Here is a 72089-nt window from a genome sequence, read left to right as displayed (position 1 = left end):
TTTTATTTACCTCCGAATTCAGTTAATTCATGGGCTGACATGAATTGAATTTTTCTTGACAGGTTTTTTCCAGCGGCTGAAGCAAGCGAGTTACGAAGGAGCATTCTTTCCATTCAGCAAAAGAATGAAGAAAGTCTTTATGACTATTGGGACCGATTTAAAAAACTTTGTGTACGTTGTCCGCAACAAGGATTAAGTGAGCAAACGTTACTTCAAACCTTTTATGAAGACCTTTTACTAAAGGAGATGAAAATGGTGGATGCCGCCAGTGGAGGAGCATTAGTCAACATGACCCCAACAACAACAAGAGAATTGATTTCAACCATGGCAGCCAACTCTCAACAGTTTTCAAGTGATCCCAGTCGACAAGTTCAAGAGATAAGTATATTTTCCCTTGAAAATAAGTTATATAAACTAACTAAAGTAGTTAATTCACTTGTTGCAGGAAAATCTGGAGCAACAAGAGTATGTGGGATATGCACAAAGCTAGACCATCCGACGAATTGTTGCCCGCTGATACAAGAATGAGGATGGCGAGACCACCCAAACTTCAGCTATGCGGCAAATCAAATACCAACTTATCCTCCTCAACAGCAAACACAACAACCATCATTGGAGGAACTCATAGGGAAGTTAGCAATTTCACAAGAAAAGTTCATTGCATCCCAAGAAAAATCTCAAAGTCAAACCGAAACACATCTTCAAGAGTTAGATAACCAAGTAAGCCGAATAGCTCAAACTATGGGAAAATTGGAATCACAAGGAAGACTAACTTCTCAAACGGAGTTAAATCAGAAAAAAATGTTAGTGCCATCACACTCCAAAGTGGAAAAGTTATCTCACCCGAAGTTCTAGTAGAAAAAGTCGCACATCAGGAAGAACAAGAAGACACACCACCTTCATAAATACAGGGTACATCTGACTCACATCATTCTCTTTCTTCTCATAAATCACGCCACCACCCTTCCATTCAAGGTTGATGAAGTGTGATAAAAAAACTGAAGAAAATGAGATCTTAGAGGTGTTCCAAAAAGTTCAAGTCAACAAGTAACACCCCAACCCGTATCCGACCCGGATACGAGTCCGAGGTGTCACATTGACTGTTCAAAACGTTTACTATGGCAAAATCTAAAAAAAAAATCAGTTTAACATTTCCAACAAAACCCAAATAATTTCTATTGTATAAAACATATGGTTTTACAAAATTTATCAGAGCGTATTCAATACAAATCTTTTATCTCACATGCCAACTATATTTCATATGACAAAAATACATATAATTTAAACACATTTTTTATCTGAACTGTGGAAAGGAGAATCTGACCTGTCCTGCTCCTCTTAGCTTCTCTTATTGCTTTCCGGAACCTACATGTGAAACACTCACACGCTAATTCTATGACTTAGTGAGGCATTAAACTTATAAGAGAAACTCTAACTTCTTAACCATGCATGAACGTATCATATCATGCTATCACACAAAACAATATAACATTACATATAATCAATTGTACACAGATACATACCACTCATCATTTACTTCATCATTTACTTCATTAATCTTATTTCACTATCCATATTATTATCATTTATAGTTTTAATCATATCCTCTTATACCTAACATTTTTAACCAACATATGACTCGTATAACCAAACAATACACATATCATCATATATCACAAAAACATATTCTTCACATGTAATATATTTATTGTTATATCTTTGTTTAGCCCATGTATATTTCCGAGAGCTAAAGATACGTGAGTACATAGAGGTTGTGCACTATGCTGTCACCACAGCTCGTACAATTCCCACTAGGGGTGCATAGAATTTGTCCCGAAGGACCACTATGTCCTGAAGGACCACTGTTAATCCCTTGACTCTTGGCATGCCAATTATATCTCTAGATCTCATAACACATAACATGTGAATTATCTTTATATCATTTCACATATTCTTATCACATTTCATATGATCACATAGTCACGTATTTCACTTCCATATAATTCACATGTCACATATACCTTTTCTCATATTCCTGTCATTCATAATCACATATACATGTGCTCATATCATTTCTCATTTAATCACATAGGTTATGTCACATTTCATATGATTTCATATTCCTTTATCACTTGACTTGTTTCTTGTTCTTATATCTTCTCATATACATATAAGATACATTTTTCTCATCTTATAACTTATATTACATATGCATGCAATCTTATGACTTATTATCAAGTAACTAAAATAATATTCTTGTATTGTTTCATACATCATTATCATATAACACATAAATGCACATCACATAACATGTAATGCAAGCATGACACATTCACATAGTACACAATCCTAATCATGCTTCGACTCATGCTATCAAATATTGAAAATATCGGGAACAGACGTATCACAAGTATAATTCACATATAGAAATACATATATTCCAATAGTATGCACTCACATGGCCTCACTAGTCAATATCAAATCCTAATCTCTTCTCGTTGACTATTGCTTGTGACTTGTCTGGACTTTGCCCTCGGTCGCTATTTACAAAAATCATATATACATATTAGCATTCTAAATACTATGATTCGATCCTTGATTCCTTAAACTAAAAGAAAGATTAAATTCCATTTTCCCTTTGAAGTGCATCGGTACACACTATAGTGTATCAATGCATCCCTTAACGTGTGAATCATTGCACTACCTATGCATCGGTACATTAATTACATTCGATGTTTTCATCTTAATGGGGTGAATCGATACACACTTCATGTGCACCGATACATACTGAATAATTTCTAGAAATTTACCTTTGATGCATCGGTACATGTTGAATGTGTACCGATGCACACTAGCCCAGAATTCAAATTTATGCACGAAATTTCATTCTTTTCAACTTTAACACTTCATATTTCATCCCCTTTTATATACTAAACTCAAATACACTTACCTAAGCTCATTTGTACTCATTTATCACATCTTAAATCTCAAAATTCTATCTTCTATATGAAATTCAATAATCATACCAAATTTCCAACATGTTCTAAATCACATTCTATCACTTTGAATTTCTTATTTCTATTCATGACAAGTCAAATTTAACCTCAAAACTCAATTACCAATTTCTTTCCATTATTTCACTTAACCACTCCTTATTTTAAATCTTTTATAGCTTCCTTATATTTTGTTTTCTATCTCCTTTTAAGTTCCCATAGTCTTTTCTAATGCTCCCCCCATCAAAACATTCTTTTAGTTACAAGAAAATAAACTGAAAATCAAACTCACCTTATACCAAGACCCATGGTGGAGAGGAAGAAGAAAGCTGAAAAAGTCTATGGACTACTCTTTCTCTCATTCCCACGTGATTTATAGCCTAATCAAAGAAAGATAAAGATCTTTCTTATTAAATGACCATTTTACCCTTTATTTCCTTTTATAATTAATAATAATCATCCACTAAATATTCTAATTTAGTCCCTGAACTTTTAAATCTTTTAAAATCAGACCTTAAAGTTTTAAAATTTCTATTTTAGTCACTAGCCCCGATTTTGGGATATTACAAATCTCCCATCCTTTAAAGAAATTTCATCCTCGAATTTTCATTACATATACCAATAATAACATATCTTCTAATGTTTTCATGTTGTCTCCTTTACTTAATCTTTCATTCCTTTAGTTCTTCAACTACCTATTTCCTTTATACATTCATCTACTATCACTTATCATATACACAGTAACTAGTAACCTCAATCCATTTGTATTTTCTCTCATTTGATTATGCATTTTCCTTTGACCTTCTAAAATCCATATAATACCACTCATCACATAGACAATAACATCCATTTTCATCATTCAACATCATAAATCCATCTCTAATTACCTTATAAGAATAACCAAACTCTTATTCCATCATCATTTGACTACCTCTAAAACTTTCTTAATATATATAAGTCATTCTTTATTTCTCTAACTACACCTACTTGCCTAAGAAATATAACCTTAAATCTTCATCATAGATGATTAAAACCTACACTTTGCATCATCAAACAATCTCTCATATCACCCGAAGTATCTTACTTATTTCTACTCAAACTTATTATTTATACCTCAACATAACATTTATCATATCTAATCCTTTAAGCTTCATCCTTTTATTTCCTTATTACATTATTCCTTTATTCAGTCTAAATCAACTCATACACAAATCATATATCTCCTTTCATGTTCACATACTCTTTTCCTATCACTTATACTCATATCTAATTACCGATCTTTATCGTATTCTATAACTTTGATAATCAACTTCACTTATACAAAATCTCATTCTTTATTATCTCTTGTACTTGTATTTCATTCTTTAAAGCCATTTTTAAAACATACAAATACTTATTTCCTTGCCTACATCATATCTATATGATCAAAATACACAACCACATCCAGATTCATTATACTTGATTACTTAACTTTATCTTTCCTTCAAATCTTATAACTCTATCACCTTTACTATTATAGTTAGTTAATAAAAACTATTAAATCTAGCACAAGCACTGATCAACCAATCATTTACATTCTTTCCAATCAAAATTATCCCAACCATAGCTTACTTAACTTATCAAGTCCACATTTATTCTCATACACCCTGAAATTTCCATTATTTAACATTTTGACTTCATTTGTCTTATAAACTGATCACTAATGTATCCATTCTTAAACTCTTCTTATCAATCCTTAACTTTACTCAAACATGCAAATCCTCACTTACTTCACTATACCACATTACTATGATCCAAATATACAACCATATCTATATCCACTTCATATTTGGTAATCTTAACCTGATAATATCTTAAAATCTGATAACTCCAATACATTTTTATCACATACTCCAGTTAGCCAAAGCTAATTTTTTCCATCTATAATGTCAACCGTTATCATATCCACACTCTTACTTATACACAATACTATTCCTTTGTTTCAACTTCATGACTCTGATTTCATTTATCTTATAAACTTGTCACCATATACTTATTCTTGAACTCTTCTACAAATACTCACCACATGATTTGATCTTTTTAACATTCTTATGGTGACACTTGTTCACCATATTCTATCTTATCAACGTATTAATAAAACTACTCCATATCGCTTTTCTGATTCAAAATAATGAAGATCTTCTATCACTATTCTAATAAGATTTTAACTTTCTGAAATCAACCTTAAATCTTATGAGGCACTTCTTGAGGTATCCACTCTTTATCCTGCCTAGCCAGGGCAGTTGAATTGCTATCACAATCAGGTTTACCTCTCATTTTCTTCAAAATTCATACATTTGGATTTCTACTGTACTAAACTAATCTTATTCTATTTACAAGACATCATACTTCTTACACTATCAGATCAGAAAATTTTCACTCTATGTTGGTATGTACACATTTTAAAACTCTTTTATCTTCAGTTTAAGCCTAGAATTGGCTAAACCTTAGCTCTGATACCATTAAATGCAACACCCCAACCCGTATCCGACCCGGATACGAGTCTGAGGTTTCACATTGACTATTCAAAATGTTTAATATGCCAAAATCTAAAAAAATCAGTTTAACATTTTCAACAAAACCCAAATAATTTCTATTGTATAAAACATATTGTTTTACAAAATTGATAAGAGAGTATTCAATACAAATCTTTTATCTTACATGCCAACTACATTTCATATGACAAAAATACATATAATTTAAACATATTTCTGATCTGAACTATTGAAAGGAGAATCTGACATGTCCTGCTCCTCTTAGATGTTTTTCTTGCTTTCTGGAACCTACGTGTGAAACACTCATACGCTAAGTCTATGACGTAGTGAGGCATTAAACTTATAAGAGAAACTCTAACTTCTTAACCATGCATGAACGTATCATACCATGCTATCACACAAAACAATATAACATTACATATAATCAATTGTACACATATACATACCACTCATCATTTACTTCATTAATCTTATTTCACTATCCATATTATTATCATTTATATGTTTTAATCATATCCTCTTGTACCTAACCTTTTTAACCAACATATGACTCGTATAACCAAACAATACATATATCATCATATATCACAAAAGCATATTCTTCACATGTAATATATTTATTGTTATATCTTTGTTTAGCTCATGTATATTTTTTAGAGCTAAAGAAACGTGAGTACATAGAGGTTGTGCACTATGTTGTCACCACAGCTCGTAAAATCCCCACCAGGGGCGCATAGAATTTGTCCCGAAGGACCACTATGTCCCGAAGGACCACTGTTAATCCCTCGACTCTTGGCGTGCCAATTATATCTCTAGATCACATAACACATAACAAGGGAATTATCTTTATATCATTTCACATATTCTTATCACATTTCATATGATCAGATAGTCATGTATTTCACTTCCATATAATTCACATGTCACATATACCTTTTCTCATATTCCTGTCATTCATAATCACATATACATGTGCTCATATCATTTCTCATTTAATCACATAGCTTATGTCACGTTTCATACGATTTCATATTCCTTTATCGCTTGACTTGTTTCTTGTTCTTATATCTTCTCATATACATATAAGAAACATATTTTCTCATATTATAACTTATATTACATATGCATGCAATCTTATGACTTATTATCAAGTAACTCAAATAATATTCTTGTATTGTTTCATAGATCATTATCATATAACACAAAATGCACATCACATAACATGTAATGAAAGCATGACACATTCACATAGTACACAATCCTAATCATACTTCGACTCATGCTATCAAATATTCAAAATATCGGGAACAGACTTATCACAAGTCTAATTCCCATATAGAAATACATATATTCCAATAGTATGCACTCACCTGGCCTCACTAGTTAATACTGAACCCTAATCTCTTCTCGCTGACTATTACTTGTGACTTATTCGGACTTTACCCTCGATCACTATCTACAAAAATCATATATACATATTAGCATTCTAAATACTATGATTCGATCATTGATTCCTTAAACTAAAAGAAAGATTAAATTCCATTTTCCCTTTGAAGTGCATCGGTACACACTATGGTGTATCGATGCATCCCTTAACGTGTGTATCGATGCACTACCTATGTATCGGTACACAAATTACATTCGATGTTTTCATCTTAATTGGGTGCAACGATACACACTGAATAATTTCTGGAAATTTACCCTTGATGCATCAGTACATGTTGAATGTGTACCGATGCACACTAGCCCAGAATTCAAATTTATGCACGAAATTTCATTCTTTTCAACTTTAACACTTCATATTCCATCCCCTTTTATATACTAAACTCAAATACACTTACTTAAGCCCATTTGTACTCATTTATCACATCTTAAATCTCAAAATTCTATATTCTATATGAAATTCAATAATCATACCAAATTTCCAACATGTTCTAAATCTCATTCTATCATTTTGAATTTCTTATTCCTATTAATGACAAGTCAAATTTAACCTCAAAACTTAATTACCAACTTCTTTCCATAATTTCACTTAACCACTCCTTATTTTAAATCTTCCATAGCTTCCTTATCTTTTGTTTTCTATCTTCTTTTAAGTTCCCATAGTCTTTTCTAATGCCCCCCATCAAAACATTCTTTTAGTTGTAAGAAAATCAACTGAAAATCAAACTCACCAAATACCAAGACCCACAGTGGAGAGGAAGAAGAAAGCTGGAGAAGTCTCTGGACTACTCTTTCTCTCATTCCCACGTGATTTATAGCCTAAACAAAGAAAGATAAAAATCTTTTTGATCAAATGACCATTTTACCCTTTATTTTCTTTTATAATTACTAACAATCATCCACTAAATATTCCAATTTAGTCCCTAAACTTTTAAATCTTTCAAAATTAGACCTCAAAGTTTTAAAATTTCTATTTTAGTCACTAGCCCTGATTTTGGGATATTACACAACATACCTCTTCTTGAAGTAATTCGACAAGTACCAAGGTATGCTCGATTCTTAAAAGAACTTTGCACTACAAAGAGGAAATTAATGGGGAGCGAAAAGGTAAATTTGGGAGAACATGTCTCTGCAATTTTTCAACGAAAGCTCCCACCGAAGATAAAGGATTAAGGTATGTTCTCTATACCTTGTTAAATAGGTGATTTTAAAATTAAACATGCAATGTGTGACTTAGGAACTTCATTAATGTTATGTCATTTTCTATATATAAAATGATTACTACTGAGCCTTTGAAGGAAACAGGAATAACCATACAATTGGCTAATCGATCTATAATCTATCCATTAGGAGTAATGGAAAATGTCTAGGTAAAGGTTGATGTATTATTCTTTCCTGCAGATTTCTATATCATTGACATGGAACATGATAGGTCGGATTCTTGTTCCGAGGTACTCTTAGGCTGACCCTTCCTAAGCACAGCACATACAAAGATCGATGTTAGAAGTGGTATACTAAAAATGGAATTTGATGGTGAGATCGCTGAATTTGATGTTTACAAAGCAATGAAATGTCCTAATCATGTTGAAAGAATTAATTCTATTGATATTAGAGATCCTTTAATTGATAAATATATTGGATATAATTTTTCTTATGATCTTTTTAAAGATCATGAACTTTGCCATGAAGAGGAAGAAAGGGAATTTGAAAATATTAATTCAATCAATTCAGATTTATCTTTATCTTCCTCTAAAACTAAAATTTTACCTTCTATTTTGCAGGCACCTGAGGTAGAATTGAAGCAATTATCGGAGCATTTGAAATATTTCTTTTTGGGCGAAAATGAAACTTTGCCAGTGATAATCTCAAGTAAATTATCCGAATGAGAAGAGAAAGATTTGGTAGCGGCATTGTGCTCTCCCAAAGAAGCCATAGGAAGGTCCATTACCGACATTAAAGGATTAAGTCCCTCGGCTTGCATGCAGAAGATCAAAGTCGAAGAAGGAGCAAAGCCATCACGTGAAGGACAACACCGATTAAATCCACTTATGATGGAAGTAGTAAAGAAAGAAATTCAAAAACTCCTTGATGCTGATGTAATTTATCCAATTTTGGATAGTAATTGGGTAAGTCCGATTTATGTGGTTCCCAAGAAAATGGGAGTTACAGTGGCCGAAAATCAAGAAGGGGAGTTAGTGCCAACAAGAATTCAAAATGGATGGTGAGTTTTTATTGATTATAAGAAGTTGAACTCTCTTACTCGAAAAGATCATTTTCCTCTTCCTTTTATAGATCAAATGATTGAAACATTAGTTGGGAAAACTCATTATTGTTGCCTTGATGGTTTTTCAGGTTTTCTCCAAATCCTAGTGGCACTAGAGGATCAAGAAAAAATAACTTTTACTTGTCCCTTCGGTACATTTGCGTACAGACGAATGCCCTTTGGTCTTTATAACGAATCGGTCACCTTCCAAAGATGTATGTTAAGTATATTTTCTGACTATGTGGAGAATGGCATCGAAGTCTTTATGGATGACTTCACGGTTTATGGTAACTCTTTAATGAATGTCTTGATAATTTAATTAATGTGCTTAAAAGATGCTTAGAATATAACCTTGTTTTAAACTATGAAAAATGTCATTTTATGGTTGATAAAGGGTTAATTTTAGGTCATATTGTTTCCTCAAAAGGGATTGCGGTTGATAAAGCTAAAATAGATGTTATACGCTCACATCCTTACCCCACAACTGTGAGGGAAATTTGTTCTTTTCTTGGCCATGCAGGATTTTACCGTAGCTTTATTAAGGACTTTTCGAAGATAGCACAACCTTTATGCAATCTACTTCAAAAGGATCAAGATTTTGACTTTAATTCAAAATGCAAGGAGTCTTTCGATTCATTAAAGGAAAAGCTTATTTCAGCTCCAATTGTTCAGTATCCAGATTGGAATCATCCCTTTGAACTTATGTGTGACGCATCGGACACTAGCGTTAGAGCTGTTCTCGGCCAAAAAATAGGGAAAGAGCCACATGTCATAGCCTACGCGTCCTGAACTTTGGACTCGGCTCAGGAAAATTATTTTACTACGGGAAAAAAACTTTTTGCTATAATTTTTGCTATAGAAAAATTTAGATCCTATTTTCTTGGTACTAAAATTACTGTTTTTTTTTTCTGATCATGCAGCTATAAGGTATTTGATGAGAAAAAAAGAAGCAAAATCGAGCCTTATCCGGTGGATCCTGCTTTTACAGGAATTTAACTTGGAAATCAAAGACAAAAAGGGATGCAAAAACCTGATAGCAGATCACTTGAGTCGAATTCCCCTTTCCACATCCGAACCACTACTTAGAGAAGAATTTCCTGAAGAAAAACTGATGGTGGCGCAAAGCATCTCTATGGTTTGCAGACATGGTTAATTATTTGGCCACAAGTAAGTTACCTTTAGATTTGCCGAGAGCTGAAATCAATCGAATTAAGCGAGAATCCCAATACTATATTTGGGACGATCCTTATTTATGAAAGCACTACTCGGATTAGGTAATTCGACGATGTATTGTCGAAAGTGAGGTAAACTCAATTTTACAATTTTGTCATTCTTTCTCTTGCGGTGGTCATTTTGGGCCAAAATGTACAGCTCATAAAATTCTTGAATGTGGTTTCTATTGGCCTAACATCTTTCGGGATTCTTATCTATTTTGTAAAACTTGTGAAAGATGTCAACGTACAAGTAATTTAAGTCGTAAGAATGAAATGTCGCTTAATTCTATACAAGTTTGAGAAATTTTTGATGTTTGGTGAATCGACTATATGGGTCATTTTACTTTGTCATTAGGAAATACTTATATTATTTTAGTTGTGGATTATGTTTCTAAATGGGTGGAAGCTACAACCACTCGGAATAATGATGCTAAAACTATAGTTAATTTTTTGAAAAATATTTTTTCCAGGTTTGGCACGCCACGGGCTATAATAAGCGACAGAGGAACACATTTCATCAATCGAGTAATCGAGTCACTAATGAAGAAATTTGGAGTAACTCAAAGAATTACTACCGCTTACCATCCACAAACAAATGAACAGGCAGAAGTATTAAATCGAGAAATTAAAATAATTCTTGAGAAAATTATTAAACCGAATCGAAAGGATTGGAGTTTAAAATTAATCGATGCACTCTGGGCATATCGAACTACTTATAAAGGTCCCATTGGAATGTCACCATACCGGTCGAGTTAGAACATCAGGCTTATTGGGCCGTTAAATAATGTAACATGGACATAGATGCAATTGGTGAAGCTCGGAAATTACACATTCAAGAACTTGAGGAAATCCGAAGAATTACCTATGATAATGCTCAGATATTTAAAGAAAAAATAAGAATTTCACGATAGTATAATTTATTTTAAAACTTTTTTTGTCGATCAAAAGGTTTTATTATTTAACTCCAAATTTAAACTTTTTGCTGGAAAACTCAAATCAAAATGGCTCAAACCCTTTATAGTTACTCAAGTATTTCCTCACAATGCTGTTGAAATTGAAGATAACTCAGGAGTACGATTTAAGGTTAATGGTCAAATATTGAAGCCATATTATGAAAATGCTCCAGTTGGTCTAATCGAAGAAATCAATTTAGAGGAACCCATGCTTTGAAATTTAGGTCATCGAGCTCACGACGTTAAACAAAAGCGCTTGATGAGAGGCAACCCATTTCGTTTTATTTTCATTTTATTTATTTCATTTCATTTATTTTATTTTATTTCATCAGATGCTTAATTTTATTTTATTTTTATCTGAACAGATTCAAATTCTGATCGAATATTTATTACCTTTGCCCAGGCTCGTCTCAACATGACCATGGCTGCAGTCGCCACTAGATTGGGGAGTATTCTTTTTCCCTCTCTTTGTTTTTAAATTCGATATACGTTTTGGGACAAAACGGAAACGAAATAAGTGATGGGGGAAGGATAAGTATGTGTCAAAGTTTTCCTTGACTTGTTTAATTGTTTGAAATTGAGTTATTCTGATGTTGATATATTGGGATCGTTGATTGCTAGTCTTGAATTTCGCTTTATACTCTTGCTTCCTTTTGGATTATGACCATGTTTTTTATCGAATTTAATTTGCATGATTGGTGATTCATATAGTTGGTGAATTTTTGTTGAGTATTGATATCTCATGCTTTTGTCGATAGAGATGAATTTGACTCAATGCATATAAACTTTTCTTATGAGATTTGAGCCTAACGAGCATACATTTTCTTTCTTGCTCATTGTTTGACTTGTAATAATTAAGATATTCTAGAACTTGTAATCATAATGCATATCGAGACTACATGTTGAACGTAATATTTTAATATGATAGGGGCACCTAGGATAAACCAACTTTTCCCAAAAAGCCTACTCGTTTATATATCCACTAGTGAACCACGTTCAAGCCTATTTTCCTTTCTTTGTTTTACACCTCATAATTAAACCCGAAGCTTTTCTTTTTCTTTTTCCTCTCTTTTCACACCCTTACCGAGACTTGAGATCTTATATCATTGTTGTTCCACGAGAAAAAAAAAGTTGTTCACTGTTTCGAACATCAAAAAAAAAGGAGAAAAAAAGACCCTTTGTTCAAAAAAAAGGGGAAGGAAAAATAGATCGCTTCAATTGTCTTTCATCTATTCTTTTCCTTATTTTGTTCTTCATTGCGCTTCATGCTAATTCATGGATTGTTCTTAATTATTTTGATCTCTTGTTTCGGTATTTTAAACCTTTCTTTTCGGCCTTTCCCTACCATAACCTAAGCCTTGTTACATCTTGTTTAAAAACCCCTTGATTATTGCATTATGTTCATTTTTCGTAGTGGATACTTGATTGGATTCCAAGCCTGTGGTAATATTTTGGTTAGTTTTGGTTTGAGCGATTTCATTTACCCCAAACACTTTGAGCTGATATGTGTGAATCTTTGTGAGGTACTGAGTCGTGTTTCATTGAAATTGGCAATTAATTGGGATATCTTTCTTACTTTAAATTTTCTTGGTTATGTCTTTGCTTTATTGTAACTTGAATTCGACAAATGTCATGGACTTAATTCGATTAGAAGTTTGAGGAATAAATTGAAGTTGAAGATGACAACTTATGATTTTGATATGTTAATTGAGGAATACTTGAGGACAAACATTGAATAAGTGAGGGGAATTTGATAAGTGCTTATTTTAGTTAATATTTTACTTTTAAATTACTCTTTAATCATTGAGTTTTGTGGCTTATTTGTTTAGTTTAATTCATTTTCAATACAAGACGTAAGATTCTAGAAATTGCACAAAAAGCACACAATTCTGCAGATTCTTTTATTTTCAGAATCAAAGCTGGCTGGAATTCAGATTTGAGTTAACCTCAAGTTTAGGATAATATTTTAAACATTATATTTTATCTTTTTATTTTAGTTTAAATAGGTTTTTAGTATTTTAATTAAGTTTTAGGATATTATTTTTTATCTTTTATCTTTGTTTTAGGTATTTTAGTTTAAATAGGTTTTAGTATTTTAATTAGGATTTAGAATATTATATTATTTTTTTAGGTATTTTAGTTTAAATAGTTTTAAGTGTTTTAATTAGGTTTTAAGATGTTTTAGCTTGTTTTAGGAATTTGAAGGTTATAAATACCCTCTAAGGGTGAGCCTAGAAATATATATATCTCATTTGAGAATAAAATCTTCTTTTTCTCTCTAGCTTTCTCTCTATTTTTCGCATACTTTTCTATTATGCTAAGTATGACTTTGGTTATGCTTAGCTAATTTTCTTTCAAGCCGAAGGCTAAAGTGAAGACTCAATTCCAAACGTGAGAATTGTAAGGTACTTAAATCGCTTCAGATTTTCTCTCTGTTTTCTGAGCTTACTTTTCAAATCAAAACGATTTTGACACAAATATTGTTATGGTTAACGTTTGAAGAAGGATTTGCTTCTTGAAGCATATTCAACTTCCCGAGAACACACTTAGCAAAATTGTTTGCTAAGAGGAAACTGACGGAATTAGTTGTTATTGAAACGACACAATCAGAGTTGGCAGCGAAGAATTGTTCTTGCAACTGACGTGAATCTTGAAGTAAAAATCAATTTCGATGATCTGATGAATTTGAGGCGAAGCTGAAGTCCAAGGCTGCTTTTACAATAAGTTTATCTTTATCTCAATCTCTTTAATTTGTTTATTTAATTATTTTTCTTTTATTTAATTCTTATCTTTTATTTTAAAAACAACTTTTAAAAATCCCCTTTTATATTTATTACTATTAATATTTATTATTATATTATTTTTCCTTTTTTATTATTTATTTTATTTTAATATATATTTTCAACTTCATTTGGAATTCTATCTTCTTCTAAAATCAAGAAAGAGTTTTATTAAATCGGAAACACCACAGTCCCTGTGGATCGACCCTACTTCTCTATACTACCTTTTTCTTTTTATTTATTAAGAATCCAAGAGTTATTTTGATAGCAAAACGACGGTTATCAATAACATGGAATGGTCTGGGACGGACACAAAATTTTATATCATAGGATAAATTTATAAAGATTTTAGATGCAAAAAGTCATTAACCATTAAAAATACACAGAAAATCTTTAATACATGATAATTTAAAATTTATAGAGGCGACTATCCCACTCATCTTTACGTCGATCCATGGGAGTGGATATTTTAGTTGTAAAAAGGGAAACAATTAGTTTAAGTGATGAGGCATTAAATCTATTTTTTAAAAAGAAAATTGATGAGAAAAATGTAGAAAAATTTGGAGAAAGGGTGGAAGGCAAAGAAAGCCATTTGTTTTGCAGAATTTGTTGCCTTTTGTTTAAAGTTATTATCGCAAGGATTTTGAGCTGAGGAAGTTGCCTAGAAAGGGACTTAAATAACATCACCCAAGCAAACTTGTTTAATGGAACAAATGTGGGAACGGTATAAAAGTGGTAATGTCATGATTGGAAATCTGAAGTTCAAAGTCTACTTATTTTTTATATAAAGTACACAAATGGAATGCATATATCAACATTTGGATAAAAGTACATTCACATCCGGAACGGTACATTCAAAGATACAAAAGTAACACGAATTACACGATTTCAATAGTTAGAAGAATGTTTATTATTTTTAGAGGTCACGAGTTTGAGCACATGCGATTACAAGATATTTGATTTTTTATTATCAAATGATTGAGAGTTTTTAGAATCATATACTATCACTTATAATTATCATAGATTAATTTCAAATATATAAAAGTAGGAATTTTAAATCCAAACAAATTTGTTCAACATTTGGATATTTTTCAAGAATTGCATTTCAAAATCCAAGAATTGTTTTAAAGTTTAACTTTCAACCCATCATAGTTTTCAGAGTATGAACAAACTACAAACTAAAAGAGTGCATCTAAATGAAATGGTTGCGCTAATAATGAATTAATTATTATTTGATGAAGATATGGCTCATTACAAGCTTATTCTTTGGATACAAGAATGAAAAAAGAGTGCAATTATATAATCCAGTGGTCAGTGTTGTACCCTACTCCCTGTATGTGAGATATTAATATGTGTACAAGGTTGTGGCATACGAAGGACAAGATAATTTGAAGGGGGGGGGATAACTATTACAAAAGTTATGTGACTTATGACGGACAAGATAATTTGAGAAAAAGGTAACTATTACAATGATACATATTTAGACTATTATCATAGATCTATTATAAATGTATACTTACTCGATCCAAAAAATATAATATATAGTCACTTTTATTTTGTTTTAATTAAGACATGATTATTTGTATGTTAGCTGCTGTAAGTTAGATGATGTGGCATGTTATTAAAAAAGTTTATTTTTTATTTAAATCTCTAAACTTTAGATAAATTACTAATCATTAGTTTTTTTTATACCTAAAATAGTTCAGAAATTAAATATCAATTTACTCATTTTTTCTATACGTTTTTCTCCAATCTTATCTTCTCCTCCGCTTCCACTGCTTCATCTCTAATGATCTTACTTATATATCTGGGCCATCAGATTCGAATTTCCCTTTGGCTTTCATTAGCCCCTGTTGTTATTGGTATTTTTTTTTCCTTTTCATGTTAAACAGCTTTCCTCTTGATTAATCTTTACCATATGATGTTATCTTTTGCTTTACTTTTAGGTGTTTCAATGGCTTTACCCACCGAACTTTCTTTCAAATGGACTGATTTTAGCAGTGCAATAATCTCAAACATTGCATTTACTTACAGAAGCATATACTCAAAGAAAGCAATGGTAAGACAAGGAACTTTCACTTCACCTTTTATACACAAATTTGTATTTGTATCGAATATGCGTCCGTGTTAGACATTTGCTCCGATTGACATAGCTCTGCCTTTTTATTTGACAGACAGGCATGGATAGCACAAATGTTTATGCATATATTTCTATCATTGCCCTCTTGTTCTGTCTGCCACCTGCGATTTTTGTAAGTAAATCACCATGCATTTTCACTTTGATCAAACTATTTATAATTAATGATTTGCTAATATGGAAGGGTCCCCTTCCAAGAAAAGCTAACTAGTTATGACGCTAGGGTTTTGAAAAGATTTTCATGAAATGTTGAGAGTTGTCATCAATTATTTTTAAGGTGCGGTTGAAACAATTAAAATTGGTTAATTTTAATAAGATATTTTTTATTTTATATAAAATATCAAATCAAGGTCTCCGAAAACCAAAAATTAGGTCCGAAAGTTAGTTACACATAAGAAATGATCCCAAAAATTGATACTTAGTCGATTACTCTATATTTTAAAATTAAAAAAATTGAGTTCGAGGTTTATTTAAGGCTTAATACCAAAATATGTACCCAAACTATACCAAAAATCTCGAATTAATGCCTAAACTATATTTTGACTCATTTTGATGCCTAACGTTACAAACGTTACCACTTTAGGTATCTAACGTTATTACTTTAGGTGCTTCGGTTCTAATGGCCATTAGAAAAGCCCATTAAGTGACATGTGTCATAATTTGATAATTTTAAAAAATTATTTTTTTAAAAAAAAACTTAAAAATATTTTATTTTTGAAAAAGCCCCAATTTTTCTAAAATATCAAAAAAACCTCAAACTCTTAAATTTTTTTTATTCTAGTCTCATTTACTCAAACTGCCAGTCATCTCCGGCCACCCATACGTCGCCAACCACCCAATGATCGGTCACGACTCTTACTATCATCTTAAAACCCAAAATTATCATATCCCTAAATTTAAATTTCTAATCCTTAAAATCCCAAATACTTAATCCTTTAAATTAAATTGTGATAATCAGTCGTTTTGCCAACCGTGAGCAAGGGGAGGGGAGCAGGGGAGAGAGGGGGGTTGGCCGTTTGGGTTTTTTTAATAATATTTTTATTTTGTCTTAATACCAAAATAAGTGTCCAAACTATACCAAAATTCTCGAATAGGTGTCTAAACTATTTTCTTACCTATCTAGGTGCCTAACGTTAAGAAAAATAAAATTTTCAAAATTCTAATATTGTGACACGTGTCACTTAACGGGGTTTTATAACGGTTGTTATGGCCGAGACACCTAAAGTGACAACGTTTGTAACGTTAGGTACCTCGATGGGTCAAAAATAGTTTAAGCACCTATTCGAGATTTTTGGTATAGTTTAGGCACTTATTTTGGTATTAAGCCTTTATTTAATTTAAAAATCATTATGTATGCAAATTTTGGAAAATGATGTTGATTTATTAAGACCAATAACGATCACCCTCGGGCATTTAATGTGAAAGCTTCGTTATTGATCCTAGTAAACAAACATTGCCTTAAAGATTAAGAAATCAAGATAAGGGTTTTAAAAATGATGTTGATTTACTTCGGGAATTATCAGTGGTCACCCTCGGGCATTAAGGCGGAGGATACACTATTAATTCCTTAATAAATGAACATTGCCTTATTATTTTAAAAAGTCAAATGCAATCAAACAACCACTTATGAACCTAATTATGCCAAGTGGGTTAATTAAGGCTTTCTCTAACATAGAGTGTCAAATTACGAAGTTTAAAGAACCTAGAGGACCCATGATTAGTGATTTATCCAAAGTCTAAGGATTCAAATAAAAATTAAACATTTTTACTAACATATCACGTCATCCAACTCACGACAACTAACGTCCCAGTGATCATTTCATAGGTAACACGAAACAAAAGTGACTAGATATAATATTTTGAGAAAATAACCTCAGTGAAAAAAAATGCCTTATAATATACGATTTTAACCAACTTTTTTTTGGATTTGCCAAAATGACCAACTAAATCGCAATGCGATCGATAATTCGCAACGCGATCTCCGGTATCGCAAATCAGTTTCCAGATTCGCAACGCGATTCTCACTATCGCATTGCGAATTTCCAAATTCGCGTTGCGATTTTCCGAATTCGCAATGCGAATATGTAAATCGCAATGCAAATATGTAAATCGCAATGCGATTCTTACTATCGCAACGCGATTCTGACTATCGCAACGAGATTCTTACTATCGCAACGCGATTCTGACTGTCACAACACTAAATTTCAAATTTGCAATAGGTTTTAGTTTCGCAACACAAATGTTTTGGGTATATAACTACGCAGCAGAAGCAACTCATAACCTAAATCCCTAAATCGCAACTCATTCCATATCCATCTATCACTCTCTCCTGCGACATCCGTTCCTATATCCAACGACATCCTTCCCCATCCGGCAACATGTTTTAATTTCGCAGCTCGTTTGTTTAGTAAATTAATTTACAATAATGAAATCATCTAATGTTGATCATGTTTGGATAGATTTATGTTTTGGAGGGTCATGGGAGAATGTTCATGGTGTTTTACAATATATGCCTTTACCCATGAATCTTCAACTAAAACTGTCATTAAAAGAGTTAATTTATGAAACTCTAATGTTACGTGTTGCAAATAAATTGAATTTAGAGCCCTGAAGTGGATTTAGGCTATCTTATCAGAGAAAATGTAAAGTTTATTTGTTAACCGACAATGAAGATGTTGAATGATTCATTGCTTACATTAGTGTTTCGCAAGATGATGTTACATTGTATGTTGTTGAACCTAGAAGTAGTGAAGTTGGGTCAGTAGCGGGTAGTAATCAACTAAGTTTTTCAACCCCAGTTTATGGTGCTCAAAATTTAATGATTCCTCCACAATTTCATCACCAAGCAAATTTTGTTTCACCACATTTCCAATACCAAACACAATCTCCAAACCCACAACCTTTCCCTAATCCAAATCCCAATCAACTTTCAGCACCAAATTCTGATTTTCGTATTAACCAGTTAGACGATGATGAGCCAACAGAAAAAATTGTGAGTACTAGTCGGTATTCGAAATTTGATCTTGGTCAATACCCGGACTTTGATCTTGGTCAATACTCGTATTTTGATGATGTTTCAGAAGAAGAAACAGACCCTGCGTGTAATGATTTTGATATTGGTCAATACCCGAATTTTGATGATGAAAAAGCCGCTGCCGAGGAAGATGTTGTTGATGATAATGAGGAGGAAGTTACGACTGTGAATGAACATGTTGAACATCCATTCTGTAATTCATATAACCCTGAAGAAGAAAAAGAAAAAGAAGAAATCCCCGAAGAAAAGTCCCCGAAGAAAATGCCACGAGAGTATAACTGGAATATGCCAGAATTACTTCAGATACCGAAAGAAGAGTTGGTAAAAATAGCAGTTGATTGTTACACAAAAATTATTCGTATCAAGAAAGATGATTGTTTTGATACAAAGGAAGACTTGAAGATAGCTTTGTATACGAAATGTGTGGAAGATGGCTATCAACTAAAAGTTAACAAATCAAGCAAAGATTGTTTCGAAACAAGGTGTATGATTGACAAAAACTGTACGTGGCGTATGATTTGTAAAGAGGATAAAAGATTGCGAAATGTTTCAAGTTGGGACTTTTATTGATAAACATACATGTTCAAGAACCCAAGTTTTTCCTCACCATAGACAGGCAAACAAAAAGGTGTTGGGTGGTTTTTTGGCTGAGTTAATGTTTTTGAATGGCAGGGTATATCGGGAACATGAAATTATGACTGACATGAATGCTCGGTTCAAGATTAGTATCTCATATTCTCAAGCTTGGAGAGCCAAATGTTATGCCTTGGAATTGTTGAGGGGGTCGCCAGAAGCATCGTTTTCCCAACTGCCGGCTTATTGTCACAATTTAAAGCTGAAAAATCCTGGGTCGGTAACTCATATCAAAACAGATAGAGATAGACGCTTTGAGTTGCTGTTTATCGCCATTGGTGCTGCGGTTAGTAAATCAATATAATTTTGTTGACTCATTTTTGTTAGTTACATGCATTTCATATTTAAATGATTATATTTCTTGTGTATATGATTTTGTAGATTCGTTCGTTTATTACTTGCATGCGCCCAGTTATTATAGTTGACGGAGCACATTTAAAAGGTCGATACCATGGAGTAAACTTATTAGCAGTAGCCATGGATGCTAACAATGGGATACTGCCAATAGCTTACGGGGTTGGCAAATCTGAAACCTCTGATTCATGGACATGGTTTATGGGGCATCTTAGGGATTGCATAGGTCCTATTAGCAATCTGACAATCATATCCGATAAGGCAAACTCAATTGACAACGCTGTTAGAAGGTGTTTCCCAGATGCTTTTCATGGACTTTGTGGTGTTCATTTATATAGAAATCTAAAATCAAGGTTTGCTAGTAAAAAAATCACAAATGGACATACTGGAATGCTGTAAAAGCTTATCGGGAAGTGGATTTTAATAAACATATAAATTGTTTAAGACGTGTTTTGCCTCAGTGTGCTCAAACACTAGAAGATGTCGGGTTTGAAAGATGGTCAAGAGTACATCAACTTGGAGCAAGATATGGTTTCATGATGTCTAATAGTGCAGAATCAATCAACGCTCTAAGTCGTCATTCCCAGAAATTACCCATTACTATGTTAATGGAGTTTTTTCGAGCCTCTATTCAACAGTGGTACTACAAGAAAAGAAACCATGCAGGTATTATTTCTTTAAATTCGTAACTTATCATATATTTTACTAAGTATTATTTATTTAAATTTACAGGAACATTGGAGCATCGTGTTACACCATGGACTGAAAAAAAGATAACGAAATGTGTTGTGAAGCTAACGTCATGGAGAGTTGAACCATGTTCAAACACTTTGTTTGAAGTACTGGATAATAACTTAAATGGGCTTGTCGATCTAAATGCAAAGACGTGTAGTTGTATGAAATGGCAAACATCTGGTTATCCGTGTGGGCATGTTATAAAAGTTGCTCTTCATCTAAACCAAGATGATTCAAGCGCATACGCTATTGATTGCTACACTACAGAAGTATATCGACAGACTTATGTCGAGATTATCTACCCTATTCCACATCCTTCTGAATGGGACATACCAGATGACTTACAAACAGTTTTGCCACCAGCCATGGACAGAAGGCTACCTGGCTGACCAAAAAGTCACGATCGTATACCGTCTAAGGGTGAAGAGAAGAAGAGATCGACATGTAGTCGGTGCAAGGAAAGTGGTCATACAAGGTTGACAAGTGGATCACCAGTGCCATCACAATCATCTTTTCCTCTACCAAAATATGGATCCTTATCAAAATCCAAAGCTCATATGGTGTCAAGAAAAAGGCAATCAAAATCGCAATCAAAATCAAAATCCCAATCACAATCGGCTTCACCTTTTGGGACTATTAACTTAGGTGTTTTTTAAATGCAAACATTGTATTATGTGTAAACTTTTAACATTTTCAGTTAGGCATGTATTAGTAACTTGAGTTTGAACATTGCTATTATCTGTTTAGTTGTTATCACTTATTACACATTGATTTGAATATCACAACGCGAATTTGACTATTATGTGTATTTTATGTGTAAACTTTTAACATTTTCAGTTAGACATGTATTAGTAACTTGAGTTTGAACATTGCTATGATATGTTCAGTTGTTATTACTTATTACACATTCATTTGAATATCGCAACGCGAATTTGACTATCGCAACACGAATTTGATTATCGCAACTCAAAAATCGCAACGCGAATTTGACTATTGCAACACGAATATGACTATGGCAACGCAAAAATCGCAACGCAAATTTGTCTATCGCAACGCGAATTTGACTATCGCAACGCAAATTTGATTATCGCAACGGGTATTTGACTAACGCAACGAGAAAATCGCAACGAAAATTTGACTATCGCAACGCGAATTTGATTATCGCAACGGGTATTTGACTATCGCAATGAGAAAATCGCAAAGCGTATTAGACTATCGCAACGTGAATTGACTTTCGCATTGTGATTTTGTCTTTCGCATTGCGATTTTGAGTTTAGCGTTGCGAAAGTGTACCTCCAACAGGTCTTTTGCCTTCAATATGATGCAGATTGAAATCAACAAATCAACTTTTACATTTCAATCAATTAAACAAGCACAAATAAGAATTATTTACACATCAATATTAAACAAATCAACTTTTATAAATCAATTTTTATAAATCAATTAAATAAGCAAAAAATGATAATAATTCTTATTTTCCTCATCAATTAAACAAATATGACTTTTAAGAATCAATTAAACAATAAAAAAAATTGTACCCCATACAGTTGTTTATGCACTCATACATCAATTTCACGCAGCTCACTTCAGGATTAACCTGCTGAAATCAAACATTTGCTCAAATAACACTTTCTACACATCTAAAACCAACAAAAAAAAATTATTATTGAATTCTAGGTACTTAACAACACTTGCATTTGACTTACAAATTGTTTATGGACACTTTCATAATGCGGATGCAGGTAGGTAGCGTCTCACATATATCGCTCTAGCCATAAAATGCCGAAACCACAAGCCTACTGCACCTCTATCTCTATCGGTGGGAGGTAGAAACTGTGTACTTCCTGTCGTCAAACACTCCAAGCACATGCATACGAGAGGACCACAATCCCCTATGGCTTCCGGCATTTGTTGTGGCGCTGTCTCGTCTCTGATAACTGTAACATTGAACTTCTTTGGCTTCTTGTTTCCAGAATAAGTCCAATAATTAATCGCATCCAAGAATTTAGCCAAATGAGAGCTCCATCCCTTAATAATATCTCTCAAATCAGACAATGATATGTAATTTATGATGTTGTCATATACTATTGTCTTTAGGGATGGGAGATGAAGCTCGACGAGAAGCCAATGAGTACGTTCCAAAACAGGGATAAACACCTACATCGAAATGTAATAATTCAAATTGTGCACTTATTTATGAACACCTTTAAAATATTTAAACAAATAAATACTAACCTTATCGACCTCCCACCATGCAGGATAAAGTTTAGCTTGTCCATTAGCCAACACATATGATTCCTGTCGTTGATTCTTCAAGTGAACTACGTGAAAAGACGTCGGCATAATTGTATATCGCGTATTTTTTTATTTTTCTTCAATTTCCTTACTATTAGAAGACGTGACACCCATGCATCAATATGTTGTTTTACAAAAAAAGACATATATTAGTGAATTACATAAATTTAAAAAAAATTAATCAAAATGAAATATAAGAAGAAATATAAGACTTACCCCCCATCAAAATAGCCATTGTCTTCAACCCCTAATAACACACCCCACCAAGACCGTTCAATCAATAAATGCATATCATCATTGAGTTTGTATATGTCAGCGTAAAACCCTTGGCTCCGCTCATGTAGATAAAAATCAACTGCGGTCTTAGCCCAAAGGGTATTATCCAGAATTGTTTCCGGTAGTTGTTTCCTCTCCACTTCATCTGCCGAAATGGTACTGGCCGGTAACTTACACGAAAGCCAACAGTCATCCATCATGTCCGGTACGTGAGGGGGTTTCTCAATAATTCGATATATTACGCCGTGTGAATCGGGCTCTAGAATGTTGGGAGGGACCTCTTCAACGATTACAGTGGCCTCTTAAATGATGGGAGGGGACTCTTGAGGGATGATATGGACCTCTTGAACGATAGGGGAGGCCTCTTGAACGATGACAGGTGAGTCGGGCTTTTTCTTACGGATTCTTTGCACTATTGGGGTGAACGGAGACGTAATGACACGTGCACGCCGTCTGATGCATGAACTCTGTCTTGCAAGAAAAACCCGACGTAGAGCATCCACCTTAGCGGGCCGCTAAAAATAAATTAATACATAAATCAGTAAATAAACAGACATGATATTAAACAGTTAAAACAAAGACAAATATATTTCAAACTTGCACGGTATTCACCCAAGTCATTATTCTATCATTGTTCACAAAATGCATCAGATAACATTCCAGAAGTAATCACTTATACATTTAAAAGGATAACATATAGGTTTAGTGCAGGTTCAATGACAACATAAAGAGTAGTAGTTTATTCTTGAAACTTAAATTTTCAACACTGTGAAGTTAGTATTTGTCTTTGTCTTTTGGTTGAAGTAATGCAATTCATTCAAGTTTCAATTTGTAGAAGAAGAATAGAATCTGAAACTTAAAATCGCAACACGAATGACTATCGTAACGCGAAAATGACTATCGCAACGAGAGAATCGCAATGCGATTTCCATTTCGCATTGCGATTCTTTCGTTGCGATAGTCAAATTCGCGTTGTGATAGTCATTTTCGCGTTGCGAAAGTAAACTTTTCTTCTTCTGTAAATTGAAACTTGAATGGATTGCATTACTTCAACCAAAAGACAACCAAAAACAAATACTAACTTCACAGGGTTAAAGAATAAACAGTTTAGCAGTATTGCCACCAATCAGTGGCAAGCTCAACTTCCGTGGGTGTCAGCCTCTGTAATGGAGTGTTGGCCTCCTAACAATATAAAATCTCAAACAAAGTTAAACGTGTACTAGTAATAACTTGTTTATAAACATATGGTAGTATTTGTGTTAACTTACATTATTTATTGTTGTATACGGTAGTAAATCTTCCCATTGCTGCAAGGTCCGTTTCCTCTTCCAGGAAATAGCCCTAGGAATATCATTAGAAGTTTTTAATGCATATGTCTGCATGGCGGGAAAGGTCTCAAATATCCAAATCTACAAACAATATAATAACAAACATTAGTAATTGTTAAATAATTAATTATAATTTTGGAAACATTATATAAAAATTCTTACCTTAAAGGCCCAAATAAAGCCTGACAAAGTGTATTTGGAACTATCGTCACGCAAACTTTTTCGATCATCAAAGGCAGACGACAACTTATTCCATGTAGCTTTCCATAGATACGAACCCCACGGAAACATGTTCCATGCATTTAGGTCCTCTACCAATTTAATTAGATCATTAGGAATAGGTTGTCTGGCCTCTCTGCCTAAAAAGCTGGCATGCAAAAGTATTAGAAGGCATGCTCGGACAACATCGACGTCATCCATCCGAGTAAAATCATCTTTCTTATTCAATAATCTCGTCAAGTCTTCTACGTGTAAATTCGGCTTCTCCATTGACAGCTCAGGAAAAATACGGGATAACCATGATAGGTGGGTAATATGTCTAGTGTACCGACTTACATCATCGTGTCCGAAGCGTAGACCGGTGATTAAGCAAAACTCCTCCCGCCCAAAAACACGTATACGTATGTGGAAAATCAAACCATATCTCTTCATCACGACGTTGTATAGTCTCTGGTAGATCGCTAGTCATGGTTTGAAGAAACAAATGGGTCAACATAGCATCTCCACCCAGATGTTGTACTTTCAGCCATGGCCCGAAGCAAGTATCCTCAAATATTTTTCTTTGTGCAGGTGAAAGCTTCGACGCAATTGTTTTGGCCAGGCTTACTTTATTTCTTAAGGTCAATTGAGCCGAATACAAGTTCTACAAAAGCAATAAACATACCAAGTTAGATATACCAAAAACTACAATGTGAAGATATACCAAGAACAATAAACATAAAGAGTAGTAGTTTATTCTTCAAACTTAAATTTGCAACACTTTGAATTTAGTATTTGTCTTTGTTTTTTTGTTGAAGTAATGCAATTCATTCAAGTTTCAATTTGCAGAAGAAGAATAGTTTCTGAAACTTAAAATCGCAACACGAAAATGAAAATCGCAACACGAAAATGACTATCGCAACGCGAAACTAAAATCGCATTGCGATTCTGTCGTTGCGATTTTCATTTCGCGTTGCGATTCTCGGTTTCAAATACTAAAATTGAAACTTGAATGGATTGCATTACTTCAACCAAAAGACAAAACAAAGATAAATACTAAATTCACAGGGTTTAAAGACTAAACAGTTTAGCAGTATTAGCAGCAATCGAATGAATTTAATAAGCAATCTAAATGAAATGGTTAATCTATTATTGAAATTACCAGTAAACTTATAATCAATTTCAATATGAAAAACCTAATAATAATGCAAAATTTTCAAAATAAAAATAATTAAAAAAAACTAACCCTCGGTGGTTGATTTGGTTGATTTTTCATTTCTGACCGTAAATGATTGTGAGGGTGGCTCTGAGAGATGGAGATAGACGAATTTCGCCAGAGATGGGGACTGATTTCGTCGGAGATGGGGACGGATGTCGCCTTAGAGAGTGAGAGATGGAGATGGGACTGAGTTGTGATTTAGGGTTTTAGGTTATGAGTTGCGATTACAGGATATACTGTGGACGATTCAGTATTCCGATATATTAATATTCGTGTTTGGAATTTGAAAAAAAAAATACGCGTTGCGATAATAATGACGCTTTGAAAATCGCATTGCGATAGTCAGCATCGCGTTGCGATAGCCAGAATCGCGTTGCGATAGTCGGAAAATCGCAATGCGATAGTCAGAATCGCGTTGCGAATCTGGAAACTGATTTGCGATACCGGAGATCGCGTTGCGAATTATCGATCGCATTGCGATTTAGTTGGTCATTTTGGCAAATCCAAAAAAAGTTGGTTAAAATCGTATATTATAAGACATTTTTGGTCACTAAGGTTATTTTCTCTAATATTTTTTGAATCGAGTGACCATATGTTTATAAAATTGAAACAAAAGTGACTATTTGTGTAGTTTACTGCTATTTAATTTTGATTAAATTGTACATATTTAAAAAATAATTAATTAATTTTATTTTATATCTATTTATGGAATATGTAAACATAAAATAATGTTATATTAATTACAGTTTTAATGATTTATAAATTAAAATTAGTATAACACGCCATATATTAAACTAAAGGTAGTGTATAATTTGATAATTATCTTTATATGAATTATATTGAAATCAATTAAAGGATCTTGGAAAGCAAATATTTCATTCCAAAGAAAACGATGAGAAAATAGGAGAATAGAAATAGAAAGGGTCCATTCAAATTGATACGTATTTCGGTCTGAATTGCATAAGAAAAACTATAAATCAAAACTGGATATAGAGAGATAAAAATTCAAGAATTTAAACCAAAATTTTGGAATTGCAGAAGCAGCAAACCATCAAACAAGGAAACTCAAGTTAATTTAAAATTCGCATAATTTTAAAACTAAAAATAAAAACTTTTAGCCTCTCAAATTCTCAATAATTTTGGAGAGTGCTGAGTATGTTCCAAAGACTGATGAAACGACTCCCACTGCGATAACTATAACACAAAGTGATGCCTATACAAAAAAAAAGGAATTTATTATTAAAAAAAGCTGGCATTAAAATAGAAAATAAAACCCAAAAATATAAATTTTTAAATGCAGATAAAAGGAATTCTTCATGAATTAACAAGTATGCAGGTTCGATTTTGAATATTGGATACGAGAATGTGGTATGAGATAGGATCGCACCTGCATACGGGTTACTTTACCCCTCAAGATGCTTAAATAACAAGCTGGGGGAAGTATCAAGGTCTGCCATTCAAGAAATCATCAACAATGCATTAGTCTTCTGTCCCATGCCAACTAGTAATGTACCCAATCGGGGAACGTGTAAAGGTAAACTTACCACAAGCATTGTGAGCAAAGATCCTATTAATGACATGACCAATCCTGCAACAAGTGAGAATTTTTTTTAAATATATAAAACTGCGCGGGTCAATTTCGGTAAACATGTTTATGTCAGACACGTGCCTGTATCTAACACTCACGTATCAACCCAATTGACATTCAATAGCATCCTAGTTAAAGGTCTAGTATCCAAAGAAAACAAAGAAGAGATGCATACCAAAGAAGGGGATGGCGAGACCAACAATCAAGGTGGAGATCACAAGAGATGTTCTAATTAAGATGGCATAAATGTGAGACTTAAGATGGCTCGATGGAGTCAACTCTTCAAGACTCATTGCCACAGGTGACATTGTCAATGCATACGTTCGGTCTAAATTAAGGCAAAACATTTGTTTGTCTTATGAATCCATGAAAAGTTGTCTTATAAGAAGAATTGAATCTAAATCTGATTAATATAAATATAAAAGGAAAGGATATTTGGTAAATGGGTTGACTACCTGCAAAAAGAAAAGAATTGAAGTTAACAGATGGGCTATGAAGGGAAAGTATATAATTATAATGGAAAGTGACAGGGAAAACATACCGTAGTCCATACTGCAATCTTTGAAGCAATGAGATCTTTAGGCATATTAAGCGTAAACTGTGATTCCGTTGCTTCTCCAAACATCATGTAACCCATAACTGCAGTTCCAGCATACAACAATGAACAGATTGCAAAGCTGAAAGGAAACAAACGAAACAAAGATTGATAAGAATTAACATATTTATATGACTTTATGCAGAAATACATGTCATTGATGTCAAAAATGAGTATTAGATAAGGATTGAAGAGAAAACAAAGAGTTCAAGTAATATTTCAGAAAAGTTACAGAATTGAAGTAATATAAATACATCCAAGGAACTCGATTTTACCAGGCCAAAAGGACGGAAGGGAATTGATTAGGCTTTGCCATTGAAATATAGATGTTAGGGAAAACAGCATGTCCTGAATAGCAGTAACCATAGAGCCCAACAGCAACAGGAAGAGTAGCCGCGTTCAAGGGTGTTCCTTTGTTATGGAACCCAACATTGTCGACCAAACCAACCCACAACAAGCAAAGTACTACCATGATTGATGCCACCACCCCACCGGCTGCAAAATAATACACTCAAATCATGTCACAAAGTGTTGCTGAATGAACATGAACCAATAAATCGAACCATTGTTCCTCCAGTAAATCTCTATATCTGTCTGAATATGTATCGGATATGAATACTTGGAGAAAATAAAAAGCTGGATCCATGAATATATCAATGGAATTATAGGTTTTCAGTTTGGAAGCATCATAAATCAATCTGTCTTACCGGAGATATAACTTAGAACACTGAGGTCTCTGAGCCAAACAGTGGGAAGAACAGCAAGGGTCGTCATCAAAGCAAACAGACGTTGTGGGCTTAACTCCAATCCACCCCAACTAACATATGCATTTGGGAATAATGATGCCAAGTTATCACCTTCTAAAATTATATACTCAACACAGCAAGCCTGCACATTTTTATGATTGTGTTAAGAAAGAATTCCTAACTCAAACAGTTCAAGAGCATATCTCCGTCCAATACTCTTGTTTAAATCCGAGTAACATAAAATAAATACTTCAGCAATGAACATGTGCATTAGAGAAAGAAGTTAAAGGAACAAAAAGGCAAAAAAAGTAGGACCCCCTGTTAGGAATCTTTGCTTATATTTTGTCCCCAGTGTGTCTAGACAACTATTGGATTTATCAACAAAAATACAAACAAATACATTCTTTCAGAAAAAGCCAGCTGTGCTTACATAAAGCTCCACGTATAAAATTATCTGCACCATAAAGAAAAAGGGAAATTGGCATCAGTGATCGTTCCGTTTTCGTAAACTAGTGCTTACTTTGTTAGTTTCCCAGTTTTCTTCTTATTAAAAGACAAACTTATGGTCAATCAAAATATTGAGTAAATAAAATATCAAACTGAGGGACTGAATCAATGTAATCAACAAAACGAAGACACAGACTTACAGAGAGGGCAATTCTACCGGTGGTACCGAAAGCAGCTTGACCGATATCGGGGTAAGTTTCGAGGCCAGGTTGACTGTCAAGGCATTGGCGCAAGAGCATGCCAGTGTAAAATGAGAGCAGTGCGAATGTGAATAATATTATGAGCCCTAACCATCCCCCTTCTTTTGCTGCATATGGGGTTGATAGGATCCCCACTCCACATAGCACATTAATCCCTGCATCCAACCCACATTAACAGAAAAATATAAACAAAGCAAACAAAACAAAATGCCAAACAATTCAAGTGACGACGGATACAATAGGAGTAAGCCTAGTTTAGTTTAAATTGAATTGATGTGACACAAGAATTAGCCTAACTTGCTATGTTTTTGTGGTCCACTATTGAAACTCCAGCACCAAGATTAAGTTTGGGAAGCTGTAACAATCCTGACACGGCATCTGGCCTTTTGATAGGCTCAGATCCATGTTTTGAATAATCAACTGAATATAAAAACCATAAAACCAAAGTAAAAATGGAAATAAATAATAAAAAATGAAATCAAAATCAAGTCAAACATTGCTGAATGCTGTTTTCCTCAACAATTTGATCTAATCCATAAACAACAGTTTTCATTAATTGAATTTGAACATGACAGGTCGTATTTGTATTATAATATTTAGATTTGAGATATTTATTGGTTGTGCTATCTTTTATATATAAAATCGCATCCAGACGAAACTAAATGACAGATAAAAGATAAAAAGATAAAAAGTTGGGGAATTGACCAGAGAGTTAAAACTAACCGTTGAGAACAGCTTGACCATAAGAGCACTGTCGAGGGAGTGGAATTTCATGCGAGACTTTGGATGTTTTATCGTCTAGTCTTACAGATTGCCGCCTCGATGGGATAGGAGGCAGCAAGGTGTGAGAGTTTCGCCTATGAGGCTGTACTTGATCATCAACAGTAGGCAGTAATGGCTTCGTCGCTGAAGATAACGATTCCGGAGTGTGTCGTCTGGTTAACGACGATGAGAGATATGAACTGCTTAATCTTGAAAGCGTCGGAGTGCCTAAGAAGCCGATGCCCGGCGATGGTACGCTGCTGTATAAATCAATGGATTGCCTGTCGAGGAAAATTAACAAAAACCGTTAGCACTGGACACTAGATGTTCGAATAAATGTCTTAAAGAAGAGAATTTAAAAAACTAGCATATATTAATTGATTTTAAGTTGAAATTTTATTTCATACACTATTAACGAATTTTAAATTTTTTTATAATTTCAATAATTACAAAATTATTATCATTTCTTAAAATTTTAAATTTGAATATCATATATCCAAAAATAAATAAATATTTAATATTAAATGATTAAAAATATTTAAATCAATAACATATTATATTCACTCAACTCAATAAAATATATTATAAATAATATTGAATGAATGATAAATGACATATAAAAGCATGGATGTACATGAGTCGATTTGGGTCAGATTTTTGGCCCACTGAATCTACCCGAGAATAAGGAATCCTCCAACCGAGATCCAACCCGACTTGACCAAAATAAGATTTCACCCGACCCTATATATAACTTAAAAATCATATCCGATCCGACCCGAAATAATAAAAGAATACTATTTTTATTCAATAAAAACAATTATTTAATTGAAAAAAATAATATATAGAAGTATATTATTGTAATTATTCCTAAATATATAAGGTAAAATTATATATTTTTTCGGGATGAGTCGGATCGGGTATTTTTCACTCTAAACATGAACCCGACCTAACTCAAACATCACATTTTAAAAACTAACCCGACCCGAGCTGAACCTGGATTTAAAAAAAAAAAAACTGACCCGATCGATTCGGGTCGGGTCGTAACCCGTCAGGTTGCCCATCCCTATATAAAAGCCCATAGAGGAGGATTAACGTTTCAACGTGAACAGCTCACAAACCAATTATTGAAAATGGAATTGTTGGCCAAACCGCCAAAATGCTCCAAAACATTCACTTCGTCTCAATCTTATTTAGTACTTGAAGATCCCAATTAACACGAGGCATGTCATACTTGCCCAATTTGTTATATGAGTAGACACTTTGGGATTATCATCTAATTAATAATTGCTCAACTTATTCATACCCCAAGTTGTATCTAAGAAGTTAGCATCCTATACTCAACTAGGTCCGACTAAATTCATAATCAAATTGGATCTCGCCATATTCTCTAGCCATCTATTTTTTATTTATATATTCAAATACAATACTTAAAATTTTAAATAAATATATATTATATTATAATTATTTTAAATTCGTTAAGGAAAATAATGTTATAATTTGAGAGACCAATGTTTCTTCTAGAGTTTTATTAATATAATATATAAAAATTATCTTTGAACTAATATGGATGTGAAGAATAAGAGTGATTAATGTTAAAATATTAAAATTTATCTTTAAACATAAATTATTTTATCATATAGTTGTGATACATTAATAAAAAAATTATGCAGTGAAACGGAAAGGGAGATGACCTGTAACTTTGAGGCCATGGAGTGTTGTAAGAACTGGGTTTATTTTGCTGCTGATTTTCAGCCGATGAATCCGAAGCATCCGATTCATTTCCATCAACTGCTTCTCCGTTGAAAACCTTCTCTTCATCTTCTTCCTCTTCACTCTCTATGTAAAAACTATGATCCGACACTGAATTCTTCATTTTCTTCCCAAGTTTCCTGGAAAAATCAAAACAATTTGGATTAAGAAAACAGTCTACGGAACAGAAAGGAAAAGAAGAAAAAAAATCAGTTTTGCTTACCTGAAATTGAAGTATTCAATAATGTTCTTTATCTGGTGATTTGACTGATCTGGAATGTTGTTTTCAACCTACAAAATGTTTATTAAGCTGCATGAGAAAAATGAAAGGGAATTTGTAAAGATTGTGTTTTCGAAATTAAAATACTGAAAACATCAGTCAAAATGGTTTGCAAATTGTAAAGAATGTGAAGCGTGGAATTAGTTAAGAGTTTGACCCACAGATCATTTGAAATTTTCATGTTTTCATTTGGTTCTTGATTCTGTATGTTCTGTTTGGTTTCTGACAATAAACAAAACTCGGCTAAGTAACCAAAAATCAAACTTTTTCGTTCTCCAACATTTTCCCTTCAGCACAGTTTCTCAGGAATCAAACAGAATCATAAACCAACTTCAAAAATAAGCAAGAAAAAGAATAGAAACCAGAAATTTCTCAACAACACCGAACAGAAACCATTTCCCGTGTCCCTACAAAGATTTAAACTACAAACAGAAATAGGAAGAGTTCTAGATCGGTATGAACGAAGAAGAAGAAGAAATATGGAAAACCAATCACACCTAAAGAGAATGCTTGAATTTGAATTGCTTCTCTCAAATATATAAATAAATAAACCAATAAAGTAATATTTTTTCTTTCTTAAATTTAATTATTTTCCTGGGCGTCATGAAGACAAAAACCCTAATAATTTATTATTTATTTCTTTAATGAAAAATGCAAAGCTGTAAGTCCAATGTATTTTTCCTGCAAAACTTGGTGCCACTCACTACCCGACAACCTTTTCTAAAATTGTCGCACCCTAGGCTAAATTTTTTTAATAAATTTAAGTATAGAATTGAAGTTGCATCAAGGGAGAAATTAAGGACCAAATCGTAAATTTTTAAAAAGTTATAACTTGGTTTTGAAACTTGTGGGAAGTTCATGGACTTAATCCTGAATTTTATCATTTTTTCCTAGTAAGTGCAAAATAAAATATCAAAACCCCTTTTGTAATAATAGAACCAAAAACCATCTCCCCCAATGAACCATGTGTTACCCCAAACCAAGCCACTCCGTCGCTCCGTTCGACCGACAATCAACACGTCGTAACCACCATTCGACTCACCAACTGACGGCAACCAAAACCCCTCAAACCCTTCACCGTGAAATAGCGTCTAACGATGTAATTTTCGACGTAAAGTTTTATCGGTTTCAACTCCCGTCATCGTGCATTTTCGTCGATTTCGGCCAAACCGTCAACTGTCGTACCTCACCTCCCGCGCCATTGAACTCACCATCGCCGTGCACTCAAAACTCGATCGAAATCATCGCATCACTGTTGTTTCATCGTCGTCACTCACCGGCTTGGAAGAGTTAGAACAATTTAAAATTTCGCAACCCGCCATGTTTCATCGAAAAATAACACATGTATAAGACTCTCGAGGTTCCGGTCTACAAAACTAGAAAATTTCACGTCGAACCGATGACCAGAGCTGCCACTGTGCGTGGACGTCATCTGCCATCCAGAGGGTCTGCCAAACCGGTTGAACCGGTTGGACCAGTCTGATCCAGTTAGGCCGGTCCGAGCCGAGTGAGTCGAGTCGAGCCGCCTGGGTGAGTCGTTGACCGTTGACCGACCGTTAACTTTTTCTGGGTACACCTATTATGATGTTTTTAAACGTCATGAGTCCGTTTTTTAGGTCTGTTTCGCCAAATTTGAACTCAATAAGTTGTTTTTCACAGGTTAACCACCTAATTCGATCCGTTTTTCGTAATTAAGCTTTATTTCTAATTAAATTTATGTTATTATGTATCTGAGGAATTATTGGACATTAAATTAACGATCGAGGGCGATCGAATGGAGTTTAAATGTTCGATCGATGGGGTATGAAAATCGAGGTAATACTTTACTACCTATTTACATGCTTTATGGAATATGTTGATAATGGATAAATGCATGGATGTATATGATTGGTCGATTATGCATGGACTCGAACCGAATACGATTTAAGTGATATAAATTGGTTAAGACTCTATTAAATTACATAAAGGAATTGGAATATTGGTAATAAATGAGTTTTAGTACAGTAATTATTATGAAGAGAAAATGATCTCAGATTTATTAATTTCTAATTATTTTCGCTAAAATGTTTAATACTAGAATCACCTGATTATAAAATGATGAAATTGCCCCTATAGGGTAAAAATGTCCGAATTAACCCTCACGGTAAAGGTACCCTGAGAATTCATATTTAATCTGATAAACTATTAATTCACCTATTAAATTCCTGATCTGTTCGGAAAGTCACTGATAATCAGATCTTACATCTGAGAATGTATAATACCTAGAATTATCGTTTTTATCAACAAATACCTAAAGGCTAAAACATCAAAATTATTATTTATGTTTGCATTGTTCAGACAAATTTTAGTAAATGGAAAGACTTGACTGAAAGAAAGGACTGAAATACCATTAACTAAAAAATGACCAAAATACCCCTGAAGAGTAAAATAATCCAAAATATCTCTAAACCCTGGAATGACTAAATTATATGACCTAGTTGAACTGAATGAAAGTATTGTATGTATTCGAATTTTGGAAACGATAGAATTACTTTGGAAACTCCGAAGTGACCGAGATAAACTTGACTACTAAATGACCTAAGTACCCTCAATGACCTAGGGTTAAGTGAGTGACTTGGATAAACCTGAAAACGTTGACAAACTTCTATGATGTACCGTATTCATTCCGTGATGATTTTAAAGATGATCAATTCTACAAGAATTGTCTTTATTAAAAAATGAATACTCTGCGAGTGCAATAATTTGACCGGTTGACATATATCTTTGATTGGACTTGTACATTTCGAGTTAACTTGATATTCCGATAGATCGATACAAATCATAAATGTCATGAATCTTCGTTTCTCCCTTATCAGCTCAAATCACTTAAAACATAATGCCAAAATGCCTCTGATTTCCTTAATAATAGAATCGTTCCTGTTATATCTAGAAACACAAGTTACTCTGATGCAAAGGATTTTGAATACCTTTCTGATTTCATAGTGCCTCTGAAAAAATGTCTGAATACTAAATGATCCTGATAAGTCACGTTCTGAATAACTGATGATCCCCTCAGTTAATGAACTCTTTCAATAATGATTCTAATTTCTGGCATTCTATCGGTAAACTGAAGATCCGTGTTTTCTTTTCGATAAGATTATCAAGTACCTCTGAAATATATATGGAGCCTCTAATGTGTTCCTTGATCATCATAGATATTTTCCCTAATTTTAAAAGTATGACTCTGTTATATGGAATACAATCTTATCTTTGATTTATATTTTGATCTCTGTTCAGATTAATGATATATCTATTTACTGACTAAAATTATTTTTATACGGGGTACTCTGGGACTCTGGTATGACTGAAGACACTGGCAGGTTCAGTCGTTGTTGGTAATTCCTTATTTAGGTTCACCACCGACTGATAATTCATTATGGACCTAAGGCGACTCTTTGATGAGCTCCTGGTCTTAATGGGCCTTGTGGTAAGACCTTATGGACCCTAAGGCACTCCCTTAGGGATGGTGCCACTGCTATGTGCTTTTGGGCAAGACCTTATAGACCTGAGGGCATTCCCCTCAGGTGGGCACCTACGCTTCGGCTAGGGTAAGACCTTATTGACCCAAGGTGATTCTTTAGGTTGGCCCCTATGCCCTTTTAGCCTAGGGAAAGTCCTTATGGATGCAGTTATGGGGAATTGCATATTGGCGTTCGGTTGGAAAATTTTACTATGGTTACTTTTTAAAATTACGTTTTAAACTGCTATTGTTTTAAAAAAAATGATTTGTACATTTTCACTGGTTTTGTGGGAACACACTAGACAACATATTCTGATCTTTTAAACACATTCATTAAACATTTTCTCTGAACTGAAAGCTTACTGTCTTTTACTACTTGAAATATCATTGGGACCTCAGCTTAGCAAAAATCAGTAGATGTCCGAATAAATAAGGAAACATATGCTTATTTGTTATATGTATGTTCTGTAGCATCAATTGGTAGTTTTGTATTATTGAGCTTCCCAAAGCTTACTCTTTGACTCACTATTTCAAGTTAAAAGGATCAAACCAGTGCAACTATCGACATCAGTAAAGGAGTTTCACCAGCGTTGTTTGCAGAGTATGGTGCATGTGATTGGGGGCATGTAGGTGTTATTTTGTTTTATATACGTGTCTGAAATTTGTTTTATTTTCTAAATATCGTTAAATTCTACTTTTGTGTTTATAAATTGTTTTTATGATTTTCCACGTTTTAATAAAAAATTAATTTTTTCAGAATTTTTATGGTGGGTCGTTCCGGTGTCCCTAATTTGACACCTCAGATCAGATTAGGTTATCTGTATCAGCCCGTGAAGTGTTACATTTAGTGGTATCAGAGCCTAGGTTTAGTTAATTTTTTCTAGATAGACTGGCCGGACGAATGTCATATAATGTTTGGTCAGTACATGCCCCTAGACTATAAAAATACTTCTCTAAGCCGAAACTCCAAGGTCAAGTCCCTCTCTGTAACGAGCTAACCTAAGTTTTCTATATGTTAGGACTCAAACTATGCATATAGGAATACTAGTAACGTTTGTCCAAATTCTATAAAGTGCCTCATGAGTAATGTGAGAGTTACTAATCCGAGAAATTCTGACCCGACTCTAGAAATAAAATTGGGAGATGTTACCGCTCTATGAACCTAACCTCATAACCAAGGTTGAATTGATCCCACAAGGATAATTTCGTTCTAATTCTTTTATTGGAATGAGGAAGAGTTATTACAAGAATGTATACTCAGTTGGTTAAAGATTAGTAGATGACACGTACTTCTGAAAAAGCTACTTGAAGATATGGAAGAACTGATGGAAACTTCATTTATGAATTTCTGTGACTTGAGTGAATTTTGATGACGAAATTCATTTAAGGAGAGGAGAATTGTCATACCCCAATTTAGGGGCTAATTTTTTAAATAAATTTAAGTATATAATTAAAGTTGTATCAAATGAGAAATTAAGGACCAAATCATAAATTTTTAAAAAAATTATAGCTTGGTTTTGGAACTTGTGGGAAGTTTAGGGACATAACCCTGAATTTTACCATTTTTCCTGGTAAGTGAAAAATAAAATATCAGAATCCCCTTTATAATCATAAAACTAAAAACCATGTCCTCAGTGAACCTCGTGTTACCACAAACCAAGCTACCCCGTCGATCCGTACGGGCGACGATCAGCACATCGTAACAGTCGTTCGACTCAACAACTGTCGGCAACTAAAACCCCTCACTGTGAAACGGCACCCAACACCGTAATTTTCAACGTAAAGTTTCGTGGTTTTAACTCCCGTCGTCACGAATTTCTATCAATTTCGATCAAACCGTCGACCGTCGTGCCTCACAGCCTGCACCATTGGACTCACCATCGTCGTGCGCTCAAAACCTGATCGAAATCATCATGCCACCGCTGCTCCATCGTTGTCAGTCACCGGCCACCATTAGAAGACTTCGAACAATTTAAAATTTCACAACCCACCATGTTTCGTCGAAAAATAACACATGTATGAGACTCCAAAGGTTCCGATCTACAAGACTGGAAAATTTCACATCGAACCGTTGACCAGAGCCGCCGCACGCGTCGCCCCTTGTGCGTGGACGTCGTCTGCCATCCAAAGGGTTTGGCAAACCGATTAAACCGAATGGACCGGTCTGAACCAGTTTGACCCGGTTGGGTCAGTCTGAGCCGAGCCGAGTGAGTCGAGTCGAGCTGCTTAGGTGAATCGTTGATCGTTGACCAGACATTGACTTTTTCCAAGTACACATATTCTGACGTTTTTCGACTTTCTGAGTTCGTTTTTTAGGTCTGTTTCGCCAAATACAAAACCGATAAGCTGTTTTTTCACTGATTAACCACTTGATTCGATATGTTTTCGCAATTAAGCTCTGTTTTCAATGAAATTTATGTTGTTGTGTATCTCGGGAATTATTGGGCATTGAATTAAAGATCGAGGGTGATCGAATGGAGTTTAAATGTTCGATCAGTAGGGTACAAAAATTGAGGTAATACTTTACTACCTCTTTGCATGCTTTATGGAATATGTTGATAATGGATAAATGCATGGATGTATATGATTGGTCTATTATGCATGTTTGATTATGGATGAACTCCAACCGAATACAATTTAAGTGATAAATTGGTTAAGACTCTATTGAATTAAATAAATGAATTAGAATACTAGTAAGAAATGATTTCTAGTACAGTAATTAATACGAAGAGCAAATGACCTCATATTTATTAAATTCTAATTATTTTCACTAAAAGGTTTAATACCAGAATCGTATGATTATAAAATTATGAAATTGGCCCTGTGGGGTAAAAAAAGGTCCAGACTAACCTTCATAGTAAAGGTACCCTGAGAATCATATTTAATCTGATAAACTGTTGATTCACCTGTTAAATTCATGATATGTTCGGAAAGTCACTGATAATCAGATCTAACATCTGTGAAGGTACAATACCTAGAATTATCATTTTATCAGCAAATACCTAAAGGCTAAAAACTCAGAAGTATTATTTATGTTTGCATTGTTCTGACAAATTTTAGTAAATGGAAAGACAAAGACCTGACTAAAGGAAATGACTGAAATACCCTTAACTACAAAATTACCAAAATACCCTTGAAGAGTAAAATAATCCAAAATATCTCTTAGCCCTGGAGTGACTAAATTATATGACCTAGTTGAATTGAATAAAAGTATTGTATTTATTCGAATTTTGGAAATGATAGAATTACTCTAGAAACTCCAAAGTAACTGTGATAAACTTGACTACTAAATGACCTAAGTACCCTTAATAACCTAGGTTAAGTGAGTGACTTGGATAAGTCTGGAAACGTTGACATACTTACATGATGTACCATTCCTAAAATTCATTTCGTGATGATTTTAAAGATGATCAATTCGACAAGTATTGTCTGTATTAAAAAGTGAATACTCTGGGAGTGCAACGATTTGATCGGTTGACATGTATCTTTGATGGGACTTGTACATTTCGGGTTAACTCGATATTTTGATAGATCGATACAAATCATAAATGCTTTGAATATTCGTTTCTACCTTATCAGCTCAAATCACTTAGAACCTAAAGCCCAAAATGCCTCTGATTTCCTTAATAATGGAATCATTCCTGTTATATCTGAAAACACAACTCTGATGCAAAGGATTCTAAATACCTTTCCGATTTCATAGTGCCTCCGAAAAATATCTAAATAATAAATGATCCTGATAAGTCATGTTCTGAATAACTGATGATCTACTTAGCTAATGAACTCTTTCGATAGTGATTCTAACTTTTGGCATTCTATCAGTATACTGAAGATCCGTGTTTTCTTTTCGATAAGTTTATCAAGTACCTCCGAATAATATATGGAACCTCTAGTGTGTTCCATGATCATCATGAATATTTTCTCTAATTTTAAAAGTATGAGTCTGTTAGTTGGAATACAGTTTAATCTCTGATTTTTATTCTGATCTCTGTTCAAAATAATGATATATCTATTTACTGACTGAAATTATTTTTATACGGGGTACTCTGGGACTCTGGTATAACTGAAGACACTGGAAGGTTCAGTCGCTGTTAGTAATCCCTTGTTTAGGTTCAGCCTCGACTGATAATTCCTTAAGGACCTAAGGCGACTCTTGGGTGAGCTCCTGGTCTTGATGGGCCTTGTGGTAAGACGTTATGGACCCCATCATCCTTTTGGACATATGTATAATCCTTTGGAACATATATGTGGTACTTTGGTACACTTATTTGGTCTATTGGAATATGTATATGGTTCTTAATGAGTGGTCCATCGGGACATATGTGATATGTGGTCCTTCGGGACATAGCGGTCATTCGGGACAAATTCTAAGTGCCCATGTGGGAATTATACGAGCTGTGGTGACAACATATGTGCACAACCTCTATGTACTCACATATCTTTAGTTCTCACATGTGTGCATGGGCTAACAAAGAGATAATATGAATAATATTGATATGATAATATGTGGTTTCCTTTGTAAAATGATATATGTGTTATATGATATGAATAAATGATAAGTACATGATTATAAGACAAAAGAAATTAATGATAATAATTTGATAATGATATGAACGAATATAATTTTATATGTGCATGTGTGAAATTGATATATGAATGGATATATGTTTGTGTATGATATGATAGAAGTAATTGTTCATGCATTATTACAAGTTAGAGCTTTCATTATATGTTTGCATGCCTCACTAAGTCATCGACTTACCGTGTGAGTGTTTCACACGTATGTTCCGGGAAGCAAGAAGAGAAGCTATGAGGAGCAAGACAGGTTAGCCACTCCTTTATTATGATCAGATCAGACTAGAGTTTTGAATTTTATATATGTTGTTTTATTAATTGTAATTGGAATGTACTAAAAGATTTGTATTGGATATGCTCTGATAGATTTTGTAACATCAAATGTCTTTAACTAATGAAAAGTATTCATTTTCATGAATTATGGCTTTAAATTTTAACTAATTTTTAAAGAAAAACGTTTTGAAAAGTCAATGTGACACATCAGACTCGGATCTAGGTTGGATACGGGTTGGGGGTGTTACAGTCGGACTGACCCGGTTGGGCGAGTCTAAGCCGAGCCGAGCCTAGTGAGTCGAGTCGAGCCACCTGGGTGAGTCGTTGACCGTTGACCGGCCGTTGACTTTTTCTGAGTACACCTATTATGATGTTTTTCGACATTCTGAGTCCGTTTTTAGGTATGTTTCACCAAATTCGAACCATGTAAGTTGTTTTTCACTGGTTAACCACCTGATTCGATCCATTTTTCGTAATTAAGCTCTGTTTCTGATGAAATTTCTGTTGTTATGTATATGAGGAATTATTGGACATTGAATTAAAGATCGAGGGTGATCAAATGGAGTTTAAATGTTCAATCGGTGGGGGTACAAAAATCGAGGTAATACTTTACTACCTCTTTGCATGCTTTATGGAATATATTGATAATGGATAAATGCATGGATGTATATGATTGGTCGATTATGCATGGACTCGAACCGAATACAGTTTAAGTGATAAATTGGTTAAGACTCTATTATGTTACATAAAGAAATTGGAATATTGGTAAGAAATGATTTTTAGTACAGTAATTAATATGAAGAGCAAATGATCTCATATTTATTAATTTCTAATTATTTTCGCTAAAATGTTTAATACCAGAATCACCTGATTATAAAATTATGAAATTGCCCTTATGGGGTAAAAAATGTTCGAACTAACCCTCATAGTAAAGGTACCATGAGAATTCATATTTAATCTGGTAAACTACTGATTCATCTGTTAAATTCCTGATCTGTTCGGAAAGTCACTGATAATCAAATATTACATCCGATAAGGTATAATACCTATAATTATCGTTTTATCAACAAATACCTAAAGGCTAAAACATCGAAATTATTATTTATGTTTGCATTGTTCAGACAAATTTTAGTAAATGAAAAGACTTGACTGAAAGAAAGGACTGAAATACCCTTAAACTACAAAATGACCAAAATACCCCTGAAGAGTAAAATAATCCAAAATATCGCTAAGCCCTGGAATGAATAAATCATATGGCCTAGTTGAACTAAATGAAAGTATTGTATGTATTCGAATTTTGGAAATGGTAGAATTACTCTGGAAACTCCGAAATGACCGAGATAAACTTGACTACTAAATGACCTAAGTACCCTCAATGACCTAGGGTTAGGTGAATGACTTGGATAAACCTGGAAACGTTGACGAACTTACATGATGTACTGTATTCATTCCGTAATGATTTTAAAGATGATCAATTCGACAAGAATTATCTGTATTAAAAAATGAATACTCTAGGAGTGCAACGATTTGACTGGTTGACATGTATCTTTTATGGGACTTGTACATTTCGGGTTAACTCAATATTTCGATAGATCGATACAAATCATAAATGCCCTGAATCTTCGTTTCTCCCTTATCATCTCAAATCATTTAGAACCTAATGCCCAAAATGTATTTGATTTCCTTAATAATGGAATCATTCCTGTTATATCTGAAAACACAAGTAACTCTGATGCAAAGGATTCTGAATACCTTTATGATTTCATACTACCTCCGAAAAATGTCTGAATGCTAAATGATCCTGATAAGTCACGTTCTGAATAACTGATGATACCGTCAGCTAATGAACTCTTTCAATATTGATTCTAACTTCTGGCATTATATCGGTATACTGAAGATCTGTGTTTTCTTTTTGATAAGATTATCAAGTACCTCCGAATAATATTTGGAACCTCTTGTGTGTTCCCTGATCATCATGGATATTTTCTCTGATTTTAAAAGTATGACTCTGTTATCTGGAATACAGTCTGATCTCTGATTTCTGTTATGATCTCTGTTCAAATTAATAAAATATCTATTTACTGACTGAAATTATTTTTATATAGAGTACTATGGGACTTTTGTATGACTAAAGTCACTGGCAGATTCAGTCGCTATTGGTAATTCCTTGTATAGGTTCAGCACCGACTGGTAATTCCTTATGGACCTAAGGCGACTCTTGGGTGGGCTCCTGGGCCTAATGGGCCTTGTGGTAAGACCTTATGGACCTTAAGGCACTCCCTTAGGGATGGCTCCACTGCTATGTGCTTTTGGGTAAGACCTTATTGACTTGAGGGCATTCCCCTTAGGTGGGCACCTACGCTTCGGCTAGGGTAAGACCTTATGGACCCAAGGTGCTCCCTTAGGTTGGCTCTTACGCCCTTTTGGGACTAGGGTAAGCCTTATGGATGCAGTTCTGGGGAACTACATATTGGTGTTCGGTTAGAGGGTTTTACTATGGTTATTTTTGAAAAATACATTTTAAACTGCTATTATTTTTAAAAAAAATGATATGTACATTTTCACTAGTTCTGTGGGAACACACTAGACAACCTATTATGATCTCCTGAACCCAGTCATTCGAAACATTTCCTCTGAACTGAAAGCTTACAGTCTTTTATTACTTGAAATATCACTAGGACCTCAACTCAGCAAAAATCAGTAGATGTTTGAATCAATAAGGAAACATATGATTATCTGTTATATGCATGTTTTGTAGCATCAATTGGTAGTTTTGTATTATTGAGCTTCTCAATGCTCACTCTTTGACTCACTCTTTCAAGTTGAAAGAATCAAACCAATGCAACTATCGACATCAGTAAAGGAGTTCCACCAGCATTGCTTTGTAGAGTACAGTGCATGTGATTAGGGGGCATGTAGGTTGTATTTTGTTTCATATACGAGTATGGAATTTGTTTTATTTTCTTAATATCGTTAAATTCTACTTTTGTACTTATAAATTGTTTTTATGATTTTACATGTTTTAACAAAAATTAAATTTTCTGGGATTTTTACGGTGAGTCGCTTTGGTGGCCCTAATGTGACACCCCAGATCAAATCGAGTTACCCGCATTGGCCCGTGGGTGTTACAAAAATTCCCAATATATATTTATTTATTTATTTTATATTTTATTATTATAACGTATTTTTATTTAATTTTTTAAGAGAAAAACGTGAAACTTCATTCCCATGAAAAAGTCAGGCTATGAAAACATAAACTAAAGCTATGAAAGCAAACATAAACATAAGCTAAGAAAGCAAAGCTATGAAAGCAAAGCAACTTGGTTTGAAGCGAGTAAGGTTACCACAAACGGAGGACTGCCAAACCAGCACATAGGAGAGACTCGCGATAGGCCTTCACGCGCGAACACATCAGCAACTCTATTACCTTCCCGACCCACGTGCTGAAAGATACAACGGTCAAAGGATGTTGCAAGAGCCCGGACCTGATCAATAATGCAACCACCATAGGAATAGTAAACCTGTGATGAAGCAACATTGGATATAACAGAACGTGAGTCTCCGACAACTAAACTTTGATACCCCCGACTCAAAGCCATATTTAGCCCTTCCAAACAAGCTAAAGATTCCACGTGGAAAACATCCATTGCATCAGGAATCCCACTCGAACAGCCTGCTAAGAATTGACCAGTGGAATCGCGTAAAACACAACCGATACCTTCCGTTCTCAGGTCTTTGTCATACGAGCCATCAACATTCACCTTGATAAAAGTAGCTGGGAGAATAGTCCAAAGCCACATCCGGGCGAACCGACGCCACAGAAAGCTCCTCTAGATAGGTAGTCACAAACCCATGGATCTCCACATCCGAGGAAATATAGCCCTGGTAAAGCTGACGGTTCCGAGCACCCTAGAGAGACCAAAGCAGTAGAAGTATGGAGAGATGAGACAACAGAGAAAGCATCCATTCCCGGAAGTCCCTTTCGTGACCCTGGGTAAACTTATCACAACCAAACAACCCCCACGTCGAGTGCAACTAGGAGCAACCAATGAGAGCATGCAAAAAGACTATTGGCCAGTTCCACACCGAAAACAACGCGGGTCAGGAACAACATGCTTCAGGTATAGGTTGACATAACTAGGAAGAAGGTTACAGAACACACTCCAAATAAAATCCCGAACCTTCTCTAGGAGCGGTTGTGACCAAAGTACTCTATAGAAACGAATGTCCCTGGCATCTGTAGTCTCTCGTTGCGCATCGAGACGTAGAAGAAAATTATAAGCACTTCTGACAATGAAACGTCCATGAGGCTCCAACCTCAAAACCATACGATCAGACCGGCGATCCACAGGTTAGGGGAGCATAGTATGACACTAACCACTGGCGGAAAAAAGAGAGCGTGAACCACATTAACCCGCCATGTTCCCAAAGAAGGATCTATCATATCAGAGACCGTGGACAATCTGCTAGGATCCATACATGATTGAAGTTCAGCTGGTGAAAACTGTGGGACCCAATGCTCCAAGAAGACAGGAATAGTAATGTCATCTCCCACCTGAGCGCGTAGGCATTGCTTAATCACCCCTTGAATCGACCAAATGCTCCACCAGGCGAACGACGGTTGCGCACCTAAGTCAACTGTGAGGAAAGACCCATCTAGATAATACGTGGCTTTGAGCACTTGAGCCGCCAAAGTATTAGAGCCATTAAATAAGCTCCAGCCTTGTTTACACAGAAAAGCTTGATTGAAAACTTCTAAATCTCGGATACCTAAACCTCCAATTGATTTCGGAAGTCGCATATTTGACATACCAAGCCAGTGGACCGCCTGCACGGATGCATCAGAACGCCACCAGAACCTTGCGATGAAAGAATTCAGCTCACGACAAAGCGAGACGGGGAGAGCGTACAAACTCATTTGGTAAGTTGGAAGAGACTGTAGCACAACTTTAATAAGCATCAACTTCCCACCTCTTGACAGAGTACGCACCGAAGATTGGCTGATCCGAGACATCATCGATTCCTTTAAGAACCTGAAAGTTGCCGTTCTATTTCTGCCCACGACCGATGGAAATCTATTAGAGGATGTGGCGTATTGCATGAGAAGCTTGCGTATTGAAGCTTGCGTTGTGTAGAAGTTAGCTAGTGCTGAGTTGGTTAATAGTCTGTTATGCTGATCTGTTATGCTGTTATGAAACTGTTATGAATTTGTTAGGTTTAACAGCTTCTGTTAGAGCTAATTACTTGAACACTTATGCTATATATAAGCATGTTGTACATGAGTGATTAGTAATCAATAATATCTCCATTTTCAGTATCCAACATGGTATCAATCGATGGTGGTCCTGGCCCTCATTGTCTAGCTTCAGCTGCGTGATAGATTGCAGAGATGGAATTTCCTGCTCAAAGCTCAAAGACCTCTCATAAGAAGGTCAATGTCATGCTCGATGAAATGAACTTCCTTCTTTGGAAGCAGCAAGTACTATTGACTGTGCGCAGTCATAGGCTAGAACGATTGTTCACTGGTGCGGTTTCCACACCACCAGAAACCATTGTTGATGATAACGGCATTGCTCATATCAATGAAGAATATGAGGAATTCGTTGCACAAGACAGTGCACTCGCCTCATGGCTTCTTTCCACCATCAGTGCCCCTCTTCTCCCTCAATTTGTTGGTGCTGAATCTGCCTCGGCTGTCTGGAACACAGTATTATAATTTTTTTCTGCTCGTTCGACGACTGCTGTAATGAGTCTTCGTTACAAGTTGCAGTCCTTGAAGAAAGGTGATGACTTTATGAGAACCTACCTTACACGTGTGAAAGAAGTCTGTGATGCCTTGGAGTCGTGTGGCAGCCCGGTTCCTTCTGTCGAATGCATCGCCAGCATTTTAAAAGGACTTCCACGCGAGTATCAGTCATTTGTAGCTGTTATAACTACCATGAAAGACATCTTAAATCTTGATAGCATTTATACTATGCTTCTTGATGTTGAAATGCAACTTACTGGGTTTGATGAGCAAATTGAAGTCCTTCCTATGAGTGCTCACATTACTCAAGGTGAAGGACGTGGTGCTTCCTTATCTAACAGTCGTGCGGATTCACGATATAACTACTCCAACAATTCTCGTGGTGCTAGTAGAGGCCGAGGAAGGTCACGTGTCCAGTTTCAGTTATGTGGTAAGGTCGGACATCTTGTAGATCGCTGCTGGCACAGATTTAACAAAGACTTCTCTTGTGTTACGACAGAGAATAGGACGAATTTCAGAGGTGACTTGTATCTGTTGTCAACCGATACGTGTACCTGCTGTGGTAAAGAACGTCCTTGTTCTTCAGGGATGGCTTAAGCTAACATGGTTAATACTGCTCATAGCTCGTACATGTGGGTGATTGATTCTGGGGCAACACATCATGTTACCACAGAAGCTTTGAATGTCATGGAACCATCTGATTTTAATAGCCCAGGTAAATTGCTTGTTGGCAACAGTATGCCCCTTAATGTTAACATGGTTGGTAGATCTTCAGTTTATTCCTCATCTAGAATTCTTTTGCTCAATGATTTATTGCATGTACCTCAAATCGCTAAGAATCTTCTTTCGGTTTCAAAGCTTGCTAAAGACAATGACGTGTTTCTTGAGTTTCATGCAAATCGGTGTTGTGTTCGTGATGAGATGACTGACTGCGTGTTGCTTCAAGGTGAAGAGAGTAGTGGTCTTTACTCTTTTGCAATTAATAACGATGCTCCTGTTGTTCATGTGGCTGAGGTACATACTACATCAGTGAATGGTTCTATGGATGAGTTGTGCAACAGGCGACTTGGACATCCAGCAGCTCCTGTTTTAGCTAATTTGTCTAGTGAACTTGGTTTCAAATTAAAAATTGATGTAAAAAAGCATGTACTACCTGTTATATGGGCAAGAACCACAAATTTCCATTTGGTGAATCAAATACTATCTATTCCTCTCCATTTGAACTTGTCTTCACTGATCTGTGGGGACCTCCGCATATATCTTCTAATGGTTTTCGATATTATGTTTCGTTTGTTGATGCGTTCACTAGACATACCTGGCTCTATCTCTTGAAAAGTAAAGATGAGGCTATTATAGCCTTTGAATTATTTCAAAAACTTGTTCATAGGCAGTTTGGTTATTCGATCATAGCAGTTCAAAGCGACTGGGGAGGTGAGTTTTGTAGCATGTTCTCTCTCTTGGCAAAGCAAGGCATTGTTCATCGATTGAGTTGTCCTCACACCTCTGAACAAAATGGAATAGTTGAACGCAAGCATCGCCATGCCAATCAAATATTACACATTGTGGAGCTTGCACTTGTATTACTTGCTCAAGCTGTCATGCCAATCAAGTATTGGTCTTATGCAGTTGTATCTGCAGTTTCCTTGATCAACAGATTACCTACTAAAGTACTTCAAGGGTTGTCACCTTTTGAGAAGCTTATGCATAAGAAACCAGATTACAAAATGATGAAAGTATTTGGTTGTCAATGCTTCCCTTATTTGAGACCTTTTCAGAATTATAAGCTTGAGTTTCGATCACGAGCATGTGTGTATCTTGGTCTCAGCCCACAACACAAAGGCTACCAATGTCTAGCCCCAGATGGTCGAGTATATATTTCACGTCATGTGGTCTTTAATGAGTTTGTGTTTCCTTTTTCAGGTGCTGCCAATGATAACATGTGTACTTCGAATGAATCCTCCATCTTATCACCATCTCTAACTATAATGGCTGATCCTATACAGCCCTTGTTCCAGTCAATGCAAGAACAAGGTTCTCGATCAGTATCAAAAAGTGCACAGAATGGTGTTGAAGGATCGGTGTCCTTGGAAACAACCAATAGTGCAGCCTCTCCTATCGTGCATCAGAATGAGAATTCATCAACTCAGTATGTCAATGATGATCTTGATCTAGTCTCTAGCCAGGATAACATGATTCATACTAAACTACACTCGATACCTGACATAACTATGGCTTCATCTGATGATGTCCCATGTGCACCTCAGCGAACTCATCACATGTTGACTCGCAGTCGGTATGGTGTGTTCAAACCAAAAACATATGTTGCTACGCTTGATGATCATATTCCCACCTCGATACATGAAGCTTTTCGAATTGAACATTGGAAACAAGAAGCTTGTGACGAGTATGATGCCCTACTGAGAAACAATACTTGGACTCTAACTACCTTGTCAGAGGATCGAACTGCTGTTGGGTACAAATGGTTGTTCAAGGTTAAGCGCAATCCAGATGGTTCAATACAACGTTATAAAGCTCGTTTAGTAGCCAAAGGATTCTCGCAAATACCTGGTTATGACTTCAAAGAAACATTTAGTCCTGTTATTCGATTCTCGACCTTCAATACGATTCTTGCCATTGCAGTCAACAATGGCTGGACACTAAGGCATATAGACATCAAGAATGCCTTTCTCAATGGGGATTTACTCGAAGATGTATACATACAGCAACCCCCAGGGTTTGAGGAAGTTAATGAACATGGTAAGCCATTCGTGTGCAAGTTGCAAAAGGCATTATATGGGCTTCGACAGGCACCCAGAAATTGGCACGTGAAATTAAAACAAAACCTGGTACAAATGGAGTTTATGGTTTCTCGTGTTGATCCCTCTTTGTTCCTCAAACATTCATCTCAAGGTATCATATATGTACTTGTGTACGTGGATGATATTGTTATTACAGGAAGCACGTTAACTGATGTGGAAGAGGTTGTGCCCATGCTCAAGGACAGGTTTTCACTGAAAGATCTAGGGGAGTTACGATACTTCTTGGGAATTGAAGTAAAAAAGTCTAGTCAGGATGTTGTCTTGAGTCAGAGGAAATTTGTTAAGGAGCTTTTAGAGAAAACTAGTATGGAAAATGCTGCTGGTTGCAGCACACCTATGGTTATGTCCACCAAACTCTCACGTGATGAGGGGGAGTTGATCAGTAATGCAACTGAATACCGTAGTATTGTTGGCTCGCTTCTATATGTTTGTCACACGAGACCTGACATCGCTTTCAGCGTTGGTCAAGTTGCTCAATTTATGAACTCTCCTAGAGATGTGCATTTTACAACAGTTAAGCGTATACTTAGATACTTGGTTGCTACCTTAAATTTTGGTTTGGTATTTTCTCCTTCTTATGCTAAAAGTTTAGACGTGGTTGCATTTGCTGATGCAAATTGGGGCTCCAATATTGATGATCGCCGGTCTATTTTAGGGTTTGAAGTATTCTTAGGGTCGTGCTTGATTATATGGTCATCTAAGAAACAAAAAACAGTCTCTCGATCCACTATGGAATCTGAATACAAGAGTGTTGCAGATTCCACTGCAGTGGCTCACTGCTCTGTTGGATGATCTTGGTGTTAAGCAAAGTTGTACGCCCATTGTCTGGTGTTATAACACAAGCACAATAGCCATGAGTGCTAATTCGGTGTACCATGCTCAATCGAAGCATGTTGAGCTTGATATACATTTTGTTCGAGAGAAGGTGACAGCTGGCCAACTCTGTGTTAACTATGTTCCTGCCATGCATCAGGCAACTGATGCGTTCACAAAACCTTTGTCTAAGGCTATGTTCGAAGAATTCAGAACCAAAATGTGTGTGCATCAATGTTATTCAACAGAAGAGAAGAAGTAGGGAGAATATTAGAGGATGTGGCGTATTGCATGAGAAACTTGCGTATTGAAGCTTGCGTTGTGTAGAAGTTAGCTAGTGCTGAGCTGCTTAATAATCTGTTATGCTGATCTGTTATGCTGTTATGAAACTGTTATGAATTTGTTAGGCTTAACAGCTTCTGTTAGAGCTAATTACTTGAACACTTATGCTATATATAAGCATGTTGTACATGAGTGATTAGTAATCAATAATATCTCCATTTTCAGTATCCAACAAAATCCAAGATAACATTCAAAGTCAGTCGCTTCAGGAACCCCAAATTGACCCGCCAAAAAAGCACAATCAGAATGAGTGTTAGAGCTAAATTTTTTTTTGACTTACTGAAGTTCACTCTTTTCCCCGAAACGTTCTCAAAACACCGAATAAGAGAAGACAACGCTGCTGCATCAGTATATTGTGCCCGCCCAAATATCAAGCAGTCATCGGCATTAGCAAATGGTGGAAAGATGGCCCCCCTGAGATAAACTGATACCCGAAAATGCACCTGTCGCATGAGCTTGGCGCAACAAAGAAGACAACCCTCCATAAAAAAAAGAAACTAGTATGGGAAAGAGGGTCGCCCTGGCGGAGGCCGCAATTTGGGACAATAACATAGAAAATTGGTTGTTCACACGAACCCGGTAACGCACTGAACGGACACAAATCACAAGGGGCACCCATTGAGCATGAAAACCATATTTTATATAAATTTTAATATATTATAATATTTTTATATATTTTTTTAATTTTTCTTATATAACGTCTGCATTTGCCATTGTAATTTCCTCCTTAACCATTGGCCGTAAATAATTAATTAATCCCGTTAATTTCAAGCAAAAGTTGTGGTTTCTCAAAAACTCTGAAAAGAATAATATTAGGTAATATTTCACGTTCATGTGGTTAAAAAATTGCTTGCATATGATGTCATAACTCATAATTAAATACAAAAATAATAATAAAATAAAAGATACGATATATTTAATGGAAATTATATTTATACGATATATTTAACGAAAATAAGATCGTATTTTTTAAGAATATAAGTTTTGAATTTTATGAAATTAATTATTTGATTTGGGGAAAAAATCTAATGCAATGTTTTAAATTAAATTAATATTAATGACTAGTCAATTTTAAATAACTAACATTCCTGATTAGAATTAGAATAACCTGAAGTGACTCAAATTGAATTAAATTAATGGACAATATTATATTGTTCCTTTTTTTTCTTTCTCAGAATTATTACTTTATTTAAATACTCAATTTTGAATTGCACGACTTACATAGCAAGTAATATATGAACAATAAGTATCCGGTGATTACACCATAAATGGTAGCATTTATTTCATAGAAAAAGTTAAAAAGAATTACAAGATGTGATGTATGAAGTCGATTCTATTATTATGTTTGATTATTGTTTCCATTTTTACTCTGAATTTATAGTTAACTACTAAATCTTGCATGGGACAAGAATAAACAATAACTCACTTTTTCAATTATTTAACCAATTCATAAAAAAACATTTTTCTTTTTCATATTTATTTGCATTCATTTTAAAAATAACATAACATGGACTCATTGAGTGATCTCAGTGGTAAAAGAGATTCTCCCTAGAGAACCCGAGATTGAGCAATTACATTTACAGAGTGTGTATGCATTGTTAATGATTAAGAAATATTTTGAACATATAATATCTTATAATAAACCTAAACTATTAAAAACAAGGTTGGAGGGTCACTTTTGCTCATGTAGTAGACTCAATTTATTATTTTTGTCATTATCATATTTTCGCATCAATTCAGCTCTCGAAGTTGCTCAATTGCACCAATGTTTAAAATATTGACTATTATTTAGGGTTTTGTGTTAGGGTTTAGAGGTTAGAGTTTAGGGTTTTACATTATGGCTAGAGTATAGAATAATGTAATTAAATAATTTTAGGGTTAAATTGATGCAAAAATTATAATAGAGCTGAAAATGATAACCTAGGTCTGCTACAGGGATAAAAGTGATTTTTTACCTAAAAATAGTATAACATATAATTGTATTTTTACTAAATAATATTTTTAAATTTAGTTTAATTCATCTATTTAAATATGTGATATTAAAAGGTTCCTCTTCACTCATCCATACAGTAATAAGTCATTCATATGTATATCAAGTGTAAGATTTAAGAAAAACAAAAAAACAATATTTTTTATAAATATAGAGATATTACATTTTTAAGGCAGAAGCTTAGATACGAACTCATACAAAATTAGATAATATGAATATTCTTAATCATTCGTTCAACTAATGGATCTCACAGAATAATAATATTTAATATCAAAATAATCAACTTCATTTTTGAAATAAAACTAATCAACTTTGGTTCTATTTACAATATGTACATCCCTTTGTATAATAAATATTATGTTGATATTGCGATGAAACTCAATTGAACAACTGAATATTTTCAAGAGGGGTTGAAGTGGATTTGAGAAAAACAATTAGGGAGTGAGGAGATTCAAGAATGAGAAAAATGATGCACAAAGATTTATAGTGGTTCAACTTCTCAATCAAGTCTACATCCACTACCTTAGCTCCTCACTAAGGATTTTCTAACAAATTCACTAATTTGTTCTTTCTTTTTCAAGGACAAAGAAATAATCTTTACAAATCCCTAACTTTTCAATGGCTAAGATAGAATCACTCCCTTTTTACAAAGGTAATAAAATGTGTAACCAAGAAAACCTCACAAGGTAGGTGTTTACAAAATTAAGCTCACAAAAACACTAATATTTACAAGAGAAAGGAAAATAAGAGTGAAAAACTCTTCTCTTATGTTTGATTGCTTGAATAGGTATTTCAACCTTCTTCAAGTGTCCCCAACTTGTTTTTATATGTTGGAATGAGTTTTTGGTCATTTCTAGCCGTTGGGGATTAATTTTCTGCAAAATAAAACTATCCAGGACAGGGAGTATCAGTACTAGCTTTATAATTTTTTAATAAACTAGTCATTACAGATTGTTGGGCTTGACCAGTATCGATACTATTCTTCATGATATCGATATCACTGTGTAAAGTAGTATCGATACCCCCTTTGAATATCGATACTTATTTTACATTCTGGAATTTGAGCAATTTGGAAAACACTGGTAATATCGATACTACCTAGACAGTATCAATACTTCTCTTACCTTTGATATCGGTACCATATGATTAATATCGATAATGCTCATATAGTATTGATATTGTAAGAACAATATCGATACTATGTACCCAGGAAAACAGATTTGAGCTCAAATTCTAGTTTAATTGACTTTGAATTATTTTTGAAAACTTTGAACAAATTCAATCAAGTCCAAAACCATTTTGCCTTAATTTGTTATATCAAAATACTACAAAGCATGGTTCAACAATCTCCCCCTTTTTTATATAACAAAACATTTGAAAAATTGTTTTGGCAAAACTCCCCCTTCATTAAATATTTAATGAAAAAAGCAATATTTGGAAAATATGAAATTCTCCCTTTTTCATTCTTGAAATTGAATTTTTTAAACCTATACTTTTCCCCTTTTTTGTTCTATCAAAAATAATTCAAATTTAATGGTTCAAAACAACAATGAAGAGTAAGTAAAAAATTTAGTATTACAAAAATTTGAAAAATCAAAACCTCCCCCTCAATAAATGCATTCCAAAAAAAATTTAGCTAAAAAACTTAGACACTTCAAAGAGTATTGAATTTTAACAAAGATGAACAAACAAGTTAGTAACACATGAAATTCAATATATAAAAGTCTAATATACTTTATGTAATACTAATTGTTGTATTTAAGTGCATGTGCATAAAGCTATCAAAAAATGTTATGCATTTGATATCAATTGTTAGGTAGATATCATTTGCAATAAACCACATGCATAAACATTTAAATTAAGGTCAAAGATTAAAATTTGTAAAAGCAAAGTATTAAAACTAATTTTGACCAAAATTCATTATGATGAACAAACATTTATGAAAAATCATTAAAACTTTAGAAAATGTTCATCACGACACTTTTTAACGTACATGAGATAGAAAACATAAAATAATTTAAAATCAAAACTCATGCATGCTTAACAACAAATAGAAAATCAATTAATCAAAACAAAAACATTAAGCTTATAGGTTACTCATTCCATAGCAAGTGTGGCTAGAGCATTTGGGTATCTTCACTTTCATCATCATTGCTCTCACACACCTACAAGAGGTATTTATATGGATTTTGGTATCCAAATTGCTTTGGATCCTTGAACGTTAGTTTCAGTGTCCCTTGTTCCCTTAGGAATTCATACTTATTTAATTTTAAAACGTTTTCCTTTCTTTAAAGGACAAGTATGTTCCTTATGAACATGATAATGACAATATGAGCATTTTGTCATTATGAAATTAGATGAATTATTTAAAATGATTTGTTTTTCTTTTATTAAGCATTCAAGCTTAACTTTTAAATCAAAGCATTCTTTTTCAAAAAAAATCAATTTTTTTACTTTTGAAAGCTCTAAATCCTTTTTCAAAACATCGTTTTGATTTTCAAAATCCATTTTTGCTTTCAAAAGAAAATCGTTTTCAAATTTAAATTTTGAAATCATTTTCTTATATTTAGAGTTCATGTTCTCAAACTCTAAAAAGAATTCATCGTATGCATCTTGTAACTCATTAAAAGAATATGAATTAGATTCAATATAGTTAGTAGATACCTCGGGCTCTTCAAGAGCCATTAAGCACACTATCTTTGGTGGTTCTTCTTTCTTGTCACCATGAAGTTCTTCGAGCTTATTCCAAAGCTCATTGGCATTTGAACAAGAAGAAACCCCTTCATAGACATCGGGACCAAATGCACAAAACAACATGTGCATGGCCTTAGCATTTTGTTGAGTTTTCTTCCGTTCTTGGGCACTCCACTCATTCGTCTTCTTCTTTGGAAAATAGTAGTCGTTCTCGATCATATCCCATGCATCAAGATCATTGGATTTGATAAATAGCTTCATTAATTTCTTTCAATGACGGTAGTTGGCTCCATTGAAGTATAGAGGCTTGTCGATCGGTTGGGAGTCTTCCATGTGGAACGAGCTGGAGGTGGAAACCATCTTCTCGGTTGCTTCAAAAAGGGATAGAGCTTCTTCAAGGATCATCTCAAGGTTGTTAAACCTTCTAATGAGTCAAGCTCTGATACCAATTGTTGGGATTACGATGAAGCTCAATTGAACAACCGAATATTTCCAAGAGGGGTTGAAGTAGATTTAAGAAAAATTTAGAGAGTAAGGAGATTTAAGAATGAGAAAAATGATGCACAAATATTATAGTGGTTTGATTTCTCAAGTCTACATCCACTACCTTAGCTCCTTACTAAGGATTTTCTAACAAATTCATTAATTTGTTCTTTCTTTTTCAAGGACAAAAAGATAACATTTACAAATCCCTATCTTTTCAATGGCTAAGATAGAACCTCTCCCCTTTTACAAAGGTATAAAATGTGTAAACAAGAAAACCTCACAAGGTAGGTGTTTACAAAATTAAGCTCACAAAACACTAATATTTACAAGAGAAAGGAAAATAAGAGTGAAAAACTCTTCTCTTGTGTTTGATTACTTGGATATGTGTTCCAACCTTCTTCAAGTGTTCTCAACTTGATTTTGTATGTTAGAATGAGTGTGTGGTCGTTTCTAGCCATTGGGGATGTTTTGGAGTCATCAAGGATTAATTTTCTACAAAATAAAACTGCCCAGGACATGGAGTATCGGTACTCCTTTAATGAGTATTGGTATACCTTTATAATTTTTAAATAAACTAGTAGTTACAGACCGTTAGGCTTGACCAATATCAATACTATGCTTCATGATATCGAAATCACTGTGTAAAATAGTATCGATACCCCTTTGAATATTGGTACCTATTTTACATTATGAAATTTGAGCAATTTGGAAAACACTGGTAGTATCGATACTACCTAGAGAGTATCGATACTTCTCTTACCTTTGGTATCGGTACCACATGAATAGTATTGGTACTGTACGAACAGTATCGGTACCGTACCCAGAAAAATAGTTTTGTGCTCAAATTTTAGTTTAATGGACTTTGAATTATTTTTGAAAACTTTGAACAAATTCAATCAAGTCCAAAAACATTTTGTCTTAATTTGTTATATCAAAATATTATAAAACATGGTTCAACATATTATATTAGCATAACTAACACGTGTACTCTTTAATTGAGTAACTCTTATTAACTTACATTAAAGAGTATAACAATTTACTTTATCCATATGTAACTATAGCAAGAATACAACATAGTCTCTTCTAGTACACTTCCTAATTTTTCTTTCCTCAAGACTTTTGATTGAGCTCAACTTTAACGGTATTTGATTGTAGTAAAACAATTATTTAAGGGATGAAATCCATCTATTTTTTATTCATTAGGAAAACGTGTACAGTGAAGACGCGAGGAAATCCTTGCGTTTTGGAGAAGAAGACCCGTGGATCACCAGGCGTTTTCAAGCATCTACCCCATCCCTGCAAACAGCATGTATCGCTGTCGCCCGTGCGCCTTCATGCACTTAATGCAGCATGGGTCCGTCAAACTGCGTCTGTGCAACATTGCTGCTTGCAACAGCACGTGAATGGGTATGCATGCAAAGTATGGCATCACAAAATAATCTTCTCAGACGAGATGATTGACATATTTCTTCTCATTTGAGACCGTTGGTATTAGTAATTGATAATATATATTTTTTGAGAATGTGTCGACACCAGTTTTCGTCTGGAAACCATTATTATTATTATTATTATTATTATTATTATTATTATTATTTATTTTATTATTTTATTTTCAGGTTACAAGGTCTAAATACAACAAGCCCACAATTGGGCCCAATTACAAAGCCAACCGACCCAAACAGTGAGCCTAACAGTAAAGCCCAAACCCTAGCCCAACAGAGCTAAACACCTAGGGTTTGAAACCCTAGGGTTTCCAGTCGCCGCCGACGAGAAGAAGCCAGCGCCACCACCACTGTTCCAGCCACTGGTTTCGTCAATGTCGTTTCACCTACTCAACCATCGTCAACAGTAAATTATATCATAAAAAAATCGAAAAATCTAGCATAATCCCAAAAAATTCGGGGCATTCAAATCCCCAATTTTCCTCGCCTAATCCACACACCAGTCAAGCCATCATCATCCTCTTCCATGGACTCACCAAACACAAAAAATCAATAGAAAGAGAAGGGGATTTAAAGAGGAAAGAGAAGGGGATTTAAAGAGGAGTTCGAGGGGAAAAAAGTAGAAATGAGAAACCTAAAAAAACAGAAATGAGACAATGGTTGGTTTTTTCTAAAAAAAGGAAAAACATAGAAAAAAGAAACAAAACTAAAAAAGGGGGAAAACCTCACTGTCGGAATTGATCCTCCTTGTTTCGCTTGAGTTGTAAGAATTCCAAAAGCAAAAAAAAAAAAGTAGCCTTTCTTTTCTTCCTCAGGTTTGGGTTATTTGAGGGAGGTTTTGGGTTTAGTTTGTGTAGATGTAGGTTAGGGGGTTTAGTTTAAGGCGTTTAGGGAGGTCATCGGCCCCTCGTCGGGGCCGTTCAGGTGGTGGTCGGAAGAGTTGTAAGAAAAAAAAGAAGAAAAAGGGAGAAAAATAAAAAAGATGAGAGAAAAAGGAATGAGCTCGATCAGCTAAGGAGAAGAAATGGGGTTAGGGTTCATTGAAATCCTATAAAAGGGTATTTAAGTATGACTCAAAATGACGTTGTTTTGGCCTAGGGTGACCTGTGTTTTTGAGTCTTTAGGGGTTAGTAGCATTTTAGGCCCCTCATTCCTGTAACCTCTTTAGTTCAGTCCTGACAAAAAAATTGGTTAATGTTGTATTCGATCCTTTTTATTTTGCACATGTTATATTTTAGTCACTATTTGTTATGTTAATATTATGAGATATTAATGCGTGAAGGGCTTAGGACTTTGTAACATTTTGCTCTGGTCACTATATGAAAATTTTCTATTTATGTTCTGAGTTTCTAATTTTATTTAATTTATGTTTTTATAATTAATATTATTTGTTTCGGTTTATTTACGTGTTTGGTCCTCATTTGAAGTTATTTTGTTTCTGATTTTGCTTTGTTATTTCATGAGTGTTATATTTTGATCAATATAGTTTATCTATTGTTATTTATTATAATTTTAGCATGAAATTTTGTAAAGGGTTACATTTTAGTCCTAAATATTTATTGCTTATTTGTATTCGTAGTCCTTGTATATTAAGTTATTTATATTTTGATCATTATCATTGCCATGGTTGTTATTTTATTTTTTTAAGTTTCTGTATTTTTATTTATCAAATTATGTATTTGATTTATATACTATTTCATGAATTTATTATATTAAATGATTTTACGATAACATCTTTATATATTTTATTTTTGTCCAATGTTTTAGATATGAGCATATATTTATTTTATGTTTTTATTTAGTTTGATGTCTAAATATACGTGTATGTAATAATCGTATTTTATATTGTTCCAAAGAGATAATTGTATATATATATATATATATATAAACATATATATATATATATATTAGAGTATTATTTTTTGCATGCTATGTATGTAATTATGTAATTTGTTTCATTTAGATTTAAGATAATTTGAATTAATTTGTATCATATCCTCGTAAGCATGACTTTCGAATCAAATAATTTGACTAAAGGATTATCCATTTATCTTGAGATTAAGGGAAGTGGTTGTCTTAAAGAATAAGTGGTAACTTTCAATATTTTTAAAATAAAAGGGTATTCTACCAAATGAAATTAATAAAATTGAATACATTTAAAATTTGGGACTAAGAAGAAGATCATATTCTTTTAATTAAATTCACTGAGAAAAGACTGTTAGATCAAATCTAAGGTCTCGTCTCGATGTATTTAAATAATTGAACATCCTTATTCTCATTAAAGGTTGGTAAAATAATTAATTAATCGTATTTATTTGATATATGTATTTATTTTTTGTTATATTTTGTGTGTGTTATATTATGATTTTGAAAATGAATTGCATTAGTATTAATAATTAAATTTAGAATGAAAATACTAGCATTTTTTAATTTTGATTGGAGTAAGAAATGACAGCTTTAAGGCATACGAGGTCTTTTCTTCTCGATAGAAAATAATTAAATATTACAGTTTTTCGTCCTAAAATTCAAGGAACATGTTTAAAAGAGAATTTTTAAGTGTAATTTGTTTTATATTATTTTTATTTATGTATTTGAATTTTGAATTAATAATGAACTTTAGGATGAAATTATAATATTTATTTATTTCGATTAATGTAAGAATCAACTGCTTTAAGGCATGAGAGGTTGATTCTTCTCGATAGAAAATAATCAAATATTATTTTGTTTCGTCCTAAAATTAAAAGGATTTTATTTATGGGATCTTAAATTAAATTAAATTCAAACTCGTAAATTTCATTGCAAAGATAACTAATTAATCGACTAGGTACCGATTTAGGACGTTGTGGGGGTGCTAATCATTCCCCACGCGTAACCGACTCCCGAACTCAAACTTTTGTAATGCAAACAATAAATGTGTTGTTTTAATTAAAATTAATATTTTTATTAAAATGAAAAATATGTTTTCGGGTGCCCAATCATACCCTAATCAAAGGTTGGTGGCGACTCCTCAAATCACGTTGTATTATTAACATGTCACTAAATTATTCGAAATGAGATCTTTTAAAAATCAAATTTTTAAATTTGTTTTTTAAGAAAAATCATTTCGACTGAATGAGTTAATAAAAACGAAAATTAATTTTATGATTAATTCAATGGATTAAAAAATTGAAAGAAAACGAGCATGAACACCTTCGATTACGAATAATTGTTTGTGATGAGCCACACGATTTTATTATCCATAATTTGAAAGTGGTTGGATTTTACGATGTCACGTTTGTTTGAGGCTTCAAGATGGTCACTGGTTTGACCGGTGCATTGATTGAACGATGGAGACCTAAAACTCATACATCTCATCTACCGTGTGGAGAATGAACAATCACTCTCGAGGATATGGCCCCACAACTCGGGCTCCCGATAAATGGGATGGCGGTTGTAAGGAAAAATGAAAGGAATCCATATTTAGTTTGTGAGAAGTACCTCGGGAAGACGCCACCACCAGGAATTTTAAAAGGGTCGTGTTTAAAGCTATCATGGTCAAAGAACGAATTTAAGCTCGATCGTGATAGTACCGATGAAGAAGTTATATATGCAACTTGATCATATATACTCCAACTAATTGGGGGAATTTTGATGCCGGATAAATCCGGTAATCTAGTTCATGTACAATATCTCCCATTGTTGGACTTATTTTGGGAAACTGGTAAATACAGTTGGGGATCAGCAATATTGGTGTTCTTGTACCGTGATATGTGCAAGGCATCATTAGTCACAGATAATAAATTTACAGTATAAATCGGTGGATGTCTAATATTGCTACAGTCGTGGGCTTAGCACATACTTTCATTTTTAACACCGATTAGTCGAGTTGAAATTGAATTTCCTCTTGTCATAAGGTAAAATTTTGATTTAAGATATTAGTTTGATTTTTTTTAATATGGAAACAATTTTCTAATATTATTTTATTTGGTATATAGATGGAGGTATAAAATAGAAGAAACGAGGTTGACACATAATAATGTGAAAGAGTTTAGAATGAAGATTGACATTAAAAGAAAAATTGAGGTATATAATATTGATTTACTATTTATCTATATATATATATATATATATATATTCATTTATAATTATATAATTTACTATTTATTTATATGTTTACTATTTATTTATATATTTACTATTTATTTATATAGTTTATTTGGAGGTCGTACGACATTGGAGAAATAATATCGTTTGTGTCGCCACATGTGTAACATATTTGTGAGGGTTGTGAATATTGGTGTGTTGTTACACCCTTGATACATTTTGCTTTTGTTGAGTACCAGAGGGCCGATAGAGTGTTGAGGCAATTCGGCTTCTACCAACCTATTCCGCGAATTCTAGAAAATGGTGATGATCTCCACACAATAGATGCACGGGGTAGTCCTGTAGTATTGGGTTACAAAACATGCCTACTACATCAATCTTTGGAACAACAAAGCAGCGTTGATGTCGAATCTCACTCCTATTCAATATGATGACTTTGATTTGTAAAATTCGGCTTACCATATCTAATATTGGGATAATGGGAAGTCGTACTTGATAACAACCAAAGAAAGGAAGAGATTTAAAGCATATATGAAAAAATTAGTAAAAACAGAAAATCTAGATTGTGTGGGAGTGGGAGTTCAGCATAACATGAAGCGGAAATAATGACAGTGGATCAAGTATTTGATGATTTAAGGGAAACACGATCAACATGGAAGTCGTGGGACGAGCATATGAATCAAAGATCGAGTCCGATCATATGGAAAAAGGGTGGTAGGCGACGACTCATCAATTCATCAAGTTTTTTATGGTTCGACTGTTACTGCCTACAGACCTGAGTTTATTCCACCTCCGCAAACACCCATCTACGATCCCATGTTTGTATCAACATTTGATTGTGATGACATGACATCTATGACATCAAATAAGACTATTTGTCATACACCAGAGATGAGAGAGCAAAGTGGCCGACGAGAATTTATAACATCAGAGAATATGCCCTTGGTGAATGAGCAGATTTACTATAATGATTAGACTCCCAAGCAAGCACAACGACCATAACAAAATGATATATTTAGAGGAAAAAAATATTCTAACTATGATGATAAGGTCTTTTAGATTGAAAAACAACATCGAACTCATTCTCTATAATATGTCTATTATAATGGACAATCACAAAGAATTTGTTGCTCATTTTCCCTACATTTGAAATATATATATATATATATATATATATATATATATATATATATATATATATATATATATATATATATATAAACAAAAAAAATCTAACAATAGTTATTAAGCAAAATGATATAATTGTTTTATCATTTTAATCTAAATACTAAATCAATACTAAATGTTTTATCACAAGTCAAATAAAAACTAAAAACATTACAAAACTGATATACACATTTAACAGAACAATAAGAGGTAAAATATTACTCAACAATGTCATTTAATAAAAAAATATGTATAAATGAACTCAACAATATCATTTAACAAAATAATACGAGGTAAATATTACACATTTATATAAATTATTCAAATACTTACTTAAGAAAACGAAAGAAAGTTTCGTTCTTCAAGTAGGCTTTGCAGTCTTCCCATTTCAATCTTCCTATTTTTTCTTCAAGGAGAGATTTCACTTTTTCACTCCTCACTAATTTTGGTTCAATCCAACACCCAACTCGTCCATATATATATATATATATATATATATATATATATATATATATATATATATACCTAAATTTTTTTTACACAATTGATTTGATTACACAGGAGTAGGCTTCCGAAGAATTTAAAATCAAAGTTGATTTGATTATAGCCTTCACGGCATGCAAAGTCAGCATGCATGACTTCACGTGCATGAAGCATCCTTCACCGAGGCAGTTGTGCTGCACAGACGAGAGTGGTGCAGCCTTTGATGAGGTGTGGCTTAAAGACGCCTGGTAATCCCCGGGTCTTCATCTCCAAAATGCAAGGATTTCCCCGCGTCTTCACTGTGCATGTTTTGGCTCAAAGATGTCTGGAAATCATGGTGTCTTCAAGGGTGGAGCGGAGATTGCAATGCGTCTTCATGGTTCACTGTAGAAAATGGTCTACCATGAGAAATAATTCTAAGGTGCATTTAGGGGCATGGTTGAGCCGACGCATAGTGCACAACGGCGCAGGGCCTCAAAAAACTAGGCCCCAAAGTAGAGTATATATATCAGTTGTTGTCATTAAGAAGCAGAAAAATAGGTATAGAACAGTGGTTAGATCATTGGGCTCATGACTTTGATGATCCTAGGTTCAAATCTCGTTAACAAGCAAAATTATTTTTAGGAAAAACAATGAGAGTGGGTCTGCTAAGTGTAATAACGCTGGAAAATAAGTATGTTGATCCTAAGTTTGAGATTTAAGGGTCCCTTTACAATAATATACACAGACTTCCAACAACCTAGCCACTACCCTGGGTGCATTATTTGAATTATCCGAGAACGTTTATCCCTTGCATCAATGTTCTTAGGCCTGTAAATGAACTGAACGTTCAGTGAACCGTTCGTGAACCGTGCGGCGGGAAGTTCGTTTATGTGCGTTTATTTATTAAATGAACGAACATGAACAAGATTTTGTGTTCGTTTAATTAAATGAACGAACATGAACATAGGTCTCGTTCGTTCATTTACGTTCGTGAAACGTTCAGTTATGTTCATTCAGTTATGTTCGTTTATGTTTGTTCAGTTATGTTCGTTTATGTTGATTCATTTATGTTTAAGCCAATCTTCTTAAATCAATTTTGGTGACTAATTTGTAAGTATCTTAAAAATATTAATTAATCTGATATTCTGATGACCAACTCCATAATTAACCCAATTTTATTTGGAAAACCCAATAATATTAACATGGTTTAGTTCTTTTTGAACGATCCATAAGCTGCATACCCAGCACCGTCAACATCCACTGCGCCGAAACCCTATTTGACTGCGCCACCAACTGGTTATCCAATGAGCAAAGAGGAGTCCCAGAAACCGGTTGCTTTCGAAACCAAGTCCAAAGGTGATGGATTCCGGAAGGGATGTTAAGTATTAATCACCGTTTCTTCTACTCAAATAATCTTCTTTTCTTTCATATATAATGGAGTATTCAAATTTACAAGTAAATAGTGATCATCTAGTAACTCAAGTCAGCTTACTTTGAACTCAAGAATCCAATAATCGAGCTCTTAATTTTTTTTTGAGTTCGAGCCTTTTCGAGTTCGAGTCGAGTTTCAATATTATATTTCGAGTTCGAGTCGAGCTTGATAATTTTAAGCTCGCGAGTTTTCGAGTCGAGTCGAGTCAAGCTGACTTTGAAAGTTTTCGAGTTCGAGTCGAGCTCAGCAATACTCGAGCTCGACTCGACTCGTTTACACCCCTAGGTAGGGTCTCCAATGTTTATGTTTGTTTATGTTCGTATTCATTTATGTTCGTGTTCGTTTATGTTTGTGTTCGTTTATGTTCGTTTATTTATTAAATGAACGAACATGAACAAATTATATTCCTTAATAAACGAACATGAACAAAAAACATTTTGTTTGTTTATGTTCGTGTTCGTTTATGTTCATTTATTTATTAAATGAACAAACATGAACATACCTCCTTTCGTATGCGTTCGGTTCGTTTACAGGCCTAAATGTTCTTTTCTCGTCTTATTATTTTATTAAATCTCCATCCTAAAACTTGTATATTGGAATTTAGCATAGTAAGATTATGTATTTATTTTTCCCATATAGTAAATCATTTTGCTAGCATATGATCAAATTTTTTGTTCAACTTTATGCATACAGACGAAATTTTAGGTGTATTGATGGATTTTGGCACGTGAATAAATGATTATACAACATAAATTATGGTTATTGTTTAATTAATTTAATAATTAAATATAAAATAACATATGATATAAAGTCTAAATTCTAGTTAAAAAATATCATTTTAGTTCTATTTGATATGGATCTTTAAGATTTATCTTTCTCTCTTTTTATTTTGTAAAACTATTGAAAGTTAAAAATTTTAATTTGCAAAAAATATTGTGTAATAATATCATAATGATCATCGGCAAACACATAAATACGATCGAAAAAGAAAAGCTAATAATATCAAAATTCTCGATTATGTTTAATTTACGAGGAAGAACATTTTGTTTCGTAGGGATGCATTTCAAATAATTTCATAGCAAACGTTTTGTATTTTTTTATTTGAATGTGCTATAATTACAAATATATTGATTCATTAAAAAAAATGTATGCTTATCCACACGTCACACTGCATGATCCTGACACCTTTTAAACAATTCACGTCTCTGTTATCATTTCCCTAAATTATAATTTATTAAATTACATAAAATAAAAAATTTATCATTGTTATAACCTCTTTTTTTTGTGATTTCTTACATTTTCCTGCTAAATCTATCGATAAGTTTTTGAGTTCCACTGATAATTTGCGAGGAAATTTGTGTTAGTTTGCTATAGATAAGTAAAAAAATTAACTCGTTAAATATGAATTTATTAGAAATTAATTAAAAAAATTATTGTGTCTGAAAAGAAAAGAAAAATAATAAAAACAGTTCAATATTCCATAAATGATATTGTTTTGAAGTTTAGATGGAAACACCTTTTAAAATATATCTTTTCATGCTATGGAGATCCGGAAATTTAAGAATAATGTTTAAAAATTTAATTTTTTTTAAAATATGTATGTAATTTTTCCCTTTAACACATTAAATAATTTTAACTATTTTTTAAAATAATTGGATGCATTTGACCCTATAAATACTTAATGTATCGTCCCTGATTTCATTACTTTATATATTTTTTTAAATTTGTTTATATAAGTATTCAAATATAATTATAATATTTAAAACAAAAAACATTTAAAATATATAAATTATGGTTTGATGCGTTAATAATAAATTTCTTTGTATAAATAATTTAAATTAATGCTTTCAATTACATATGGCGGCTAGTTATTATCATTTAAACCTAAGAAGAGACTACATAGATGTGGTTTGAGGATGATGTGTATACGACTAGGACTCCATTTTGATGATGTATTCAACCAAAAGGAGTCCACCACAATCATGTAAAATCATATTAACTTGGCACCCTAACAAATATATTTATATTTGAAATATTTTTACTAAGTTTTGAGCTGCCTCAACTTGTAAAACTAAAAGAAGAGCCTACCGAAATAGTTGAAGTCCACCAAAGCAGACAGAAAGTGACTGCAAAACCAATTTATATTAGTTTTCTAAGGCATTAGTCAGAACTGTGTAGCAAACAATATGTCAGATTATTTAATTTTCTTCGTATTTTTATGTTTAATATTTTACCTTTTTATGAGTATTTTGGTGATTATTATCTTTAAATTTCACTTTATATTTTGATTCGTTATAATTTTGATTCCTTCAATTATTAATAAAATCCAACTACTATTGTTATAAAATTATATATGATTTTTTAAAATAAATACATCAATAATAAAATACAGATAAAATAATATTTTTGGTCATTCTGGTCATTATATTTTTATTCTATCTCTTTTGACTCTTTAACTTTTATTTTTTTTATTAAATTGACCCAAAGGAACAATAAGAAAAATAAATAAATCCTGATAAATTAGAGGGTAAAAAGGTCATTCTTCCTGAAATTCATACCAGTATGACTAAACCTGTCTATGAACCGGGTCCAAGTGGGATTTGAACTTCGTATGGCCTTTGCCCATGTCCGAGTCCGACTCAACATATGAATTTTGTTTTTGTACCAAACCCAACCCTTGGTTTATGAGAGAATATTGAGCCCAAGCCCGGCCCGGCCAGATTCAAGTTGTTGTATATTTATCTCAAATTAATTCAAATTTTACGAATAAAACTTGGTTGAATAGGAAAAAATTACAATTTATAATTTTACAAAATGTCAAAAATACTTAAATTTATAAAATTAACTCGGTCTAAAAAGATTGTGGAGTAATTTTTTTTGGTGAAATAAATAAATTGAGATAAAAAAGGGATTGTGGTGGATGCAGAATCTCTTATGTTATGTTAAGGATAATCACTAATTTCAACCAAAGATACGATATATTTGCCGTTCCGTGAGTTGGCCTATTAAATCTGGATACTTGGTAGTCGGATACCCATAAAATTTGGGTATCTATATTTTTCGGGTCATGGATATCCGATTCATATTTTTTTATAAATTTTAATTTATTTTTTAAAATCACATAAGAAATATATAAAAAAATTAAAGTTCATAATATACAATTCACACACAAAAATTAGTGACTTGAAGTTAGTTTTAAAGATAAATAATAGTTGGATATATAATATATATATATATATATATATATATATATATATATATATTATATATATAAAATCTTATTTCCAAAAGAACATTAAAAATATCAATATCGATCGTGATTTTTTTCGAATCTTATATTGACAAATTAACAAAAAAATTATTTAAAAAATTTAAAACTTAAAAATACATAATACAAATCTAAGAAAAATTTAGGGATATAAATTTAATTTTAAGGTAAAAGTATTAATGAATTTAAAATAAAAATAAAATTTAAACAATATATATGTATATATATTAAAACTATCGGGTCGATTCAGGTACCCGTTATAAAAAGATTTCAGCCCAGACTCAGCCCAATTACCCAGAAAAAATAACGGGTCGGGTAATTTTTTCTAAAGAATTTCCCAAATTTTTGAAGTTCGGATTGGTGAATCAATAGGTTGAGTTAACCAGGTAAGATATTTTTAATCACCCCTACATATAGAATCGTATTTAAAAATTGACTCGGTACGATATTAGATTTCTTTCTCATCAAATAATCAATCCTATAAATATATAATAAATATTAGGGTTATGCAAGCTGAATCATTAAAATTCGTATGATCGTAAATCATTATAATAATTTGTTTCTTATACATGTAATTTTCCGTTCTAAAAATTTTCATATAAAATTTATGTCTTGTTTAGTGTCGGAACCGTCTTTCGGTTGGGCCCGAAATTAGGCGTCGACTTAGGAAAATGGATTGGAAGTCGCCACCGATCTTTTATTATAAAACGAATAGGTAGATTAGATACCTTATTTCTTACTTGATCTGCGTCTTACCAAAGATGTATCGGATTCGGGAGTCGGTTACATTCAAGGAAGGGTTAGCACCCTTGAACTGCCCTCTCGGTACCTACGTAATTTCCAGTTGTCTTTAGTTAAGAAAATTATAATTTTAAATTGAAAGGTAAAATAACGATCTGAATTGATGACCTTTGATTGATTTGAAAGCGTACCCTTTAAAAGTCAAAATATGTGTTAGAAGAGATAAATGAATAATAAAGAACGTAGAACTAATAAAATAAGGAAAGTAATAAAAAAATAAAGAATATAAAAAATAAAGTGACTATAAAAATAATAACACTAACATATACATAGCAAACAACTAAATAAAAATAATGATGATAATGTAAATAAATAAATAAATAAAACAAATAAAAGGAAGATAAAAAGAAAAAAGAGAATAAAAATAAAAGAAAATAGATAAATAAAAAAATAAAAACATATATACATATATATACAAGTAAAATAATAATAAAAAAATATATAAAATATATAAAATAGAAAACCGAAAGTGAATATATATATATATATATATATATATAGAAAAAAATAGGAAATATAAATATAATAATACTAATGATATAAAAATATAGAATAAAATTAATAAAACGTAAATATATATATATAACAAAAATAATAAGAAAAAAAACAAATAATTAAAAGAATTAAAATTTAATAACCAAATTGAAGTTGGCCAGGATTAAATTGAAAGGAAAGGAAAATAAAGTAGCCAAATTAGAACGATCTCAGGGTTTAAATGCAATTTTGGGACCAAAATGAGAGTTTTTAAAGTCAAAGGGGCCAAAAGCACGATTTACCCCCCATTGAAACAAAAACACGCGGATCTTAGGAGTTATTGGGTCGAGTCGCGCGGATCAGATGGGCCAACTATAAAACTAAAAAAAAATTAAAACCTTTAACAGTTTCATTTTAAAACCAAAACGCCCCTCCTTATTCTCTCATCTATTCTTGCTTGTTCATCATGCGGATGAACACGCCGCCATGCTTTCCAGAACATGGCCACACGCCGCCTCACAACCGCCGACCATCGGCGACAAAACCATAAAAAAAATTTACCATTCAAAAGCCCGTTTTACCCTCGTTTCAAAAATCACTTTGGTTCTTAAAAAAAATGCCTCATAGGGGTGTAGATCTAAAAAGAAATTTTCGTACACCCCTACCCCGGTCATCGGCTTTTAGTGTTTTAAATCTGAGAGAGACAACATGCAAAAGAAGGAAATCACAACACCCATGCGAGATCGACAGTAACGAACGGGGTAAAGTATTTTTTACCTTTTTTATTCAACTTCGAAGTTGGTACAAAAAGATTTGGTTCACTGCTTTGTCTGCGTATTTTGCTGCTATTTGGTATATTTCGTATAATCCGAATGTACAAATGGGGTTGATTACATGCATTTATAGTATATCAAACTCCTATTTTTAGGAGTTTTATTTCGATTAAAATACTAATAGTAGTTGTTGTGTTCGTTGGTGATGCGTGCGCCGGAGAACTCGGGTTGTTGGAGTTCCATATGCTCACGTCGGTTAGAGGCCAAGAATGGTGGGGTTGTTGTGTGGTTGTGGATGAGTCCTGGGTACCCACGCCGTTGCTGTGTTGCGTGAAATGTTCAGAGTGAGGTGCGTGGGTAGCGAGGAGTCCACGGTGGGTGGAGTGCGGAGTGCGGAGCTGATGGAGCTTGGAACTAGGGTTTGGAGACAACCCTTGATACCTTTGTTATGGACCGTTGGATCTCACCTAGATCCAACGGTCATTGTTGCTGGTGGCTAGAAGCATAAGATGAGGAGACCCAGGGTTTCTGAAAACCCTAATCCTCTACCTGGGTTACTGTATTGGGCCACTGTTGGATCAAGGTGTGTAGAGGGCTGTTTTGTAGGGTCTGTACAAAGTGTAATAAAACCCAAATGAATAAATGTGTTATATAATTTATAATAAATCATATGATATGTATATTATATAATACACATATATATTATAAGTAATAACACATAAATATAAATGCCATGTGTATTATAAATTATAACATTATAATATTATATTATATCATAATTTATAATTTATGTGGTTGAAATTGAGTGTCTTCAGCTGCCCCTCTTTGCTCATTATCGTGTAACGACAATAGAGCAAAGATTAAAAGACACAAATTTCGGCTATATCGAATATCCTCTGTCGTAGAGTTGAAATCTGATATTGGGACTGGTTTGTCAACTTAAATCATGGAATGTCTCCCTCATCGTGAGATTGAGATGAATTAGAAACTTCTGAGCACGATATCTTTCGTTGTGAAGTTGAAATCGAGCTCAAAGCTTTGGTGTTTCAAGAGAAATATGTTCAAAGGTTTTCTTTTTTTGTTTCAAGAGAAATAATTTCAAAGGTTTTCTTTTTGTGTTCCAAGAGAAACGATTTCAAAGGTTTTTTGTGTTTCAAGAGAAAACGATTTCAAAGGTTTTTTCAAGAGAAACTGTCTCCAAGGAGGCAAAACTTTGTTTCAAGAGAAACATATTCAAAGGTTTTGTTTCAAGGGAAACCGTTTCCAAGGAGGCAAAACATTGTTTCAAGAGAAACATATTCAAAGGTTTTGTTTCAAGGGAAACTGTTTTCAAAGTTTATGTTTCAAGAGAAACTGTCTCAAGGGAGACAAAATTTTCTGTTTCGAGGGAAACTATCTTAAGTGAGATAAAATTTGTTTCAAGTTGGGTCAATCTGTTTGTGAAGTTAGAATAGTATATGGCCCCTTCGTTGTGAAGTTGAGCCTTGGAATTTGATATCCTTCGTCGTGAAGTTGAATCCAATGTAAGTTGCGTTGTTTCGAGGCCAATATCCTTCACTGTGAAGTTGAAATTGACTATGAAACTGGGAAGTTTGTTTACAGACACTCATTCTTTGAGTTGGATATCCTTCATCGCGAAGTTGAAATCCAATCTAGAGATGGATGCTGCTTGTGTGCACGATTCCCTTCGTCATGAAGTTGAAACCGCGGGTGGCCCCTTCATCGTGAAGTTGAGCCTGGTAATTGGATATCCTTTATCGTGAAGTTAAAATCCAAGTAAGTTGTATTGCTCCGAGTCCAATATCCTCCGCCGTGAAGTTGAAATTGGTTCTGGAACTGGGAAATTGCTTGTTGACAGTCAGCCGCCCCTTCGCTGTGAATTTGAGCTTGTGCTGTCTTGAGTCTAATATCCTTCGCTGTGAAGTTGAAATTGACTCTGAATGACACTGAAAAGTTATTTATTGACAATCATCTGCCCCTTCGTTGTGAAGTTAAGCTTGTGTTGTCTTGAGTCCAATATCCTTCGCTGTGAAGTTGAAATTGTCTCTGAAATTGGGAAGCCCCTTCTTCGTAAAGTTGAGCCTCAAATGGCACGATATCCTCTGTCGTGGAGTTGAAATCGTGGATATGT

General features: G+C 33.7%; 1 protein-coding gene across 3 annotated transcripts; it reads right to left on the bottom strand.

Moving 5' to 3' along the window:
- Nucleotides 1-27434: 27434 nt before the first annotated feature.
- LOC120154554 (amino acid transporter AVT1C-like) lies at nucleotides 27435-57738 on the bottom strand. 3 transcript variants are annotated; one of them, XM_039166263.1, is made up of 15 exons: nucleotides 57728-57738; nucleotides 52044-52053; nucleotides 32756-32827; nucleotides 32479-32676; nucleotides 30749-31068; nucleotides 29966-30180; nucleotides 29749-29772; nucleotides 29280-29460; nucleotides 28848-29067; nucleotides 28519-28654; nucleotides 28413-28432; nucleotides 28153-28298; nucleotides 27934-27977; nucleotides 27777-27839; nucleotides 27435-27602 (listed from the first exon to the last, which is right to left on the bottom strand). In XM_039166263.1, the coding sequence occupies exons 4-15, from the start codon at nucleotides 32658-32660 to the stop codon at nucleotides 27504-27506; spliced, it is 1650 nt and encodes a 549-aa protein (XP_039022194.1). In that variant the 5' UTR covers nucleotides 32661-32676; nucleotides 32756-32827; nucleotides 52044-52053; nucleotides 57728-57738; the 3' UTR covers nucleotides 27435-27503. The 3 variants fall into 3 exon arrangements, with proteins under 3 accessions (XP_039022194.1, XP_039022196.1, XP_039022195.1); XM_039166265.1 differs by lacking the exon at nucleotides 27777-27839; XM_039166264.1 differs by lacking the exons at nucleotides 52044-52053; nucleotides 57728-57738 and having other exon boundaries at nucleotides 32760-32827.
- Nucleotides 57739-72089: the final 14351 nt, after the last annotated feature.

The sequence above is a fragment of the Hibiscus syriacus genome, unplaced genomic scaffold (assembly GCF_006381635.1).
Source record: "Hibiscus syriacus cultivar Baekdansim isolate YM2019G1 unplaced genomic scaffold, ASM638163v2 tig00111132_pilon, whole genome shotgun sequence".
Taxonomy (NCBI): Eukaryota; Viridiplantae; Streptophyta; class Magnoliopsida; order Malvales; family Malvaceae; genus Hibiscus; species Hibiscus syriacus.
This window is presented reverse-complemented; position numbering and strand designations above follow the sequence as displayed.

Excerpts from the sequence above, each read along its gene's own strand:
- LOC120154554 (XM_039166263.1), bottom strand. The coding sequence starts at position 32,660 with ATGAAGAATTCAGTGTCGGATCATAGTTTTTACATAGAGAGTGAAGAG. Across the intron at positions 31,069-32,478 it reads CCATGGCCTCAAAGTTACAG|GCAATCCATTGATTTATACA; the intron begins GTCATCTCCCTT and ends TTTCCTCGACAG. Across the intron at positions 27,603-27,776 it reads GTAAAGTAACCCGTATGCAG|GCATCACTTTGTGTTATAGT; the intron begins GTGCGATCCTAT and ends TTTTTTGTATAG.